The sequence below is a fragment of the Nicotiana tabacum genome, chromosome 23, assembly GCF_000715075.1.
Source record: "Nicotiana tabacum cultivar K326 chromosome 23, ASM71507v2, whole genome shotgun sequence".
Lineage (NCBI taxonomy): Eukaryota > Viridiplantae > Streptophyta > Magnoliopsida > Solanales > Solanaceae > Nicotiana > Nicotiana tabacum.
Genome location: NC_134102.1, coordinates 124,081,907 through 124,153,995, shown reverse-complemented (window position 1 = coordinate 124,153,995; position 72,089 = coordinate 124,081,907). Strand labels below are relative to the sequence as shown.

Sequence of the window (72,089 nt, the reverse complement as noted above, 5' to 3'; positions counted from 1 at the left end):
TTGATCTGCAATGTCACGAATTCGTATACAATTATCTCCTTGTTTATGCTAATTTTAGTTTAGTTTTTCATGTTTTCGTGTTAACATTGTAAAATTAAAGAAGAAAAGATAAGTGAATCCCGTAGTGTTTCAAAATTTGTTCATGTTATTCAAAACCATTGAAATCGTAATACAATATCTCTAATGCCTCTCGTTCATTAACTGACTGTAGAAGATTTTAATTTTGGAATAGTTTCACCTTAAAATCAGTAATTAGAACGACTCAATATCTATGGCTTAACACAGTTATCACTCCTAGATTATTAGAGGTTTCAGGTTTGAATTATGTAAATACGAAAAATTATGGCAAAGATATTCCTCTTTAATGAATCTTACGCAGCTGGTATCCAAATTAGTAGCAAAAAACTAAGGTGACAACGCCTTCCTCTAAACACTAGCAATCAAGGATTCCATTAACATAGGGCTGAAGAGAGAGCTAAAACAGGATGTTTGGTGTATAATCCTACATAATCTCGAATGTTATCAGTTCCGGTATATACACCAAATAATACAATGCAAGCTCGTCCTGCAAGATACTACAAGAAAATTAAAAGGGTAGTGAAATCGAAGTTGAAAGGAGCCAAAGATTTACAGTAATTAATTCAAGGAAAAAATACAAAAAACAAAGAAGAGTTTTTGAAATTGTGTATAACTTTCTTCGACAACTTTGCCTCCATTTCCGATTCAATACAAGTCTTTGAAAACGTATATTTTTCAAAATATGTTACTTTGTTCACTCTCTATTGAATGTGATGTTTCACTTGAAAACAAAATTGACCCACGTTGATAAATATCAGATTTTTTTCTTAAAATTCAAAAAAAGTGTCATTATACTTCTCTATAACTTTTAGTTAATTAGTTTCATTTCAGAAAACAAAACTTAATATGTCACCACAAAAAATAAATTAAGTTCAATATTAATTAATATGCAGAACAAATTACTCGCTCTTCCCAATTCATATAAAAGCAATTATAGTTTGAGATAACGTAAACTGTGTTATACAAAATAACGATTTACACAAGATTCAAAGAACTCAAGACCATTCAAATTATTAGACATAAAATATATTGGTGTCTAACGAAATGCATTGAACTCCATACATAATCAAATAATACAACAAAAAATGAGACGAATAGAGAGTAATAATATAATATTCTGACCACGTACATGCCAACATTACATAAAATGTTTGCAAAGAAAGGAGTAGAATCAAGTGGAAAACCTATAATCTCCATTACTCTCATGTCTTTTCCTTCCACATAATGACACAAAATGACTACGACACCATTCCACACGCAACGCCCGTCCCCTCTTTTGAAAGCACACAAAGACTTATTACCATACCAAACCCCTCAAAGTCGACTTAGGCACCGTTTGTCCTAAATTTATTTTCTTTTTTTAAATTTTTTATTTACAAAAATGTGTTTGTCCTTGAAATTTTACAAGTTTTTAGAAATTTTTCGAAAATAAGTTTTTCAAAAATTAAAATTTTCATTTTTTTTCCTCACTCACGAAGTTGCAACATTTTTTTCAAATGAAATAAATGTCCAAACATAATTTTAAATTTTCAATACCATTTTTCAACTTAACTCCAAATACTACTTTTTTCAAAAAATATAATTTTTATGTCCAAACGCTTACTCGGGTGCATGACGGAGCTAGATCTTCAATATGCACTCGGATGAATTAAGTAGCTTTATTTTTACTTAGACTTAGATTTGTATCAAAAAAATTATTAAATATATATAAACATTTAATTGTAAATTCAGTAACTAAAATATGCTATATTGAATGAAAGTTCAGAATCAATAAACTTGAAATTCTGATTCCGATTACGCTAGGTGGAGTCACTTCCAAGTTTCAAGTTCTTTACCCATCCTCTGAATGTGCGTTTCTTGCAGGTAGATATTGATTCACTTGTCCCTTGCTTTTTTGCAAGGATTGCATAATATTACTGTATGTACTTTTTCCCAACATTTTACTCGTCCTTCGTACTGAGAAATCATGGTAGAATTTGAAATACAATTGTCAAAATATTTCTATGCGGTTGGAAAGTATTTGAGTTGAAGTTACAAAAATAACATCTCAAGTTCAAGTTGAGAAAAAGTTTGTAAAATTGACGATTAAAACAACATCTGAAGTTCAAATTGAGAAAAAGTTTGTAAAATTGAAGATTTTAAAGAATTCGTTTGATAGGTACAATTAAATCATTATTTTGATTTCTCACTTGCAACCCAAACCTCATGATCAAACTACTATTGCTGAAATAATTATTTTAGTATTTGGCCAAATGAGCTCTAACTTTTAGTGTAAACACATAGATTAATTTTTAAGAAAAAGGATATCCACTTCGATGGTAAAATATAAGAAGCTTTTCAAGTAAGCTTGCCCTTAACCTTAAAGACTAATATTCAAAATTGCAATAAAGACAAAAAATATTACTCTATTTGTTTTAATTTAGATGATGTAGTTTAACTTGACACAAAGTTTAAGAAAAGAAGAATTTTGAAATATGTGGTCCTAAAAACTTAAGGGGCAAAACTTTGTGAGGCCATAATATTTGTGTGCCTATAAAAACTTCTCATTAAGGATAAAATAAAAAGTTTAAAGTTAAATTATTTCTAAATATAGAAATGTGTCATTCTTTTTTGAATGGACTAATAAGGAATGTGTGTCATCTAAATTGAAACGAAAGGAGTAGGTATTTTTTTCATCTACCTAAACTAAGAATAATTAAATTAGGCGCAAGTTGACTAGAACACTAAAGGGTCGTTTGGTAGGATATATAAGAATAGTGTGGAATAAGGTGTTGGTAGGGTGTATAAACGAATAGTGTTGAATAATGTTGAATAATGTAGGGATTAGTAATGTATGTGTTAGTAATGCAAGCAGTAGTTATGCATAGATTATTTCTTATCCACGGTTTGGTGTGGTGTATTAAAAATTACGAAAAATGATCAAAATTACCCTCACACTATTCGATTTGGTACAAATATGCCCTCCGTCCTTCTATTGAGTCAAATATGTCCCTACCGTTATCTTTCTGGCTCACTTATGCCCCTGTGACTAACGGTCAATGCCAAATAAAAAATAATTATTTAAATTACACGTGACAAATTTTTATTGGTCCAATTTTAAACTATGACCCCAACTAAATAAATCTACCCTTAACCCTTTTTTTTTTACCCAACCCCAAAATCCGACACCTAAAAAAAATAACAAAACTCTTGATTGTTAAAAAATTTAACTTCTCCATCTTTTCAACTCTACCGTCACCATAGTTGCTACCACCCCTTTTTCTCCATAACGCCACGCTGCCACTAATCCCATGGTTCTCATGTTTTCTCCATTCCTCCATTTTCGAACAATAACAACGAGAATATTATGCTAAACGAAAGGGTCCGATTAGTTTCGATTTGATATCTCATTGTTGTAAAATTAGGATTTTATTCAAGGAGGAGTACCTAGTTCATAAAATTTTTATTTTTAACAATAAATTACCATTGGGGTCTAACAACTTATTAAGAGTTTGCAAAATTTACAAAAATTATGAAGAAAAAACAGGATTCCGGAATTTAAAGCTCATGAATTCATAATGGGTTCTTTGATTATCTTATGTGATGAGAAAGAAAAAAAGATTTACCATTGTAAGTGACATTTGAATGTGAAAATTAGAGTCTTATGATGAACATTTTTGAAAAATGATAGGACAAGTGGTAAATATAAAATGAAGAAGAAGATGAAAATATGGAAAGGGACCAAAATTTTCCCTAGACTAAAAATGTGGTGGCAACGTGGTTGATATGGAGGAAAGGGGATGGTGACAACTCTGATGGTGGTAGAATTGAAAAGATGAAAAAATTAATTTTTTTGGCAATCAAGAGTTTGGCTATTTTTTAAGGCGAGTCGGATTTTTGGATTGGTAAAAAAATGGGTTAAGGGTGAATTTATTTAATTGGGGTCATGGTTTAAAATTAGACCAATAAAAAGTTGTCACGTGTAATTTAACTAAACCTTTTTTATTTGGCATTGACCATTAGTCGTAGGGGCATAAGTGAGCCAGAAAGATAACGATGGGGGTATTTTTGGCTCAATAGGTGGATGGAGGGCATATTTGTACCAAATCGTATAGTCTTAGGGCAGTTTTGACCCTTTTCCGTAAAAATTAAAACGCATTGCATGGTTTTTAAGAAAATTAGTTGTTTACAAAATTCCCCTCCTTATTCTTTAGCTTTAAGGGACTTTAAGAATAATTTTGTCTTTAACCATGCTAATGCATGTATTAATAGCATTGTATTGCTAATACCATATTTTGCTATTTATTAGTTATACATCGGATAATAGCAAATAGATTGAATAACTAATACTTGCATTAAGAATACATATGCTAAAAAAGTATACCGAAAAAATGGATTAGTAATACCAAATAGATTGAATAACTAATACTTGCATTAAGAATATATAGGTTAAAAAAGTATATCAAATAAGAAATTAGTAATACCAAAAGTTAAAGTATGTATTATTTTATGTGATGCAACCAAACGATCCCTAATTCTTTTTCTTCTTCTTCTTAAAATGATCACAAAATTAGTGTTTCAATTCAAACAGAAGGCTAGATGGAAACTAAATGGCTAAAGACTTCGGCTTTATATATGGCCCTTCTTTTGATGTGCAGACAATTAAAGTGATGGTAGTATATCCCGTAAACCTCTCCTAAATCCTCACCTCCTCACCAAACCTCCCTTCGGCTTTCCCCACTAGAACCTTCCTCCTCTTCTCCTCTACCACCCCCTTTATATATACCTCTCTTTTCTTCCTCTCATTTTATACAAACAAAAATCATCCACTTTAGTTCTCTCTTTCTCTCTCTGTGTACATAAAAGATAAGGTATCGAAATAGTGTTTCAGCTGTATATCAATTTATCAGATAGTCAGAATACTCTGTTTCTGAACCTCAGTCTTGCTCTGTTTCCCCAAATGGCTTCTTCCTCTGTTTTCTTCACTCTTTTCACTTTCTTCTCACTCTTCCTTCTCTCCTCCTACGCAGAAACGTTAGTTTTCCCTTTAACACATTCTTTCTCAAAAACCCAATACAACAGTACTCACCATCTCCTCAAATCCACCTCCGCTCGCTCCGCCACTCGCCTCCACCACCACCGTCAAGTTTCCCTCCCTCTCACTCCGGGAAGTGATTACACACTCTCCTTTTCTCTTGGCTCTCAAACTATTTCCCTCTACATGGATACTGGCAGCGACGTCGTTTGGCTCCCTTGTCACCCTTTTGATTGTATCCTCTGTGAAGGCAAGTATAACCCTTCCATTATTCCTAACCCTGGCCCACTCAACCTCACCTCTGCTGTCCCCGTCACGTGCAAGTCACGCTCCTGCTCCGCCGTTCACTCTTCTATGTCTTCCTCTAACCTCTGCGCTATGGCGAAATGCCCGCTCGAAGACATTGAAATTTCCGATTGTAAATCTTACACGTGTCCACCTTTTTACTATGCTTATGGCGACGGCAGTTTTATAGCGAAATTATATAGCGATAAATTATCAATACCCACGTCATCGCCGTCGTCGCTAATTTTGCATAATTTTACGTTCGGCTGTGCTCACAGTGCACTTGGTGAACCTATTGGAGTAGCCGGTTTTGGCCGTGGGAAACTTTCTTTGCCGGCTCAACTCGCTATCAACTCACCCGAAATCGGAAATTTTTTCTCTTATTGTTTAGTTTCTCATTCTTTTGATACTACAAAAGTTCATAAACCGAGTCCGCTTATCCTCGGTCGTTACTCAGTTGATGAAAAAATGAAGCAAATGAAAGATTACGAAATTGGTTATGCTTATACTCCTATGCTCGAAAATCCAAAACACCCGTATTTTTACTGCGTCGGACTTGAAGCAGTGACTATCGGAAAAATGAAGATTCCGGCGCCGGCGAGTTTGCGGCGAGTTGACGGTAGAGGAAACGGAGGAATGGTGGTGGATTCTGGAACGACTTTTACTATGTTGCCGCATGTGTTTTATGAAACAGTGGTAACTGAATTTGATAAACAAGTTGGACCGGTTTATAAGAGAGTGTACCCGGTTGAGGAACGGACCGGACTTAGCCCGTGTTACTATTTGGATAAGGGTTCTTCAAATGTGCCGCAGCTGCTTTTACATTTTGGGGGAAATTCCAGTGTGGTGATGCCTAAGAGGAATTACTTTTATGAATTTTTGGACGGTGGAGATGATGGGAAGTTGAAAAGGAAAGTGGGGTGTGTGATGCTGATGAACGGTGGTGTTGAAGAGGAAAGTGGGCCCGCTGGGTTATTAGGAAATTATCAGCAACAAGGGTTTGAAGTTGTTTATGATTTGGAAAAGAAGAGAGTTGGATTTGCCAGGAGGAAGTGCGCATCTTTGTGGGATAATTTGAATCAGCACTAACGTGCACCTTTGCGTAGCTGATCAGATTTGACGTTGACACTTGACATTGACATTATGGTGAAGTCAAATTGGGTCGGACTAATTGATAAAGTGAAATGGGTCGGGTAAGGATCCAAGGATATTTTGAGAATAAGAAGTGGAATGTGGTTGATATTTTTTTTTTTGGTCATTGTATAGCTGGAGTTTTTGGTACATATTAGACAAAAATAATTTGAAATATAATAGAAGGGAGAAATGAAGCAAAATGAATAAAATGTGGATGTAAATTTGTGGCATTGGATTTGTTAATTTTTTGTTTTGTGGATTATGTAAACGGGTGCTGAATGTAATTATTTTTGAAGATATTTATGACATTAAAATTAAAACCAATCAAATGCGCTTGCTGTAAATTTCTTTGAAAGAGTTATATTGGGAAGGAGCCCTTCGTATTCCAATAATTTTGTGGAAGTTTACAATTATTGATACGTCCTCAAACTAAACAGTGGCAGGCTCTCCCTTGTTACAACATTTTTCTGAGTACAAAGTCACATGATCACAGAAGTCTTAAATATAATTCAATTCGAAAGTTACGAACATTTCGAAATATAGACTTTATCTCATAAAGAGTTAAAGTTTCATTACAGTAAATTTATTGAATTTCGATTCAATACTTTCCAACAGTACGAAAGGTATAATTTTTCGGAATCAGAAACTGTTTACCTCGTCTTACAGTCATCATGCCAAAGTCAGCTTGAGTGAATCTTTAGCAAAGTAATGAATCGAAAGATATTGTGTATCATGCTATTTGAATTTTTAGCCAAAATTTTCCGTATGTTTGGGTAAGTTTAACTTTGTCCTTTATCTGTTGTCCCGAGCACTTATTGTCCTTTAAGTTTGCTAAACTTGACCAGGTTTAGTCCATTTAACAAAAGACCCAAAGGAGATCTAAAAACTAACAACTGGGTAAAAAAACTTTCGGTACTCAAATTTTACAGAACCGATATAATGAACCTAGACCTATTTAACGGGCCGGGTTGACCCGATTTCGGACCGGCCTAGACCGGTAGTAAACCGGACCGTCCCGGACCGGTGGAAGGGGGCCGGGTAGGGCTGGGTTTGGGGGGTTCGTCCGTATATATTTTCTTACCGGTTAATCGGACCAGTCAAATCCGGTCACTAAAAATTATTATTGAACCGGTTAACCGGCCCGACCCGGTTCAACGACTATTTTTAATTTTTTTTTTAATTATCACACTTGTTTCTACAATCTTAAAGGTGACAAAGGGGTGGGCCGGGCCGGACCGGCTCCTTAGGTCCAGAACCGTTCCGGTTCAATTTTTCACCGAATGTGCCCGAACCCGTTAAGTCCGATTTTAAAAACTCGGTAACCGGACGGGATTGGTGACCATCCGGTCACTATTTTTCTCAACCGGGCCGGTCCAGTCCAGTTAACCGGTTCAACAGTAATTTTCATTGACCGGGTTTGATCGGTCAAATAGCATGATACACAATATCTTTCGAATCATTATGTTGCTGAAGATTCACTCAACATAAGGGACAATTTCGAGCCGTGAAAGTAACCACTAGTGCTTGTATTAGGGTAAATTATTTACATAAGACCGGTAGATGTGCGACCCTTCTTTGAATCTGGATAAATGTAGAATGCTTCATACACCAAAACTTTTTATTGTAGCATGGGTACTTGTTGAAATCATAATTTCTCGTGGAAGCTTCAAGTCAAATCTTTTTGACACGCACCCCCTAATAGGAGTTTATTAGACGCGCTTGTATAAGCCAAAATCTGTCTTCAAAATATTTAGTGTGATATGGCATTAAAGAAAGTTATCGGTCGAGCTCGCCCAAGATGTAGCGAGGTCAATGGCCGAGGTGCCGACATGAGTCGTGGTCAAGATATCGACGGAAATCGCAGTCAAGATGTCAACAAGGGTCGAGATCGACTATTGATGAAGAGACTCGCAACGGCTAATTTGTCAAGATAGGGTACTACAAGGGAATATTCTAGTGGATATTTCCTGCATTTGTACTACTAGGGTTTTCAAGGAAAAATACCCCATATATATAAAAAGAAGAGACAATGATAGTGACATATAATATTCATTCTGATAAGAACACTTTTGAGAAGAATACTTTCTCTCTCAAAAAGACATCAAGATTACCTTTTCACAAATATTCTTGTTCATATTATTCCCGACCTTTCCATCATATCTGAGGATTGTTCATGCGAATCTTGGATTTATCTATCATTCATTATTGTCAGGCAAAATATTCGCTCCACCCATTCATTATTGGATGAATCATTCTATTTATTTACTTAAATGCTATTTATTGAATTATTGTTAGTTATATCATCCTTAATATTTTTGCTTTGAGAGTATTTTCATATTTATTGTCACCAATCATACACAGAATCTGTCACATCTGCTATACGTTTTTGTTAAAATATATAGAATTATTGTCCTTAGTTAGATTTAGCCCCGTATCAAGTAAATTTAATAGTTTAAACCGGGGATTATATTTTTTTGTCAAACAAATAGGCGCCGTCGGTGGGGATTTTCTAACTAAATCACTTAGTTTCTTCTAGATCTACTGCCGGCACTAGTTGATGACGTAAAAAAAGAAAGAAGAGAAAACGAAAAGAAGAACCTTCTTTCTCTCTGTATGCACAGATCTAACATGGAAGGTAACAAAGAAGAACGAATGAGAATAATGAGTGACCTCCCAACCAACCTCATGGACATCATCCACGAAAGCTTCGAAGCAGTGGACGAGGACACAACGCCCAATGCCTCCCCTAGACGAGGTGGATCACCCCTCCCCTCTGCAGCATCACAAATCCCCTCGGCAAGACAGCCTCTACATCCGTGGGAGAGGAGACGCCGCCAGCGATGAAGAAACTCCTTGAGGCCTGGCTGACTGATACATTGACCAACGCCCTCCATAAACCCATTCAGGACGCGGCCGCAGCAAATGCGAGAACCTGTGCTGCACCACCAATAAACGAGCAACATGATCATCCTCCCCCCCCCCCCCGCGACGGCATGTATCACTCACAATGTTATTAACAATGCAGGCGATGATGCTCTCACAACCATTCTAAAAAGGATGGAGGAAATAGAAAACGAGAACAAGGCACTTCAGGATCAAATAATAAAACACCAAGAAAGGGTTGATAAAATACCAGGCGCTCCTAAGTTATTGCCGAAGAGAGATGTCGGTCGGTTCGTCGAGCAGCCGTATAGTGATAGTGCTGCCACGCACACCATACTGAAGACTTTCAAAATGCCGCCTTACCTGAAGATATACAATGGCATGACCGACCCCGAGGATCATGTAATCTACTACGTCACCGCTGTGAAAGGCAATAACCTCGCCAAAGAACAACTATCCTCCATTCTACTGAAGAAATTCGGCGAAACCCTCACGGGAGGGGAATTAACCCGGTACTCGCAACTACTAGCTCGTTCCATCGAAACCTTCGAGAAAATGGCCGATAAGTTTGTGACGGCCCATGCCAGGGCCAAGAAGGCCGAGGCAGTAATGAATGATATTTTTGCTATCAAACAGTCCCCGAGAGAAGGACTGAGGGACTTTCTCGCCCGTTTCAAACGAGTAAGAATGACTTTGCCCAATGTGTCAGAAGGAAAGGCGGTAGCCGCTTTTCAAAACGGGCTGAATAGAAATGGTTCAAGAGCGACAAGAAAATTATTAAGTCGACTTATGAAGTACCCCCCAACAACTTGGGACGAAATACATAATGCATACTGTGCCGAAGTTTGAGCAGACGAAGACGACCTCAACGGACTGACTCATCGACTGACCTTAGTACAAGCAGAACTAAGGTAAAAAAATATCGAATGAGTGATATAAGAAGAGATCCAGTGGCCTCACGGCCAAACCGGGAACGACATCTCCCATATGTCAGAACTACCGTTGTATCCTCACCTCTCCATGAGGAAGGCATACCCCGATCAAGAACAGGGACTCACCGGAATGAAAGAGGTATGCCCCATTTACTATCCACTCACAATTTTTACGTGTCACCTACAGAGATCGGCTACGCCTTGGAGAAGCTCGGACCAAAGGTTAAGTGGCCGCAAAAGATGAGGTCGGACCTGAATACACAAAAATCAGACGCCCTCTGCGAGTTCCATCAAGCATCACCCTAAGACAGAAGGTCGTAAATATGCTATGACATGGACCTCAAAGAATTACTAAGCGATCGGGGAATGACCAACTTTTCCAGGGGACGCGAGCATCAAGGGCTGCCAAAGCCGCCTTCGATAGCCCGCACCATCCACATCGTCATCGGCGTTGGAGACGATGCTTCCATCAACAACGTGAGGTTCACCGCGACCCACAAGCTCAAACGGTCGATCACCCATGAATAGAATGATGAACTCGAAGAAAGTATCATCTTCGATAAGTCAGATACCAATGGTTTGTCATTCCCTAACCATGACGCTCTTGTTATTACTTTACGAATTTTAGATACCGATGTGAGACGAATTATGGTAGATGATGGGAGCGGCGCGTGTATTATCCATCCTCGAGTACTCACACAAATGAAACTCGAGGACAAGATAGTACCACACTGTATCACACAAACAGGCTTTAACAATGCAGTTGGACGAACATCTGGCGAGATCACACTCCCCGTCCTAGCGGGTTGCATCACTCTGGAGACCACATTCCACATCATGGACCAGAACACGCCATTCAACGCCATAATAGGGCGACCATGGATACACACAATAAAAGCTATACCCTCCAGTTTGTACCGGGTCATAAAATTCCCAACTCCATGGGACATATTCAGCATACGCGGGGAACAACGCACATCTAAAGAGTGCTACCACATCGCCCTAGACTGCACGGCCACCCAATAAATAAAGAAAGAGGCATATCAATCAACAGGGTCGAGGTCGATAGGCGATGACAACGAGGACGTCATCAGAGACCCCGATATGGTCGAGGCCACAAGATTGAACATAGAGGACCTCGACCCCGTCCAATTAGACGGCAACGACCACAGCAAGAAAGCTTACATCAGCTGCAAACTTTAAAAACCGATTAAGTTTCGTGAATTCTTAATTGCTAACTCAGACTTGTTTGCTTTTAGCCATGCAGATATGCCAGGTATCCCAAAGGAGATCACCACACATAAATTAAACGTCGCTCCACTATACCCCCTGGTGAGGCAGGTTCGACGTAAGTTCAATTCCGCAATCAATGACGTAGTGCACGAAGAAGTGGAATAATTATTGGAAAACGGTTCCATCAGGGAGTTAAAGTACCCCCAATAGATCGCCAACGTAGTCATGGTGAAAAAGAAGAATGGTAAGTGGCGGATGTGTGTAGACTTCACCGGCCTGAACACACCTTGCCCCAAGGATTCGTTTCCATCACCCCACATCGACCAGCTCATTGGCGCGATAGCCGGGCACAAAATTCTATGTTTCTTGGACTCCTACTCGGGCTACAACCAAATCCTTATGGCGGAGAAGGACCAGGAAAAAACCAACTTTATCACCCACCAGGGGACGTACTGCTACAAGGTCATGCCTTTCGGATTGAAAAATGCGGGGGCAACTTACCAAAGGTTGGTAACGAAGATGTTCAAAGAACAACTCGGAACAACGATGGAGGTATACATCGACGACATGCTGGTCAAGTACAAAAGAAAAGAAGATCAAATAGACCACTTAAGAGAAGCATTTGGCATACTCAGGCAATACGGCATGAAACTGAACCCCGAGAAATGTGCATTCGGCGTGGCCTCAGGAAAATTCTTGGGTTTCCTAGTGTCGCAGCGGGGTATCGAGGTCAATCCCGACCAAATCAAGGCCATCGAGGGTATACCAGATCACTTGACCACCAAAAAGCAAGTCCAGAAGCTAACCGGCCGTATCACCGTTATATCAAGGTTCATCTTGTGATCCTCCGATAGGTGCCACAAGTTCTTCGGTATACTAAAAAAGGAGAACGACCTCCAATGGATCTTTGAGTGCGTCTAAGCACTGAAGGAGTTAAAGGTGTACCTGTCCTCGCCACCGTTGCTCTTAAAATCGGAACCAGGACAACCTCTCCTCATCTATCTCGTAGTGTCCGAAGTAGCTGTGAGCGCAGTCTTAGTTCAAGAAAATAAAGGTACGCAATCTCCCATCTATTACATTAGCAAGACACTAGTCGACGCCGAGACAAGGTACCCCATCTTGAAATACTGATACTGGCCTTAGTCGTAGCTTCACAGAAGCTTAGACCGTATTTCCAATGCCACCCCATCTCGGTTGTCACGACTTTCCTCTTAAGAAGCATTTTACACAAACCCGAACTCTCGGGAAGGTTGGCCAAATGGGCCATCGAACTAAGCGAACACGATATTACATATCGACCGCGAACGACAATAAAGTCTCAGGTCCTCACCGACTTTGTCGCTGACTTCAGTGCGCACATACTGCCCGAAGTTGAAAAGGAAGATGTCCACGCTTCTTCCCAAATACACGACCTCTGGGTTTTATACACCGACTGTGCATCTAACGCAATGGGGTTCGGATATGGACTCGTACTCGAAGTCCAAACAGGCGAAGTGATTCACCAGTCCATAAGGTGCCCGGACAGGACTAACAACGAGGCCGAGTATGAGGCTGTAATTGCAGGACTAAGACTAGCACTCAAATACGAGGCAAAGCGGCTAAGGCTGCACTGCGATTCTCAGTTAGTGGTCAACCATGTCATAGGGACTTTCCAAATCAAAGAGCAAAGGTTACAAAAATACCAGACCGAGATCTGCAAACTACTACCCGAGTTCGACGAATGTCAACTCGACCAGATTTCTCGAGCATGGAATATCGAGGTGGACGGCCTGGCCAAATTAGCAACAGCCACCAAAAATATCACAATCGGAGACCAAAATGTGGTCCACCTCCTCAACTCGTCGATAAACCAAATCGAGGTAAGAACTATAGACCTAACTTGGGACTGGCGTAACCATATCTTTACATATTTGCAGGACGGCATACTCCCCAATGATAAAATAATAGGCCAAGAAGTTGCGAATGCAAGCGGCTAGGTACAACATCGTTCACAACGATCTGTACAAAAAGGACATACGACGTCCCCTTGGCGAAATACTTGGGCCCAAACCAGATGCGGTGCGTTCTTGAAGAAGTGCACGAAAGCCACTGTGGAGCTCACTCTGGCACTCGAGCTTTGGTCAGGTGCCTCATACGAGAAGGATACTATTGGCCACTATGAAAAATGAGGCAGCAGATTTCGTGAAAAAATGTGAGCAATGCCAGAAGTACGCCCCAACAATCCACCACGCAGGCGAACACCTACACTCAGTAACTTCTCCTTGGCCATTCAACAAATAGGGAATGGATATCGTGGCCCCCCTCCCGGCCGGACGAGGTAACGTACGATTTCTCTTGGTTTTAACTGATTATTTCTCTAAATAGGTGGAAGCAGGAGCATTCGCCCAAATACGCGAACAGGAAGTAATCGCCTTCATATAGAAGAACATCATATGCGATTTCGGTTTCCCCAAAGAAATCAGCTGCGACAACAGACCTCAATTTGTAGGAAAGAAGGTCGTCGACTTTTTTGAAAAATGGCACATCAAAAGAATACTGTCAATGCCTTACCACCCCGCTAGTAATGGGCAAGCGGAGTCCTCCAATAAGTCAATACTGAATATCATGAAGAAGAAGCTTGAAGACGCCAAGAGACTGTGGCTGGAGATATTACCATAAGTACTCTAGGCCTACCGAACAACGCCTAAAACGAGCACGGGAGAAACACCATACTCGTTAGTCTATGAGACTGATGCAGTAATACCAGTCGAGGTCGGAGAGCCTAGTCTTAGATACTTCTGCAAAAGTGGACACCGGAACGATGACAGTAGAAGGCAGGAACTCGACGAAGTTGGGGAACGAAGAGATATGGCCTACATAAGAATGGTCGCCCAAAAGCAACAAGCAGAACGCTACTATAACAAGAGGGCAAAGATTAGGCCACTTAAAGTCGGAGACTACGTGCTTAAAGCTAATACACCAGCAAGCAAAAATCCACGGGAAGGCAAACTAGGAACAAACTGGGACGACCCCTACAAAATCACGGCAGCAACATGCAAAGGGTCATTCACATTGAAAATAATGGAAGGAAAGCGACTACCAAACAACTGGAACATTACACACCTTAAGCACTTCAACTTTTAAAGAACGAGGTCCCCAAAGTCGCACTTTTTTTCCCTCATTCGAGTTTTGCCTCAATTGGGTTTTCTCGAGGAGGTTTTTAACGAGGCGACGAGGGGGATACTTCAGGATTGAAGTGCACACTAACGAAGACACCGGATGACCAGTTCATTGCTCGACTTCTCTCTACTTTTCCAGCTCGACCAATGAAGGGACTAGGTAGACGGGGACCGAGACTGATCTACCAGCCAACGCCCGAAAAATATGTAAGTCTCTCCAAGAATATGAATAAAGCACAAGTACATGAAGTTTATTTCCGCCCTCCTCAAGTAAAGGTTACACTCGATCTCGTTCGAATTAGCACATATTCGGCTCACGACCTCAATTAATTAAAGGTTACATTCGACCTTGTTCGAATTAGCACCTACTCGGCCCACCACCTCAATGAGTTAAAGGTTACATTCGACATCATTCGAATTAGCACCTATTCGACCCACGACCTCAATTAATTAAAGGTTACATTCGGCCTCTTTCGAATTAGCACCCATTCGGCCCACAACCTCAATTAATTAAAGGTTATATTCGACCTCGTTCGAATTAGCACCTATTTGGCCCGTGGCCTCAATTAATTAAAGGTTACATTCGACCTCGTTCGAATTAGAACCTAATCGACCCACGTCCTCAATTAATTAAAGGTTTCATTCGACCTCTTTCGAATTAACACCTATTCGGCCCCACGACCTTAACTAAATGAATGCTACTTTCAACGTCGTTTATCCCACTCAAACAAGTTTGTTACGACAAAGGCAATTAAGCAACAAAATAAGAAAATCGCACAAATCCGAAAAAAGAAAAGGAATCAGGTACGAATAACAAAACTAACACTTCATACTTGGAATATTTTTTACAAAGGTTGCACGCCTACAAAAAGTATACACGTCTGCGGCTTAAACAAAAAAAAGAACAACTAATTACCGCCTGGCCCAGCAGCGCCACCCGTTTGATCGCCCAGACCGTCTCTACCCATCTTCCCGCCATCGCCAGTGGGATCTTCATCCTCATACTAGGCATCCCATTCGATCCGATCCACGCTCGCACCCTCCTCGTCGTCGCCAGCTTCCGGTGTAGCGGGGTCAAAGCCACAAGCAAACCGAGCTTTACGTGCCTTAGCACGTGCATCCTCAAAGTCGGCTTCTCAAATACCCCCCGCCCCTATCAGATCCCTGAATATATCCAGCTGATCCTCGGCGTGAATCCATTCCTCATACAAATCCCGCAAAACATCAGGAAAGGCAGAAGTGCGAGACGAGGATGGCTGAGCCAACAACTGTGCCTTCTCGGCGTCAAGAACTGCAACTCGATCACCGAGGCTCGAGGCCTCTTTCTCTAGCTCCCCTTTCCGCTCATCAAGCCGCTCCTCCCTGGGCCTAGCCGTCTCCAAAGCGCTCTCCCGCTTAGAATAAAGAATGCGGATCACGATTGTTAAAGCCTCCACCTTTCTCGCATTCGACAACTGAGCCAACTCCACCTTCTCTAAGCCCACCGCCTTATCAATAACCTCACCACTCAGAGCGTCCACTTTGAGTTGACACACCTCGAGCTCGGCGCAACGAAATCACCTGGGCTTGAAGATCGGGGAATTAAGCCTCAACCCCTTTGCTCACCTCGAGTTCTTCTTCTCTGTCCCTCAATGCCCCCTCGAGTTTGCTGCATTTTCTGATGACCCTCACCTACTCGTCATCCTTCTCTTTTAGTTCATCTCGGAGAGCCCGAAAATTACTGCTCCCACAAAGCCGACTGCAAAGCTCGCGGTGTTTATCACGGTATTCACGATACTTTCGCTCCATCTTCTGAAAAATGGCCTTATGCCTCTCCTCCCACCGGGCGCTCTCGATCTCCAAAATCACGGTGTGAAAGAAAGACATAAAACGAGGAATAAGAATGAAACTGAGCTCAACAAAAAAAAGAACAAAGAAAAATTCAAAAGAGTGAGGCCGGCTATACTCCTAGACAAGTAACATCCTTTAGCTTCTCGAGGGTTTTACCCTCCACATCGGAACAAAGGGGACCAAGAGAAGGGACCATGTCCTTGGTATCCACCAGCAAATCCTAGTCCAAGGGGATCACAATTGTCCGCGTGGTCCCCTCCAATCTCACCTCAAGTCGGGTGAGTCCTTCCCCCATCATCCTCACCTCCTCAGCATCCATATCGGAGTCCGTCTCGTAACCTTCTTCGGCCACACTTTTCCCCTTTGTGTCAACACGGGAAGAAGGATCCTCGGCTGGTAGCGAGGCTGATGGCTCATCCTACTGTAAGGCCTCAGGGACTCTCGCCGACGGCCCCTCAAAATCCACCACAGCCTCAAGGAGAGACGTACCCTCCTCAGATATCTATGGGTGGTAACTCGGCGTCATCTCCAATATCTATGGTCATCGTTTCTCGGATGACGAAATCCACCATCACCGAGCTCCCCACACGGATAGTTCCTTCTCCGACATCTACAAATTGCCTCTTACGGGGGAGAAAATTATTACCATTTGGCGATGACTCATCTTCATCATCCTCGTCTATTAGATGATGCGGAGGAGAAGTTGAGAGTCACACGACAGGCGTAGTCGATGACCGAGCAAACCTCACAGCGGCAGAAGGAGATGAAGTTGCCTTCCTTTTGCGGAACGCTGGAGCAGGAGCCTTCCGCCTTCTCGAAGTCCTTGGGCCACAAAAGAAAAGTTAGAAAACTGTCACTTCCTGCACAAAATCGTAACGAGCAGGCGACCATGAGGTCAAAAAGGCATGGACAAAAGATAACCAATGTGTGGATGAATACAGAAAGACGAGCTCACCTGTCGCTGAAGGCACAAACCCGAATTTATTAATAAAAGTCGGCCATTCACGAATTCCCACTGTGAGAGGCAAGACCTGGCTGACCCAGTCATGAATTTCCACAACCAAAGGAGGGGGCGAAATCTCGGCTGCACGGGGAAAAAGACGGAACGTTCGACTATGACTTAAAACGGGCAAAACAAACTCTTGGCAAAAGTTACTTATGGGCATAATTCCAAGCCTCAAGGAATCCGCTCGCGTTGGCCAACACGTCCTTAGTCTTGACGAAGAAGTAGCTGAGCCAGAACTGACTATTTGCTTTGTCTTCCATCTTCACTACTAAACCTTTGCTTCCTCAGTGATGAAGATGCAACATCGTCCCTCTATAGAAGCTAGGGGCGAAGAGGTGCATCAGGTGACAAAGAGAGAACCAACGGCCAGCCAATTCCGCATATTTCGTCAACATGCGAATACGTTTGTAGGTGTAAGGGGAGAGTTAGGCCAGGCAGACGCCGTAGTAGCGGCAAAATTCCTCCGCCAATGGGAGAATAGGAAAGGAATAGCCTACAAAGAATGGATACGCGTAGAACGCGCAGTATCCAGGGCGGTGTATTTGTACCACATCGCATCTCGTCGGAACCAAATCTATGTGAGTCGGAATTTTGAACTTTGAGCTAAATTCAGCGAGATCGACCTCGTTCATCACCGATACCGAGGCCTCAGAGTCGTCTTCAGGTAACTTTGAAAAGTCAGATCTAGTCTTTTCAATGCGAGGAATTATTTCCTCCACCGTAGGAAATCTATCATCTTCAAGGGCAACAGAAACATCATCGCCGTGAGTAGGCATACGTACCACCAAGGGGGTAAGGTTAGCAGCCATACCGAAGCCAGAGGGTGCGTTAACCATGTTCTTGAAGGAGGATGTTTTAAGTACAAGAGTTGGAAGCAACGAAGATCGCTGGAATCAGGAGAGTGGACACGTAATGACGAATTAAAAAGGAGACTAGGGTTCGGTATGGAGTATGAAGGAAAGAAATACAAGGAATTCGATATTAGGAGGATGCAAAACAAGCACGAATGACCTCAGATCCCTATTTATAAGTGTTCAAGCACCGAGACCAAGAAATCAGGCCATCATTACCCAGCACAGGTATCGAAACGTCAGTGGCGCAAGAAACGACGCAAGGCTTCGGGAAAATGCGTCATAATGACGCATGATGTTATGACGTCATTCTGAAATAATGCATCCCTAAAGTTTGCATCCCACGAAAAGTCATGTTGTCATCTCGCCTAAAGAGCCGCTACCCAACTTGCTTTCCCCATTTCGTCAACTACGACATACATAGTCCGCTCATCAAGGCCATCCAAGCCCGACCTTAATAAGTGGAGGGACTAACTTTATAAGCCAAAATCCGTCTTTAGAATATTTAGTGTGATATGCCATTAAAGAAAGTTATCGGTTGAGCTCGCCGAAGATGTAGCAAGGTCAATGGCCGAGGTGCCGACATGAGCCGTGGTCAAGATATCGACGGAAATCGCAGTCAAGATGTCAACAAGGGTCGAGGTCGAGATCGACTATTGATGAAGAGACTCGCAACGGCTAATTTGTCAAGATAGGGTACTACAAGGGTATTCCCTGCATTTGTACTACTAGGTTTTCTAGAAAAAATACCCCATATATATAGAAAGAAGAGACAAGGATAAGGGCATGTAATATTCATTCTGATAAGAACACTTTTGAGAAGAAGACTTTTTCTCTGAAAAAGACATCAAGATTACCTTTTCACAAATATTCTTGTTCATATTATTCACGACCTTTCCATCAGATCCGACGATTGTTCATGCGAATCTTAGATCTATCTGTCATTCATCATTGTCAGGCAAAAGATTCGCTCCACTCATTCATTACTGGGTGAATCATTCTCTTTATTTACTTAAATGTCATTTATTGATACTTATTATTAGTTATATCATCCTTAATGTTTTTGCTTTGAGAGTATTTTTATATTTATTGTCACCAATCATACACAGAATCTGTCCCATATGGTATACGTTTTTGTGCTTATATCTAGAGTTATTATCCTTAGTTAGATTTAGCCTCGTACCAAATAAATTTAATAGTTTAACCGGAGATTATATTTTTAGTCAAACATCTCTCGCTAAAACATTTAGTATGTAAAAAAATTTCATAGTTGTCAAAACAATTTGGCCTCAAACTCAGTGGTAAAGTATGCACTAAGCCTGTGGATTTGAATCGATATTTCAATATTACAGTATTAAATACTGAACTTTTATATTAACAATATAATATTTGACATTAAATAAAAGAAAAATAAAATAATATCGAAAAGTGCATTTCAAGTTAAATATTAAGAAATTTTTTATATTTTCAAACTTTTTAAGTTAGTATTCATAGACAATTCAACTTTCATAACTTTTTAATTCAACTTCACAAATATTATTTTTCCACTTTAATTCCGATATATTGTCCAATAACCAATTTAATGGAGTTGGAAGGAGAGCCAATGAAGCTTTGGACGTCAAAAGTAAAGAAACACGTGGCAAGAAAATGACAAAGCACGCCGCCAATGGGATTTCAGGTATTGCAGAAACCTGACGTCATATAAATAAGAGTCGCTAGTTTCGATTTTCGAAGACCAAAAAGGTGGCCCTAAAAGTTTAAAACGTGTGTGTCCGCTCATCGCTTAGCTGTCTCCCACTGTGTATTTGGGGCACTTCCCTATTAATTACACATACGTGTGCACTCATTATTATTTCTCAATCCTTTTCTTTTGTTTTTTATATGACGTGTCCCTTTCTCTCCACTTCTTATTACAAATTGTTTGCATTAAACATTCTCCTTGCATAACGTACTACTCGTGAATAGGGTGTAAACACAATTGGTTTGTTCGTTTTTTATTAAAATCAAATTAAATTATTTATATCGCTTTAGATTAATTTGGTTTTGTCAATTTTTTTTGGGTATTTTGATTTTTTTATATAAATAATATGTCAATCTTACTTTGTTAAATTTTTTATAAGTAAATATATGTTAAATAAAAATTAAAAAAAATTGACAAACATATGATCTATTAAAGTATTATTATGGGAGAATTTTCTTAGTAACACATGATAGTTATTTTTTTAGTTGTCTGACAATAAATTTTCGTTGATGTACACTTTCAAAGTTAATCGAATTTAATAATTAAATATAAAAATCAATATGATAACTAAATAATGATATGTTCTATTTAATTTTTAATTATTGAAATATTACTTCAAATTCGAAAAAGATATAAGAATATAATAGATCTTGATATATGAATATGGAAAGATAAAGAGATTGGCGCATTTCAATAACACTTGATAAGAAAGTGATCATACAATACATTATTTAAAGTTAATAAAAATGGAGCACTTCATATTCTATTAGATATTACATCCCATAAGAGAATCCCAAATATTTCTAGATATTTTTTTAAAGAAAATTCTATATAAAATCTTAAAAGTATATATAAAAATTATATATTTATATGTCAGTTTGGTTCGGGTTTTTTTTCACTCAATGCCAAACCAAATCAAACCAAACCAAACCTCATCGGATTTTTTAATCGATTTGGTTTGACTTTTCGATTTAGTGCGATTTTCCGGTTCGATTTGTACACCCCTACTCCTAGGTATAGTTTTTTCCATTTTATATAAGATCCTTTTAGAATAATGATATTTTAACATTTAAACACTTCATTTTAAACATTATATTTACTTTTAAAATCATGAAAAATTATGACATGTTAGACGACAAAGTCTAAGGACATTTTTAGTATATGTGAACCATCTTTTATTTTATTTTTTAAAATTTCGCATTCAATTTAAAATTGATATGTACAATAAAACAAAAAAAATAACAAGCACGTAATTTCTTATTGATAAAACTTCCCATATGATTATCAATTCGATAAAACTTTCAATATGGTTAGCTAAACCAAACAGGCTCTTATTCCACTTTTAGAGAACTTAATTATTAGTTCGAGATTTGGTGAGAGGCATGGCTAATAATATATTTAGTACAAAACTAATTAGAATATGGATACTTCTCTGATACGATTATCTACTATATTTGAATGATATCGCTAACACTTTACGTAATTGATAAGGAATAGGGATAACATGTAGAGGAACTTAAATTGGACTTCCAGATTGACATTCGAAACTACAGTTTAGTGGTTAATGAAGTAATAAAAAATTCTAAAAGACCAAAATTAAAATCTAATCAAAGACAAAAAGAAGTAAAGTACTTTTTTCCCCCTAAGATTATGATAGACAGAACTATTCAATACATATGCAGATTAAAAAAAACAGAATTTGAATAGATTAGTAAGTGCGCTTAGCTTGACCAAAAACCACCATTAATTATAGAAAAAGATCGGATTGCCGGTTTGCTCCTTTAATTTATTTGTTCTCATCTCGACAAACGAAAATAGATTCACAAGAAAAAAGAAAGAAAAATAAATTAGTTAATAGTTCATGGCCAACCACTACAAGTATCGATGATTTTGAAAGAATGCCGCATATATGATATTTAGAGCCAAGTTCCAGTTGTCTTTTTAAAATTTATTTGTTGCTTGTGCTTTTTGGTAGGGAGCAATCTTTTTCTGTAATAGCAACAAAATAGTTGTCACAACAAACTTAAGTAAAACCCTAGTCCTATATGCCACTTGAAAACCATATAATATATGGCTAAAATATAACCAAGTGGTTCAATCATTTTCTTCCCATTCTTAAGGCCACTTTATTTTTTCAACTCTTAAAGCCACTTTTATTTTTGTTAAAATAAGTCAAAAAGGAGGAAGCTTGAGTGAATCCCCTGAATTAAAGAAAAATGTCTCACATCATGTAGCTTTTGTGGATACAGAAGTACGTAGTTGAATTTTGATGTATTTATTTATCTCGACTCGAATTACATAAGATCTAAGGACTATTATAGTTACGGCCGCTTTTTACCGGAGCTTCAGACACCGATTCCCGTGTCAAATCTTGCCCACAACGAATTCAATAGCAATGGATCTTGTTAAGTTTTAGAGACCCTTTTTGTCGTACCAATTCAAGTTATTTTATAAGGAACTTTCAACAATTATGAAACTTTCTTATATTTAGCTAACAAACACACTATTTATGTCCTTAGATGCAAAAGTTGAATCTTGAATTCTCAACAAGAAATAATTGAAGGTTTTTATGGTTCTAAATTTAATAATGGATCATACTCAATGCCAGTCTTATCGACCAACTTGTGGGCTTCGACTAGTTAAAGTTTGTCGAAGTTCTTCAGTGGATCGTAGGGACTTTAAAAAGTTATTACGAAATTTGTATTCGCAACAGTAGCAGAAAATTGGCGGCCAAGCGTGTTTATATTCTGTTAAAATTAAAAAGATCACAATAAAGCTTGTTACGCAGAATGTTAAAGCAAATAAAAACTTAGAACAAATATTAGAGACGTTCACCCGGGGGGTTGTTTTTGTAAGAATTAAATCATTTAAAGGGAAATTATTGTAAGAAGTAAATCAATGTACCAACTTAGTCATTGTATTATGACCAATAAAAAAAACTTAGTCATTGTATTGGTTAGCACCTCATACTTGGGACTTAATTAATCTTTCCTAAATTTTAAAGCATCGAAGTTTGGGTGAAAATCAAAAATTGATTCCTTAATATTCTAAAAATAATATGTATTTAGAAAATAATTGTAAGTTATCATCAATTATTGTGCAAAAGAGCTTTGTGAAAAAACAAAAAAGGAAACAAATGATAGAAAGAAATCTATGTTATGAAATAAAAAATATAAAGTAAAGACAAGTATAGAGAGAAACTGATATATTATTCAAATTTCAAACTTATATACATAATGAACTGAAATCTCCTCTATTTATAGAAGAAAGAAAACTGCTGTGTAAGCTGCTTGTGCAAGCTGCTTGTAACCTGCTACTATACCAGATATAGATAATCTTCTACCGGGGGTGATGTTTATCCATAACAGGGTACCGAAAGGATAAGCTCATTGTACCAGATATAGATAATCTTCTACCGAGGTGATGTTTATCCATAACGGGGTACCGAAAGGATAAGCTCATTGTACAAGATATAGATAATCTTCTACCGGGGGGGTGATGTTTATCCATAATAGGGTACCGCAAGGATAAGCTCATTGTACCAGATATAGATAATATTCTATAGGGGGAGTGATGTTTATCCATAAGGTACCGAAAGGATAAGTTTCTTCAGGAGGCTTATTTCCAATATAGCACTAAATAGATAAATATATTTACGGCGGAGTCCCATATAGATAAGCTTCTTTAGGAAGCTTATTTACAACGGAGTACTAAATGAACATCCATAATATAATATATTTATAACACTCCCCCTTGGACGACCATTAAAAGATAATGTACCTCATTAAAACCTTACTAGAAAAAATCCCGTGGGAAAAAAGCCTAGTGAAGGAAAAAAAGTACACATATTTAGTAATACGCATAACTAGTTGTCTCATTAAAAACCTTATAAGGAAAACCCTGTGGGAAAAACCTTAGTAAGGAAAAAAGAGTATAGCGCGTATTTTACTCCTGCTGATAAAAATCTTGTTTCAAATATTTGAGTCTCTGCATTCCAATCTTGTATATCATTTTCTTAAAAGTTGAAGTTGGCAAAGATTTAGTGAATAAATCTGCCGGATTGTCACTTGAACGGATTTGTTGCACATCAATGTCACCATTTTTCTGAAGATCATGTGTGTAGAATAATTTTGGTGAAATGTGCTTCGTTCTATCTTGTCACGACCTAGAATCCTAACATGTCGTGATGGCGCCTATCTCGATACTAGGCAAGCCGACAATCTCAATAAACCACAATTTCTTAAAGCTTGAAAACATAATAATTTGAGTTTAATAAAAGGCCTCACAATTCCCAATACAAATACTCCCAAAACCTGGTGTCACTGAGTACATGAGCATCTAATATGAATACAAGTCTGAAAATACTGTCTATAATAGTCTACGACCAAATACAATAAATAAGGAGTTAGGGAAAGAGAGGCAAGGTCTGCAAAACACGGCAGCTACCTCTGAATCTCCGGAAAATCAACCGTGCGAGAGAATCAACACCCGCTATGCCCGAAAATATCTAGATATGCACATGAAGTGCAGGGTGTAGTATGAGTACAACCAACCCAGCAAGTAACGATAATAAATAAGGAACTGGAGATAATGACGAGCTTCACAGTTACAGTTTATTTTCAGTAATTCCAACAGAAAGTAGGCATGCTTTCAATTCCAAAAGTTTAAGCAAAATCAATTTTGTATAGTTCAAGTTCAAGTAATCCGGATATAAAATTTTTCAAAAAATTTTACACCAATGACAGATAGCAACTAAGTGCAACAACAAATGAAAAGCAAGTACAGCCTCTCAGGACAACAATCACTCACTGGGCTCCCAGCCCTCAGCACTCACACTCAATGGGTACCCGCGCTCACTGGGGGTGTACAGACTCCGGAGGAGCTCCTACAGCCCAAGCGCTATAATCTGCACAGCCAACTCACGTGCTGCACCGACAACTCACGTGCCATAATATCAATATTTAGATCCGCACGGCCAACTCACGTGCTGCATGGACAACTCACGTGCTGCACCGATAACTCACATGCTGCACCGACAACTCACGTGCCATAATATCATTATCTGGATCCGCACGGCCAACTCACGTGCTGCATGGACAACTCACGTGCTATAGTATCAATATCTGGATCCGCACGGCCAACTCACGTGCTATAGTATCAATATCTCACAATCAGGCCCTCGGCCTCACTTAGTCATAAATCTCTCCAGTCTCTCGGGCTCTCAATAATCATGAAATCAGCCCAAACAACAATGATATGATGCATCAATAATGAACAATAGAGACTGAGATAAAATAAACAAGTAAATTGTGGCTGAGTACCAAACAACAATTTAGCAGATAATTCAATATGTATACGATCTCTGTGGGTCCCAACAGTACCAACATATAGCCTAAACATGGTTTCTAACATGCCTTATAACCAAATTTCCACAACACATAGAGAGCATATAGCTAACAACAAGTTATTCAACTTTACAGTCTCACGGGACAGACCAAGTCACAATCCCCTCGGTGCACGCCCACACGTCCGTCACCTAGCACGTGCGTCACCTCCAAAGTAATCACATGATACAAAAATCCGGGGTTTCATACCCTCAGGACCAGATTTAAAATTGTTACTTACCTCAACCTGTGTAATTCTTTATTCCGCTATGCCCTTGCCACGAGAATTGGTCTCTGAAAGCCTCGTATCTAACCACAATTAATTCGATTCAGTCAATACAAATTATTGTAATTAATTTCATAAGAAAATACTAATTTTCAATAAAATTCGAAATTAACTCAAAAATCGCCCATAGGGTCCACGTATCAGAACCTGATAAAAGTTTCAGAATATGAACGCCCATCCAACCACGAGTCCAACCATATAAATTTTACCAAAATCCGACACCAACTCGACCCTCAAATCTTCAATTAAAGTCTATGAAGATTTCTACCATTTTCAACCCAATCCTTACCCATTTGAACTTAACAATCTTTTCACAACCTTATTGGTATGTATACATAATACTCTTACACCCAAGAATCATGCTATTAATCATCCATTTTTACTCCAAACCCGAAATTGAAGAATTGAGGAAAGAAATTCTTACCTCTTTGAAGCCCTAGCAAGAATCCTTGTGAAATCTTCAAACCTTGAACAAGAATTGATGGATAAATGACTAAATCTTCACTTTCTCTCTCTAAAATGCTCTCACCTCTCTCTAAAATATCAGATGAAACCTTTCAAAATGACCCCCAATAGTGTTTTATAAGAATGGGGTCGGGTTTATAAAACCAGAAAAATGAAGCTCTGGAACAGGTTCTGCGGTCGTATATGCGACCGCATATCGGTCGCATAATCGGTGTCCAATACTGGCAAACATCTGTCTGTGTATGCGGTCACTATGCGGCCCGCATACCTGTTCTGCGGTCGCATAGTGACCGCATAACAGTTATACGGTGGCATAGTTGACCGCAGATTTCATCCAAACTGGCCCTCTTCTGCCTCACCTCTGCGACTATTATGCGGCCCGCAGAGTGATTATGCGGTCACATAATGAACTGCAGAACTTGTTTTTCCGGCAAAAAAATTTCTTTACTTTCCGGTGCATTGTTCAACCCAAAAAAGTCCGAGCCGCGGCTTGCAAGCTCGCCGCGAGAAATTTCTACAACTTTTGTACTAACACTACTAGAAATCCGGTAAAAATCGACCAAAGTTGGTCGGTAATGGCCAATAACCGACCAAAACGTGACCATTTACGTGTGGACGATATTTTAGGGGTCGGAAATTACCGACCAACTTTGGTCGGTCAATTAAATTCAAAAAAATAATGTTGCAAAAAAAAAACCGACCAAAGTTGGTTGGTTTTTTCCGACCAAAGTTGGTCGGTATTTTAATTATGTAATCAAAAGATTTACCATTTGGGAATCGAACCGGGGTCTGTACTATGGCGGGATACTATTCTACCGCTAGACCATTAGTGCATTTTGTTTTAAGACTGTCTTTTATTTGATTTATACTCTTTAATTGTATTTTCGCACGAAAATAACCGACTAAAGTTGGTCGGTTTTTTTAAATGACTGGCCGAATTAACTGACCAATTTTGGTCGGTTTCTTGAAAAATAAATTTCGCGGGACTCAAAAATAGTTTTCCGCATTTTTGCGCCAAAGAAAATCGACCAAAGTTGGTCGGTTTCGTAAAAACAAATTAAAAATAAAATATTTTGAAAAATCGACCAACTTTGGTCGGTCGACCTTAGTCGGTTTTTGCCGAATTTCTAGTAGTGTAATTGATCTACCTCGACACCGCACAACCTTAATTTCCTTAATAAAAATTTTCCGGATCACTACACATACGTCAATATCTGGTCAACCTTTTCAACTAAATTTTGAAACCTTGGAACTAGGTGTTCCAAATCAATCAAAAACCTCACCGGACCCGAACCAATTACCCCCGGAAAGTCACATAACAAATGTAAAGCATAAATTGAGCAGTAAATGGGGAAATAAGGTTATAATACTCAAAACGACCGGTCGGGTCGTTACATTCTCCCCCTCTTATAAATCCTCCCTTTAATTGGGCTATGCATGCAGCATTGCCTTCGTATAATATTGTGATTTTTTTTATCACATCCCAACCCACAATTTTTCAAATAAAATGAATCATTGATCTCAACCATACGCATTCCCTACTTGCTTCATGAATAACTATTATCTCAGCATGATTTGTAGAAGTAGCAGCAATAGATTGTTTTGTGAAGAGCCATGATATGACAGTACCTCCACATGTAAACACATACCCGATTTGAGATCAAAATTTATGGGAATCGGATAAATAACCTGCATCTGCATAACCAATATGATCTGCACCATCTTTGTTAGCATTAACAAGATACATAAGCACACCAATTGCACTGAGATAGAGTATTTCAGAACCAAGGAGTTCTTCATCCTCTTCTGGAGGCCAAAACGGATCCTTATTCACTTCAAGTGATCGAACACCCATTTGGTGTACTTAATGGGTGCACTTTGTACATGTAAAAGCGTTTAAGACCTTTTATGTATAGACAAATTGAAGGATAAAGATCTCGTCTGCTAAATATTCAATTTGCAGACTAAGACAAAATTTTTCCCTTTGGAGCTCTTCTGGAGTTCCTATGAGATTTATGTCATTAACCTAAACAACAAGTATAACAAACTTTGATGCTATTTTCTTTGTAAAAATGCATGGACAAATGCCATCATTTATATAACCATCAATTTAGTGAGGCGATTATACCACATGCACCCTGATTATTTTAAATCATACAAAATTTTTTGTAATCCGATTCATTACATTTCTCGAGACATTGAATTATATGCTTCAAGCATTTTAAATCCTTCAGGGATCTCTATATAAATTTGATCAAATGAGTCATATAGGTTATGACTTGCATCTAAATGGCATGACATCTTCAGGTGTCTAGACTACAGGTCTGATCCTCACAATCTTTTATAATATTGTGCACTATATTGTATCAAATATATCGTCGACGATCATTTTGTATCAGTTCGCAAGTGACATAACTTATTGAGATCTCATCACTTTCTTTATTTTCAAGTACCTGAACTTCTTCTGGAGTTTCATGAAATGTTATGTCGTGGGCTTTTCTAGAGCTCATTTCCTCCTCATTATGATCATTTTGATCATTTGCTCCTATCCCTTTTCAAGGATTGTTACCTTTGGAATCGATCGGTTTACTACGCTTCATGCGTGCAGTAAACTTTATCCTTCAGGGATTTTAATTTTAATAGGAGCATTTTGCAGCTGAAATATGATATTTAATTTTGGATCAACAAATGCTTCTGGCATTTTATTTGAATTATCTTCTAAGTGAGGATCATATTACTGATAATAATTCGATTAATATAGCATATTTTTTAACTGTTTATTCTATCCCCCAAATATTAGAAAAACTAACTCATATCCCCAATCTTCTTTGGGAAACCTATCTTTGTGCATTGTGATAGAGAAATTAATCATATACCACACATCAAAAGTTATTAGATAGTAAAAATATTTAGTTTCTGATCCTAAACCAATTATGAGGGGAGGACTTATCATATTTTGTTAGTCTGATGCATGCAAGTGTTGTTGTATGCAATTTAGAAAATCTTAGACCAACACATAAGACTTTGTTCTCATAAGAAATAGTTTAGCCATTAATAAGAGGTATTCAATGCTAAACTAGCTTGGATATAAATCATCATCATCAAGAAGAACTATTTTAATTTTATAATCTGAAAATTATGCTCTTAATTGAGAAAGGAAAATTTCAAATGCCAAACTGCAGGTTGAGAATAAATAAATATGTAACCATCTCATATATGCATCTATAAGTGGTTCACATGTTATGTGAATGGGCCCATATTCACCTTTTATATATTTCAGAATTAGGTGTCTTAGTCCCAACTTTGGCTAGTATAATCATATTATTATAAGAACCAGCAACACAACATAATTCTTGAAGAATCTTCTAGTTCTTCAATATATGCTTATCAGAATTCTCAATTAGCTCATCATATTTAAACCACATGGCAAATAAAAACTTTCAGTTTATTATGGCATGTGCTATCTTTTAGTAAACTTCTGGTTTACTATGGCACAAACTTTTATATCAGTAAACTTCTGATATACTGTGGCTACTTTTGTATCAGCGAATTTCTGATTTACTGTAGCTACTTTTGCCTCAGTATAACTTCTGATTTACTGTGACTGCTTTTGCATTAGTAAACTTCTGGTTTACTGTGACACATGATATAGTACAAATTGAAGAATAAGGCGGGTCACATACATATTATTTTACCCCCTATGATTGTGGAAACATGAAGATTTTCAATCTTCCAATCATTTGTAGTCTCAATATGATAGCAATTTGTATTAGTAAACTTCGGGTTTATCATAACATATGTTTTGACCATAATCATATAATATGAATGACATATTTGTATATAAGCTCTTCGAGAGTCTTCATTTATTATCCACAATCTAATATTATTCGGACACTACTTGTGTCACGTGTCTTCTAGACAAACAATTAGCGCTTCAAGAGTTTTTGATACATTTTGTACTATCAAATATTGCTCAGATACTTCTGGTATCATGAGAGAAAATTATAATCAAATGAACAATATAAAGACAATTCTAAATTTATAAATATCAGAAATTAAGAATTTCAGTATTTTTACCAACTTTATGACAAATGTCTCCTTCAGGGAGAAACGCCATTAACATCTGAATATTTTATATCAAAGCGACAACCACATAGTCATTACATCCTTCAGGGAAATATACACGAGTTGTTATTTTTTTTGGGGGTAGTTAATAACAACTAACCATAAGATATCAATGTGATTATAATAGAAAGTATTCTACAAGAATCCTTTTGCCTTAGAATGAAAATAAAAAAATTTCAAAGATGTTTAACGTACAACAGGTACGTGCGACAATGATTTTTATATCACAAAAATAATATTTATATCCTTTATTATTCTACCTCTTCAAGAGTTGAGTTGTGATATTTCTTCATTCACTCCAGGGAATAAAAATGTGCTTCAAAAATAATTTTGAATAGCTCATTATTTTGTTTAAGCACATAAAGACACTGTTTCAAAATATTTTCTTACTTCAGGAGAAAATTTCAATTGTTTTACTACTTCAGGAGCAAATTTAAAATACAAAATGTTGAGTATATATTCTCTCAATCATAGTACCTCTTCTGGAGGTGAATTGTAATATATTTACATTAAAAATGCGTTCATATTTACGGCTGTATTAATATTATCACATTCACTTCAGGGAATAGATTAATATTTATAAAAAATTCTCATCCTTCAGGAAATCGAACATAATTATCTGAACACGCATTAATCACATCAAATTGTGATGCTTCAACCTCTTTAAAAATATTTACTACTTCAGGAGCAAATCGAGGCGTGCATGTAATATAGAGAATATTTCTCTAGCTTATCTTTAGTTGTAACCATAGTAAGCCTAAATTATCACTTCTGGTGGTTATAGACATATACCACTTCTGGTGGTTAACAAAATTTAGTTACAATGAGATATACGAAACATAACCACTTCTGGTGGTTGTATATTTTTTTAGAAACTCTGCTGGAGTTTAAGTGGATCTAACAATGTTATCCACTTTGTAATCCTTTACTAAGATAATAAGGATGAAAACAAATACCAAAATAGGTACTGTATGCGTAGCATATAACCAAGCAAGCGATGATAAAGATATTAAATCAAATATAAACAAAAGGCTCAAATTACTTTACACAAATTTGGCCACTCCAGGCGTAAGTGATATCCACATTACTACTGGCAAGAAGAAAAGCTCACCACCTCAAGGATATAATCTGCCTTATGATACTCGGAATGATTAAGATCTAACCACGGACGTAAGAGCGTCGCCTTACATCGGAGACGAACACTAAAATAGAAATTAAATTCGAAATAAGTGCTCAAAATGATAGAGTCTCGTACTGATAACGTGTTATAAAATAAAGAATGTAAAGTAAAAATAAGTATAGAGAGAAACTGATATATTATTCAAATTTCAAACTTATGTACATAATGAACTGAAATCTCCTCTATTTATAAAAGAAAGGAAGCTGCTGTGTAAGTTGCATGTGCAAGCTGCTGTGTAGGCTGCTTGTAAGCTGCTACTATACCATATATATAAATATTCTTCTACCGGGGGTGATGTTTAATCATAACGGGGTACCGAAAGAATAAGCTCATTGTACCAGATATAGATAATCTTCTACTGGGGGTGATGTTTATCCATAATGGGGTACCGAAATGATAAGATCATTGTACCAAATATAGATAATCTTCTACCGGGGGTGATGTTTATCCATAATGGGGTACCGAAAGAATAAGCTCATTGTACCAGATATAAATAATCTTCTACCGGTGGTGATATTTATCCATAACGGGGTACCTAAAGGATAAGCTTCTTCAGGAGGCTTATTTTCAATATAGCACTAAATAGATAAACATATTTACGGCGGAGTCCCATATAGATAAGTTTCTTCAGAAAGTTTATTTACAACGGAGTACTAAATGAACATCTATAATATAATATATTTATAACAATCTACTTATTTATCCAGTAAAGAAAAAAATAAGGATTTTTTTATTCCCATACACTATTTGAAATCTTATTACGAAAAATATCCATGTTTTGGTATTTACCCGACCTAAACACATTTTAGTTATAAAATATATACAATCCACCTTAAAAAGCTCCCAATCCATTATTTGTGCCTTCAATCAAGGGATTTAATTACACCCATTTCCCTTTTTCTCTCCTCTCTCCCCTCTTCTCTCCAGATTGAACTTATATTTAGGGATTTAGGTATAGGAAAATCGAACAATTAAAGCTGCAAAAGTTTCACGAGTAAAACTGTACCTTGATACAAAGAAGCAGACAATACAGAAGCCATTGGTGATGACCTCCGCACAACGCACTATATAGAAATGAACTAGTCCAATATTAGTCATATACCTCTACCCTCAATTATGGACTTTATACTTAATACAGAACCCAAATTACCATAACAATATGCTCATCAAAACTGGAAGCAAGAAAATCATAAACCAGAAATATGGATGGAGGGAAAGGGGTTACATCAAGATATTCTTTAGCATCGAGAGGAGGAGCAAGCTCGCAATAGGAGACTAGCCCAGATATAATCTCAGCATCTAAATCAAGACACGTCTCTATCTTGTTACATAGCTCCAGTATTGCTTTTTCCAGCCATTGCCCTAATGATTCCATTCTTTCTCTTTCTCTTCTCTATTTCTGTCTTCCTGCCTCACTACCGGGTTATATAATATACAACTTATCTACACTTTCATACATTATTTCTACCAAATTATATACAACTACAATATCATACCACTTAAATATAATTTTTATACAAATTTTATACAATATGTCTTTTGTATATTTTGTATCTGATTTATACATAGTAAAAATAAATTTCATACAACTAATTATATATTATACAACTTATCTACAACTTTCATACATTATTTCTACCAAGTTATATACAACTACAATATTATACAACTTAAATACAATTTTTATACAATATTGTTCAACTTTCATGCAATATTTAAATAAAAATATATATATAAATAACAGAATACAATTTTTCTACAATTTTACTACAACTTTACTACAATTTCGTAAGTATAATGTATGTCATGTCATCTTCTTCTTCTTCTTCTTCTTCTCCTTCTTCTTCCTCTTCTTCTTCTTCTTCTTCTTCTTCTTCTTCTTCTTCTTCTTCTTCTTCTTCTTCTTCGAGTTTCAATATGAAATTCAGCCAAAATCAAGTCTAATCTTCACCAAAATACCCTCAAAATTGAGATATAAACTCCAAATAATATTCCCAATTGTTTGCAACAACATCCAATCCAAACAAATAATGGTTTTTGAAAATCCAAATTCGAATTCAAAGCTTCAAAACTTTTTAATGGTTGTCAATGGTGAAATTGCTGCTCTTTTATTGGAATTAGGGTTGATCTTCGAAAGTGTTTTCTTCTTCAATGAAAGTTAAGTAAGCAACAGACGTTAATAGAGGTGTGTGGTAGAGTATTTAGAGTTTGAATCTATAAAAATGGAGAGAGATTTTTGAAAAAGAGTGAAAAAATATAGAGGATATTTTTGACTAGTCCAATTTAAAAAAACACTCTAACGTCTTCTTCAAATGAGGTGTGTGGAGAGAAAAACGTGGGGGAGTGGGATATAGATGTTAAAGTGATTTTAGGATTTAATTATTATCATTAAATGCCTAAAAATATACATAATTGGTAATTTTGTATATATTATGTAATTAGATTAAAACTTGAGTAGGGACGGTAATAAAGTTTGAAATAGTGTATAGGAATGTAAAAATCTACAACGTTATAACTATTTCATAGAAATGGCGTGGGATAGCCGCTTTATAACGTGTTATTTAGTTTTTACCCAGTATTTTTAATGTTGAGCAAAAATAGCCACTACTCTATTAAAATTTATACGAAAAGATATTTTTACCCTTTTTTTCATGAGTGCTGTGTAAATATTAAGGATATGGTGTCCTTAACATTTACACTGCACACATGAAGTTAAGAACGCCATGTCCTTAATATTTACACTGCACATATGAAGTTAAGGACATGATGTACTAAAGTTTAACAACGAAAAGTGCAAATACAAGACACTTTATCCTTAATATTTACACAACATTCATGAAGTTAAGGACACCATGTCCTTAATATTTACAAAACACTCATAAAGTTAAGGACGCTATGTCCTTAATATTTACATTGCACATATGAAGTTAAGGACACCATGTTCTTAATATTTACACAGCACATATGAAGTTAAGGACATGAGGTCCTAAAGTTTAACAACAAAAGGTGCAAATACAAGTTAAAGACATTATGTCCTTAACATTTACACTTTACACATGAAGTTAAGGACGCCATGTCCTTAACTTTTACACTGCACATATGAAGTTAAGGACATGATGTCCTAAAGTTTAATAACGGAAGATGCAAATACATGACACTTTGTCCTTAATATTTACTAAGTATTCATGAAATTAAGGACACCATGTCCTTAATATTTACACAACACCCATGTCTAGCACAAGGGTATTTTCGTCTGGGCGGGTAAAAAATTATTAAACACTGGCTAAAGAGTAAATATAATTTAAACAGTGGATAAAGAGTAACGACATCATTAATTAGTGGCTAACTGTGTACTTCCCCAACTATTTCGGTGGGCTGACGTAGCTCTGCTTGAATTTTGGGGTTTTCAGGTGATCCAATGAGCACGGTCCACTTTAAAACTCAAAATTGGGCCAAGCATTGAAGTATACAAATAGTCCCTTTTGAGGCTATTGTTTATATTTTGTCATGTTTTACAAAGTTTTGCAAATGTATCTCTATATACGTGTTACACATTGCGAAGAAAGAAAAATTACACTACCTCTTCCGGACAACTTTAAACCAAATCTGGTCATAGAAATTTTATAGTTTCTCCAAATTTTGGAATTACCAAGTTCTAAAGTTCTCATTGAACTTTACGGACAACTTTAGATTAAAGTTTAGTCTTAATGTTTTTTTTATAGTTCTTCTACAACTTTATTGGATTTAAAGTTTCCAGTGAACTTGGGTGAAGTAAAAAGGAGGCTAATTTTACTTCCGCTTGTGAAACGGGACTAAAATTTGCAATTTGTTTTTCAAAAGAGACAAAATATAAATGACGATTTTAAAAAGGACACTCAATTAAATTTTTTGTTATAGTTTTTCACTGAAACGAGATTATAATTTGCAAAGATTTCTAAAAAGAGACAAAATTTAAATGGCGGTCTAAAATAGGGACGCGCTGTTAAACTTTTTTGCAAATTGCATGTATAGCTAAAGAAACACAAACAGTTTGCTACTTTTCTTTTAGTGTAACACGTCTCAGAATCAGAATATGCATTTCTCTCCGATTGAGAAAAGGTATTTTCTGCTTTTTGTTAACGTCAATGATTTTATTCATTGTTTATTATCATTACTAACCCAACTTCTACCTTTTTGTTGGACTAATACTAAATATTATACCTTGTTTGTTGTACTAATACTAAATATTACTAAAAACAGTTAAGCTATAGCTAGCTGTCATGAGGTTTCGCGGGGTTTCTTGACAATCAAACATTCGAAAATAGTTTCATTCCAATATTCACAAAAAGCATGGCATATTTGTTGTTCACAATTTCACCCCTTCAATTAGTTCAAATGCACCCAATTTATCTCTTTCTCTTCATTCCTCAATCCCTTCATTCTCTTCCCTTCTTTGAGATTCTTCATTCTTCTCCAAATTTTAGAGGCAAGTTCTCTCTTTTGATTTCTATTCTCACTTCAATATTCTTGAAATTTGATTGTACTTTCCTTGTTTTGACCCTATATATACTGTTTTGTTTAATTCAGTCCACACAGAGAAGAAAAATAATCTGTTTTATAATTGATATTTACTTTGCATGTGGTAGATTTTCTTGTTATGTTAGGATTTGATATCAGTGTTCTGAGGGTTCTTTTGATTTTGGCCTCCAATGTTGTATGTGAGTGAATGCTGGGCCTTTAAAGCCTGACATATTATAAGATGAGTGTTGTGCAGAGATGCGAATGTTAAGTTGGATGTGCAGGGTGATACAAGATTTGATCTCATATCCGTCAGATTGTGCAAGTGCAAGTAGCACAATGCAAAGGATAAAATGAGAGAATGTCGCTTGAGATAGTCTGGTCACGTGTTACATAGGCTTTCAGATGCATTGGTTCTTAAATGTGAAAACATAGTGAATAAAGGTGTGAAAAGAGAAAGAGGTAGACCAAAAGTTACGTTGAAACAAGCTATCTCAAAAGATATAGAACATCTAGCAAAATATAGGAAAAAAATGGAATTTGAAAGTTAATATAGGTGATATCAACTAGAAGACTAGTGCTTATTAGAACACTGGGTCGTTTGGTTGCCCGTTAGAGTTATGCAGGTATTAGTTATGTATGTATTAGTTATGCAGGAATAAGTAATGCAGTGATTAGTTATGCATGTATTAGTTATGCAGGGATAAGTTATACAAGGTTGAGTTATGTTGGGATTAGTTATACATGGATTAGTTATGCGGTAGTTATATAAGGATAAGTAATATAAATGTAATGTGAGTGTTATTTATTATTAGCTTCCTTTATTTTATTAAAATTGTTAGTATAGTTTAAATATATATATTTAAACAAAAAAATACAAGTTTGAATAAAGGGTATTCTTGTCATTTTGTGTTTTAATATAAGTATTACTAATACATGTATAAGTTATTCCACCTTCTACCCTGCATAAATAATACATAGATTCCCTCATAACTTATATATGTAATAGTTATGCGGAAAAGAAAAATATGAACCAAACATTGTATTAGCAATGCTACATTTTATGTGGAAAAGAGGAAAAAACAACCAAACATTGTATAACTTATGCTAGTTTCTATGTGGAGATTATTTTTTCCCCTTCTTTTAACCAAACAATGTATAAAGTTATCCTAATTTTAATACATGGATAACTCCTCTCTAACCGGCTACCAAACGACACCTTAGTGTATTAGAGATAAAACCACAAGTGTATTAGAGAATCCCCTAGTATTAGATAATCTTTACGTATAGAGAATTAAAATATTACGGACATAAACAGAACATTCATGATATTGAGAATTATATAGCCGACCCCAACTAGCTTGGAACTGAGGTATAGTTGTTGCGGAACATGTCCAGCAATGTTGCTTTTGTTGAATACACTTACAATGAAGTGTTTCTTTTGCTTGTCAATAAATTTAGTAGAGCCCTGTTTAGTTGATTTCAAGAATTGCAAAGTTATTCTATTGTTGTTTGTTTACAGCTTAAGTAGCCACACATGCAAACATCAAAAGAAACATTTAAGGAAATATTAATTTCCGCTGGTATTAGAGGGAGCAAACGATCTTCGAGTTCTAAGGAAAGCCAATCTACTAAACAGAAGGTCAAAATTCTCCATCCCCCTATTGAAACATTTTGGCAGTTACCTCCAACAAAAGAGCACAAGAAGTCTACCGGATCAAGAACCTTAAAAACCATAATGTCGTTGTCGTTAAAGAAGGGAGTTCAAAAGAGCAGAAGTCTACGAACAATTCTTGAAGGATCACATGAGCCTAAAGATGAACAAATTGTTGACTCGTTTCGTCAGTTGCTTTTTCTTGAGGGTCAGCTTCCAGGAAAACATAGTGACTATCATACACTTTTAAGGTATGTTTTGTGCTGTTAAATTTTATCATGTTGTCAATCCAGTAAAATTTGTAAGGCGAATATTTTCAGTTAGAAAAGAGTACAGAAATTGAGTTTGCTGTTCCTGTTTGTGATATACAGATTTCTTAGAATGAGGGACTACGATCTTACAAAAGCAAAGAATATGTATTTGAACTATCTGAAGTGGCGAGAGGAGTTTCATGTCGATGCACTTTCTGAGGTGAGCTCCATTCATGCTTGTATTTCAAAGCCAGTTTTGTTAGTAGACTTATATCGCGTTTTGCTGATAAAGTTAGTGAATACTCAGATTCTACTTGTTCAAACACTAATACTGAAGAATTTATGGTTTGGGGAATTTCCTACTTTTATATAAACTTTATCGACAAGTTCTTTTATGTTCGATAGTCCTTCGATTCTTTGTGAATTTTTGGGGTCGAATAATGCTGCAGGAACTCAAGTTTGAGGAATTTAATGAGGTTAAAAAGTGTTATCCTCATGGATTTCATGGAGTCGATAGATATGGTCGACCAATTTACATTGAAAGAATTGGAATGGTAAATCTCAATAGGCTCCTTGAAGTAACTAGTATTGAGAGATTTGTGAAATATCATGTGACTGAACAAGAGAAAACATTGAACTGGAGATACTCTGCTTGCTCACTTGCTGCAAAGAAGCATATCGCTTCCACCGTCAGCATCTTGGATGTGAAGGATGTGGTAAAAATCTGCTTATCTACCATTTTATCTTTCACTTATTTGATAAGAATATTTGCACCCTTTTAAAGTTGCTACCATGTGACCAGGAGGTGTTCGAGCCGTGGAAATAACCTTTTGTAGAAATTCAGGGTAAGGCTGTGTAAAGTAGACCCTTGTGGTCCGGCTCTTCCCCGCGCATAGCGGGAGCTTAGTACCCCGGACTGCCTTTTATTTGCACCCTTTTGTGTGAGATCAAGTGCTAGTCCATGTCTGTACTATATTCTTCAGTTTGAGGCTTGCAGCTCAGCTAACTTGAGTTATAGGTGTTGAATAACAATACTATTTGCTGAATCTCAAACAAAACCTTCACCCTTTGGGATCATGAGATATGATTATATGAATGTATCTTTCCTATCTCTGTACCAATGCATTTTACTTTGCCTTGAATTTTCTCTACCTTGCTGTCAAATGGTATCAACAGTTCAGTTAGCCTCATATTATATCTTGTCCTTCTTTTTAAGCTATATGAAGTAAGAAGCATAATATATTGACAACCCATTATCCATTTCATAATTTATTGAATGTTTTGTTTGGCTAAGCTATCTTGATAAAATAATTTGATCTTTGTCCACGCGTCAAAACAAATTTTCTCAGCATAACCATAAGATGCCTGAGTAGGACTATGGGAAGATTACTTTTTTCCTTTTCTATACTATTTTTTTGGTGGCAAATAAAGACACCAAATTTGGGCACACATATAGCAAGTTTAGATCTCTCACCGTGTCTGATAATTGGGACAAATCTCTAGCATGGCCTATCAAGTCTTCATTTATAGGTATCAATATATATATATCCATGCGATAGTTCCTTAAAGCTGGATTTTTCATGTGAATTGGCAACGATTTTTACTCAATTCTACATTCATCCTCCTGTTATGAATTTCACATATTAAATGGTTGACTTGTTGGAGATCAGCTTGTGAATATAATTGAATGTACTTTGTTGTTTCACTATGTGAGTCATAAGCGGAGCCAAAATTTGAAGTTTATGGGTTCTGTACTTGTTATCAAACTCATAGCTCGTTTTGTTACTGGGTTCGTAGTTAAATATTTATACATATTTAATGAATTTTCTAATACAAAAACAAGGTACAAGTAAAAGCTACTGGGTTCATTAGAACCCGTCAGCAATACTTTCCCTCTGCCCTGGTAAGAGTGTCATTCAATGAACTTCAAAAAAATTAGAACTTCTTTGATGACAACTTGCAACGAACAAGTTCCATAAATAGATGCTAAGCACTCCCTAGAATTCAAATGGATGCTTAGATTCTTTCCTCTAATATTAAGAAAGCTATCTTCTTTGGCAGGGAATTTCGAATTTTTCAAAGCCAGCAAGGTATCTCTTTCTGGAAATTCAGAAGATTGACAGTCACTATTATCCAGAGGTATGCTAACATGGTTCAAGTCAAATAGACATTCTTGACGATCAAGTCAAATAGACTGTATCATTTTCTGATCATTTCAGTGTAATATCCTTTTCCTTCCCTTGAGTCATCTTGGATTATTGGTTAGTCTTAATACTGACCTTAATCTCCACTAAACACAGTTTCATATTCTATTGTTGATCAACTTTTAATGAACTTTCAAAGCTTTCTTCCTTCATAGTTTCTGTTACTAAAGTGGATCGTTTGTTAAGTAATCTTTTCCCTAATCGTTTATCTTTAATTCCATTTGCACTTTTTGCAGACATTACATCGCCTTTTTATCATTAATGCTGGATCTGGATTTAAGGTCCTGTGGAAAGCAATCAAGACATTTCTTGATCAACGCACCCTAGCAAAGATTCAAGTACTTTCCTTTCCTTTCCTCCCCCCGCCCCCCGCAAAACCCCCATGTTTATAGATTAATCTAGGCCAACCAGGGAAGGAAATAAGACTTTAAGACGTATACCACGATTACAGGTTCTTGGTAGCAACTACACGAAAACCTTACTTGAAGTTATTGATCCAAGGTAAAATTCCAATTTATGTTTAGCACGAAAGGATACAATTACGCGTATCTGAGGTTGCTGTTGGAGTTATATTATTCTGATGCATGAAAGTTGCTTCTGCAGTAACCTTCCAACTTTCTTTGGTGGCGACTGCACATGTTCTGACTATGGAGGTTGCCTCTTTAGCGATAAAGGACCCTGGAATGACCCTGCCGTTACAACACTACTTCAGGTTTTAACCTGTTGCTATATAAGATTCGAATTAAACAAAGTACATAGTTGCCAGTTAAGAAGTCACATTTTTTGTAGGCAATGGTTGAAGCTGAAGAGGAGAATGGCGACGAAGAAAAGAATTCTGCTGCAAAAGATGCCTTTGGTGGTGTTACTCATGTAAGCAAATTTGTAGTTTCCTGATAACAAGTGTGACAAAAATCACATAAAATATAGGATTCGAGGGTCTGATCTCGAGCTTTGTAAATGCCGCAGCATAATGTACATATTAAGGATGTCTTTGATGTGACTCCATCAAGAAATGATACATTTGAGATAGCAAGACTTACTAATCAGCCATTTCTACAGAAGATCCTAACACTTCAAAGTGTTGTAAATGACACAAAAACAGTAAGTTATTTTTTCCTGGTTTTTTCTCTTTACTATAGTAAATCTTTACTAGGTTTATGGTACAGAAAATCCAGGCATTGGAAGCTGCTCTTAAGGACACGAAATCGGTTAGTATAAAAGAACTGCAAAACTTCTAATTGTTGCTGGAAACAGGAATTAGATGATCATTGGTTTTTCTTTCAGGTTATAGAAGGACTTGGGCAACCAATTGAAGAGCTGAAAAATCAAATTATAGTATCAAATATAAGAGGCTGAGTTGCCAAATGAAGAGTTTCAATATTTTCCTTATTTTTGAAGTTTCTTAATGTTGTCAACTGAGTTCAAATAAAAGGAGGAAATGTTAAATAAGGCAGCCTATTTTACAACAATATTCAAGTAAAGGTATCAGCTATCTTTAAATTTTGGTATTGTGTTACATCCTGCCTTTTCAATAAAAATCAAGTGATATTGTTGTCACATGTCAATTGAAGACATGGTAGATAAAAGGGTTATTTGGTATTTGTACTGGTAGAGGGCTTCATTGCAAAATAATATAGTCGAAATGCAGAAAAAATAACTTGAACATCACCGTTTAAAAAAAAAAAAAGGAAGATTTTTGTTAAGTGTGTTGAATGTATTTCTATGGGGTTGCCTAAATAAGGTATTTGGAACAGTTGGATTGAGCATTTTATTCTGCAGCCAACAAATCAAAATCACAAAATCAGGAAATATCATAACCTTGATCTATTTGCCTGGTATACGAGATATTCAATTTCAGCAATATTTCACCTAATTAAGAACAATATCATCTTTTCCAAATAGAGAATATTTGATATTGCCTAAAGAAATTTAATTCACCTTATCAAACTCAATCTCTTATCTAACTCTCTAATCTTTCTCATAGCATTTTCAAATTCCCTATATACAATTATACCATTATAGATCGCTTACCTAATCAAATTGACTCCTCTCTAAAACTATAAATTCCATTCATTATAGTATCACAATTCATTTCATCAAATTCTCCGAGTAACTAACACCATGACTAAGAAAACTTTCTTTTCGACTCTTATTTCCTTTTTGTTTTTCCTTTTTCTATTGTTCAATGATTATAATGCAATGATTACTTTTTATTAGATAATTCCTTTAATTTATGTATTATTAATATTTATATTCTTATTCTATATTTTACTCTACGTAAAATAAATATAAATTCTCGCATAACTTATGTGTGTATAATTTATGCAGACAACAAAAATAGGATGCTTTAAAAATGTACTAATACGTACTACTATATTTTATGTTGATAGCTGTTTGGGTTTTATTGTGTTCGTCCCAACACAGGGATTGTGTTGCCTCGATCCACCTGTGATGTTATAGGTACGCGCTGTTAGGATATATTTGGTAAACATATATTTCCATCTCAGTGTATAATTGTGCTCATATCTTCTGTGGTTGTATTTGATTGTATTTCCATATTTGTATTATTATGTCCACTCTTGTAAGCCGTACTATAAATACAATGACTACCCACCAGTTCCTCCTCTATCATTCATCTTAAAAACAAATTTCAGAATACCAAAAAAGGCTCTCTTTCAATGGATATCTTTTCGACAGTTACGTCTGTCTGCCACACACAAATCAACCTCAGATGAGGATCTTGTCGCTCAAACTTTACAAGGTCTACCCGGTTCCTACAGAACATTTGTTTCTGAATTAAAAAAAAAAAGGAAAAATTGATAAGTTATGCGTCTTTTGTTTTGATGATTTGACAAACTTCATGAGAGAACCAGATAATGAACCTGATACAATTAGTGCCCTTGCGTTCAGAGTAACTAGCCAGATGTCTGATTCAATTCTCAATAAAATCAGATAAAGGAACAATAACGTCTCAGTAGCATTACAATAGCACAACTGTAGTTTGCTAAGGCCAAACTAAAGGACACTTTATTGCATCATCTTTTATGACCTCTCATGTACATATTATCAATATGAGGCAAGAGATTTCATTTCTCTAATACTTGCAAATTCAAAAATTATATTCTCTTAAGTGTTAGCCACCACCTCTCTCAAAAACAAAGCTGCTGCACTACTTTCAAGAAGTGTCTTTGTAGGATAGATTTAAACAACTGTTTGGTTTAGTTTCTTGACTAGAGTTAATCAAGGTTTGTTGCTTTGTAATAGAGTTATTGCAAAAGGCTTACAATAGAGTTATTGTAAGGGGTGAGGGATTAAGAATTTAATTCCTAGATTGCATATATTAGGTTGTAATCTGAAGTTTGCTCTGTTTAGTGATGTTGAAATCCTACTAGGGTAAGTCGTGTTTTTTAATCGCTTGAGTAAAGAGTTTTCCACATAAATATCGCGTGTTCTTTATTTACTGCCGATTTACTATGAGAACATATAGGGAACCTGGTTCCCTATACTGTTTGGTTTTACAGCCTGTTGCTTACTGTGGGAACTGATAGAGAACCTAGTTCTCTATACAGTTCGGTGGAATCTTATAGCCTATTTGGCCAAACTTCTAAAATCGTCTTATTTTGAGAAGTGCTTTTCAAAAAAGTACTTTTGGTGAGAATCGGTTTGTGTTTGGCTAATTAATTTGAAAAGCACTTTTAAGTAGTAATTAGTGTTTGGTCAAACTTTTGAAAACTGCTTCTAAGTGTATTTTTCTCAAAAGTGCTTCTTAGAAAAGTGCTTTTGAAGAGAAGTTACATTTTCTGCTTCTCAAAATCTGCTTCGGCTTCTCCTCAAAAGTACTTTTTTCCTTCTAAAAGCTTGGCCAAATACCTTAATTTTTGGCCAAAAGCACTTTTGACCCCCCAAAAAGCTTGGCCAAACATGCTATTAGTTTCTATCAAATAAAGATTGAATCTTTAGAATGAAAATTGGAATAAACTCCTGGATTGAATATTTGCCTTTTTCTTTTGTTTTATGCAATTAATTAAAGTAGTGATTAGTCATTATGCATGTTGTGCAGTAACAATGCAAGCTCAGAAGGAGGCCCCTTCTGACATGCAATGCAAGGAAAAGTTTTTACTTCAGAGTACAGTTGCAACTCTATTACCCAAGAAATGGTAATAGTATAATTCGTTTTTATCTTCTTTTTTTTTTAATTTGTCAAGACTATGACAATGTGGAACCATTATCGTATCGAGTTTAAGTTATATACGTTGCCAATTAAAAAGTACTATATACAACTATCACATTATCAGAAGAATATTTGCAGTTAAGCCTCCTTAAGACAAATGACTTGCTACAACAAGTAAAAATGACCTGATGGTGTAGAAATTTCTTACACCTACAATATTTATAACGTAAACTCTATCGTATTTGTTGGAAAAAATAATATTCCGCTAAGGAATATTATTTACGATAATAATAATGACACAAGAGAGTAACAATGAAACCAAATCTTTTAACGGGTAAAATACAATACCTGAGAGGAGCAATATAATACCACTATAATATTACAACTTTGTAGTGTCAAAAGACTACTACGACTCAAAAAAATAACACTCTTTATTTTAAATATCTCACCGCAATATTACTCCCACTCTATTTTCCCACACACTATAGATTACTCTCACATCTATAATGCTTCTCTCTTATTTTTGGTGTGCTTACAATGAGGAGGAAGCGTCTCTATTTATAGAGTTTTGTTGCTCACCAAAACTAATTAAAATTGGTTCGGTGCCTACTTTGCAGATTTGCAAAATTAAAAATTTATTACAAGTTGGTCTTGCTCCACTACCCAAGCAGCAAATCAAACCATTTTGATTTTTTTAAAATTTTTTTTTTTATTCAAATGAGTCCTACAAATTTTCCCATTAATTTTGATTTTTATCCATTCCAAATGTTGATCTCAGTCTCGGAAAATCTTCAAACTTGAGAGGCTTTGTAAAGATATATGTTACTTGGTCATGAGATTTCACATATTTGAGCTCAACCTCTTTTTTGGCAATGCATTCTCTGTTGAAGTGATATTTTGTGTCAATATGCTTGCTTCGATCATGATATACCGGATTCTTTGCGAGTGCCTGTGCGAATTTGTTGTCAATACAAATATCTGTAGCTTCAATTTGTGGTAAATTAAGCTCATTCAACAATCTTCTCAGCCAAATAGCATGACATGTATTAGATGTTGCTGCTATATATTCAGCTTCATAAGTCGAGAGAGTAACAATGGATTGTTTCTTTGAACTTCAAGAAATAACAGAATCACCCAAAAAAAAAAAATACAAAGCCAATTTTGCTTTTTCTATCATCAATATCTCCTACATAATCACTATCACAAAATCCCATAAGGTTGAAATCACTAGAAGAAGAATAAAATAACCCAAAGTCAATTGTACCTTTTAGGTAACGAAGAATTCTTCTAGTGACTTTCAAATGAGTGGAGGTAGGAACTTCCATGAAGCGGCTTACTACTTCAACTGCAAAGAGTATATCTGGCCTGATACAAGTCAAGTACCTCAAACTTCCCACAAGACTATTGAAAAATGCGGGATCCACTTTTTCTCCTTCATCAAACTTGGACAATTTTATCCCATTTTCTATCGGCGTGTTCACGGGGTTGCAATCGAGAATGTTGAACTTCTTCAATATCTCTTTTGTATAGTTTTCTTGAGAGATAAAAATTTCATCCTCCATCTACTTCACTTCTAGGCCCAAGTAGTATGACATGAGCCCTACGTCTGCATCTCGAACTCATGGGATATATCTTTCTTAAAAGTTTCAAACATACTTAGGTTATTACCCGTGAAAATAAGATCATCAACATAAAGACAAGAAAGCAAGATATCTCCATTAGTATGAATTTTAAGGTAAAAAGCATATTCATGGAGACAACGAGTAAACCCATTTTCTTGAAAATACTTGTCGATGCAACTATTCCATGCTCGCGGGGATTGCTTCAATCCATATAAAGCTTTGTTCAACTTCAACACTTTATTTTTATGGTTTTTGACCACGGAGCCCAATGGTTGTTCAACATAGACTTCTTCTTCAAGGTAGCCATTCAAGAAGGCTGACTTGACGTCTAGTTGATGGATATTCCACTTCATTTGCGCTACCAAAGAGAACATCAAACGAATCATCTCCATGCGGGCAATAGGTGCTTAGAATTCTTCATAGTCAATGCCTTGCCTTTGCTTGTAGCCTTTAGCCACAAGTCGTGCCTTGTATCTTTTCACATCTCCATCATCATTCTTATATGTCTTGTATACCCATTTTACTCCAATTGCGCGATGACCATTGGAAAGAGTTGTTAACTCCCAAGTGTTGTTCTTCTCTATTGACCCGATCTCCTCCTCTATAGCTTGTCTCCACCTTTTGTCTGTAAAAATTTCATCAAAGTTCATTGGTTCACTATCAGAAAAGAGATAATATAAAAAATCAAAATTAATAACTTCTTCTGTGCCATCATAGAGCTCTTGAATGCTCCTTGTCCTTTGTGGTTGCTCATTTGAACTTTGTTGAGTAGAAGGAGATGCAACATTGGTTGGAGAAGGTGGTGGAGTTGTATCCTGCACAAGTTTCACGGTCTCTGGTTCTTCTTCATCACCAAAGTATGGGAGAATATCATATGAAGTTTCTTCTTGAGCTTCCCAATTCCATGCCAATTCTTCATCAAATTCAACATCATGACTTACCACCACCTTGCCGCTACTTGGGTTGTATAGCTTGTAGCTTTTTGATATCGTATCATAGCCAACAAACACATGCTTAATACTTCGATCATCATACTTCGCTCTCCCTTGATGTGACACATGAGCATAGGCTATGCTCCCAAAGATTCTCAAGTGCTTGACACTTGGCTTTCTTACACTCCATGCTTCTTGGGGGGTTTGATCTCTAACATTCCTTGTTGGAGATCTGTTGTTCAAATAAACTGCACAAGAAATAGCTTCGGCCCAAAATTCCTTGGGCATACTTTTAGCTTTTAACATACATCTAGCCATATTAAGAATCATTCGATTCTTTCTCTCAACAATTCTATTTTGTTGGGGTGAATAAGGTACCGTTAGAGGGCGACAAATTTTATGAGACTGACAGAAGTCATTAAATTCATTTGAAGTGAATTTGCCTCCTCTATCAGACCTTAAATCTTTTATTTCATAGTCACTTTCTTTCTCTATAAGTACTTTGAAAATTTTAAAAGCAACAAAAGCTTCAGATTTTTGGTTCAAGAAATAAATTCAAGTCTTTATACTAAAGTCATCAATGAAAAGCAGAAAGTATTTACACCAAAGGAAGGTGGATTGATTGGTCCATACACATCAGTGTGAACAAGCTGAAGCGGTTTGGTTGATCTTGACATGGCCTAATTTGGAAAAATCCTCCTTGCATGTTTTCCAAGAAGACAAGCTTAACACAATTAATTGGGATGGTTGATTGATGGTATCCCATGCTCCATGTTCTTTTCTCCTATTGATTTGAGTGCTTCAAAATTCAAGTGCCCAAATTGCATGTGCCAATACCATGATTCATTTTTCACATTAGCCTTCAAACACTTTGCATCAATTGTTTTAAGATTCAAAGAAAATAATCTATTCTTTGCCATATGCACTTTTAATAATTAGAATTCCACCTAAATCTCTAAGCCAAAGCTGTATATTTTTCATGTGGATGTCATATTCTTTTTTAAGAAGTTGGCCCAAACTCAAAATATTACTTTTTAATTTTGGGACATAATAAACATTTTGAATTAACTTGTGGTCACCATTTTTACAGGAGATTAGAATCGTACATATCCCTTCGATTTGAATCTTTGAGGTATCTCCAAAGGACACATTACCTCTCACCGTTTTATTGATCTCCACAAACTTGTCTTTGCATCCACACATATAATTACTTGCTCCATTGTCCAAATACCACGAGCTACAATCATCCCTGTCTTCTTCCTTGAGTGCCAGGAACGACGTTAACTCATCTTCTTCTTTCTTGTCGTCAACAAGGTTAGCTTTTTCTTCAACATTGCTACGACATTTCCAAGAGTAATGGCCAAATTTATGACAATTATAACACTCAATGTTTGATTTGTCATACCTTTGTTCATTATTTTCTTGGTAGTAGCCACGTCCTCTTCCTCCTCATTGTCCACGGTCACGACCTCTGAATGTTTGGTGGATTTTAATTTCATTGTTGAAGTTGTTACCGTTACTTCTTCCTTTTTCATGACCGCCACGACCTCGTCTCCATCCATTCCCTCGATAACTCTTTTCACCTTCATGGTCCTTAAAGGATGTCTGAGTTTTAAGAAGTTGCTCCAGTGGAACTTCTTGTCTCCTTTTGATCTTCTCTTCGTGGGCCTATAAATAACCCTTCAATTTCTTTACCATCATAGATACTAAATATTTAGACTCCTTAATAACACACACCACAAAATTAAATTTAGGTGTTAAAGTGCGAAGGATCTTTTCTACCATACGGACATCTTCTATGTCCTCCCCGTATCTTCTTAGTTGATTTACAACAACCTTCACTTTTGAACAATAATCCGAAATGCATTCGGATTCTTTCAGTTTTACAACTTCAAAATCAGCCCTTAGAGTTTGATGTTTTACCTTCCTCACCTTGTCAACTCCTTGGAGAGAATTTTGTAAAATCTCCCAAGCTTCCTTTGAGGTAGTAGTATTTGCCACCTTCTCAAACATGACATCATCCAAACATTGGTGGATGAGTGTGAGAGCTTATTGATCCTTCTTTCTCATCTTTGCCAAGACCACTTTTTCATTTTGAGGCAGAGCTTCCTCATTATCGGGTTTTGCATACCCTCTGTCCATAATTTCCCATACATTGTGAGAGCCAAGAATGGCTTTCATAAGTAGACACCATTTTTTATAATTATCTTTTGTGAGACGGGGGTACTGAAAAGATAACGGACCATTATTCGCCGTGGCTCTGATACCACGTTGTTGGAAAAAATAATATCCCGCTCAGGAATAATATCCACGATAAATAATAATAACACAAGAGAGTTACAATGACACCAAATCTCTTAACGAGGTAAAATAAAATACCCGAGAGGAGCAATGTAATACAACTATAATATTATAATTTTGTCATGTCAAAAGACCACTACGACTCAAAAGAAATAATACTCTTTATTTTAAATATCTCACCACAATATTACTCCCACTCTATTTTCTCACTGACTATAAAATAATCTCACAGCTATAGTGCTTCTCTCTTATTTTTGGTGTGCTTACAATGAGGAGGAAACGTCTCTATTTATAGAGTTTGTTTGCTCACCAAAATCAATTAAAATTGGTTCGGTGCCTACTTTGCAGATTTGCAAAATTAAAAATTTATTACAAGTTGGTCTTGCTCCACCGCTCAATCAGCAAATCAAACCAATTTAATTTTTTTTTCTTTTTTTAAATTTCTTTTTATTCAAATGGGTCCCACAGTATTCTACTGTCCGCTGGTGTTTGATTCTAAACATTGTGTTGACAATTAGATTATGATAAAAAATTGGATCAACTTCAAATGCCGCATTAAATTACTAGCATTTTAGTTTGTTGAATTGTAATTATTTCTTTGTAGTTCAATAAGGAGGTAGGACGTGTTGTTGATGAGTGCAAGTTAAGAGTGATTTATATTCCCCCACCTCGGCCACCATCCCCGGTTGCAGAAGGATCAGAAGAAGGTTCTTCACCAACGGAATCCATGAACGATAAGCCAGATAGTTAAAGAGAATCGTGGTGGACAGGGGTGGGAGCGAGTGGGAAATGGGATTTGCAATTGTTATTGCTTTCTTAAAGTTAAGATCTTCTCATTAAATTTTCCTACATGTATATTATGTTACAAGAGATTTTTAAGAAAATTTAAATAATGGTCTGTTATTTTGGTCTTGTCAGTCTCCTGCTAACTATTATTTGGTTTTTCTTTTGGTAGAACGCTCTTAGCAACTCATGATTGTAGATAAAGTTGCTTTTTTGGTACAATGCTCTTATCAACTTAAGCGTATGATTGTTGATCAGGGAATATGAAATTCTTTAACACAACTATGGTTCAAAAAGAACTAGTCTTATCCTTGACCTCTATATAGTAAGTTTCAAGCTTTTATCCTTCAACTCAAGAATAATAGTCTACCATGCTGAAATATCTGTTTCACTATTTAGCTCTCCCAAGATGTCAGAAGTGTTTATTGTATTAAGCTCAATATCTCTTTTGATAATGTTGGAACTATATCAGTGATTTGTGTCTGCTCAGCAATGTCCCAAAGCTATTTTAGAACAAGAAGTTCTCTTTTGAAAAACCAACCGCACTCTTAATTGTTATGTCATCTAGCTACAGACTAGCTGGTTTAATTTGCCATGGTTGCTTACTTTTTCTAATTTATCCATGGGATTATTTTGCTTGGAGCAGCTGATAACTTGAGATAGATGGTAGAGATATTTTGTATTTCTGTCATAGTTACCTGTTTATGTAGATAACTTGCTTATGCCCTTTAACATGGCATATCATTTGAGCCCTACATTCTACTTTGTGCAAGAACCTATAATTTATTATTCTACCCGTCCTAATTTATTTGAGACTCTTTTCTTTCTATTCATCCCCAAAAAGATTTGCAGCTTTCTATGATTTTTAACATTCCTATTTTACCATTGACATCACTTGTTGGCTTAAGGTTACTTTGATATGTTATGCATATATAGTTTATATTTCAAAAGTTCTCTTTTCTTTCTAAAACATCATGACTGGTCAATCAATGCCAAACAAATTGGGTTAAATGGAGTATTAAATGTTTAGGATTTTGCTTTAATGTTGATTCTCTTAAATGCCTAAAGATTTTCTCTTTACCCCTCTTGGGTAGGGGTAAGGTCTGTGTACACTCTACCTTCCCCAGATCCCATTAGTAGGATTCTACTGGGTTCTTGTTGTTGTTGTTGTTGTTGTTGTAGCATTCTGCTTTAATGTTGATTCTTCTCACATGCTTTATCTTGAAATCTAGTTCTTTTTTAAAAATTTTTTATGATGATGATGCAATTAAGTGAATATCACTCGTTTCATGTTTAATTCTATGCTCCTTCCCTTATTATCTTATGCTTTGTATGGTTCCACGATGGATAGGTAAAGGTAAGCGAGATAGAAGTTCATTGGTTAACTACACCTAGGTGGAGCATCGGTCATTCTTAGGCAATCACAATCGGAAGGTTGTTGAAATATATCCTAATATCCAACTTAGGATGCACTGAAAAGGTGATGTGGAGGGTAGCTAACCTCCTCATTTCCTTGTGGGATGAGTACAATAACTCGTGCCCATCCTTGTTTACTTCCCCTCTTTTATCCTAACCAAACATAAGCGCACTTGTCTTTGTGAACCTATTTCAAATAAGTTGGGTGCTAGATTTTTAACTTCCATCTCACCTTGTAATGTTTTTTGGTAACCACTACTCGTTATTTGAAGCCATCTCACATTGTAATGTTAATTAGTTCCATTATCCAAAAAAAAGTGAAAGTCTTAGCTTAACTACAAGATGTACTTCGATAGATGTCTTAGTGTATGAGGTTGTGGTACTATTGTCTAGTTGAAATAGTGCTGGCTAGGCTATTTTTCACCTTTTCTTATTTGTCAAAAGTAAATGAACTCAATGTATTTGTTACTTAAGCATCAGTGGAATGAAGCACTTCTTAAGTTCTGTCAGCTAAGCAGAAATGAGGGAAAAAAGCAGAAGGATTAGAATCTTGATTGCTTTCCTGTTAGGTTACCTGCTTCAGTTCTGTTTCCCCATCTTCAACGTAGGCTTTTTCTTGTTTTCTGATCTTTCCGCTTCTGAAAATGGACTACCTTCAGCATAGGACCTTTTCAAGTCCACTTGTTTTTGCTTTGACAGTTCCTTAATCATCATATTATCATATCATTCATATACAATATTATAAGTGGGAAGACCTTAAGTGTAAAGCTGAATTATGTTGAGATGGCTTAATTATGTAAAGTGGCTAGATACTTATAAAGTGGTTAGTTAGTTAATTTTTAAAGAGTCTATTTTAGCTATTCATTTAGTTAGGAAAGTTTGTATATATAGTTAATACATATATCAATAAAGGCTGGTCGGTTCATTCCAGATATTTTCTTTCTCTCTCTTCGTCATGCACTCTCTCTGTCTCTCTGACCTCCATTGTTGCTCGTCTCAAGCTTGAGCGAGGTGAGGGCATGTGTAATCAATATGGTATCAAAGCTTGGCCATTCCATTACGATCATCTCCCAATCAACTACTTCTCTTTTCTGTTCGTTATCTCTTTGATTTAATTTGCCCTAATATGATCGATTCCTACGGTCAGTCTTATTTTGCCCTAATTCGAATGCCTAAACAGGGGCTTCTCCTTCTAATAGCATAATACTAGCATAACTAGTTTCAATTACTCATGGCTATGGACGATCTGAGCGATGTAGCTAGTACAACAGTGAATGTCGGAGTTCAAAGAAATTTTGGAATTGATCCAAGCGATCCTTTGTATCTACACCCGCCGGATAATCCCGACGCTATACTTGTGTCAACTCCTTTCAGTGGAGTTGGTTATCGATCATGGAGGTGCAGTTTACTGCAAGGATTATCGGTTAAAAACAAACTAGGGTTTATAAATGGTGAATGCAAGCATCTAGACCTCCACTCGCCCACATTCCGTCAGTGGGATCGATGTGATGATATGGTAACCTCTTGGATCCTCAATTCTCTCTCGAAGAACATTGCGGATAGTGTTGAATATGTGAATGATGCTGTGGAGTTATGAATTGAGTTAGAAGATTGATATGAGCAAGCAAATGGAGCTTGATTGTATCAAATCCAAAAGGAAATAAATGATACATCTCAGGGAACCCTTGATATTACCAGTTACTACACTAAATTTAAAAAGCTTTGGGAAGATTGAGCACTTTGAGTAAAAGGTCCCAATGCAGTTGTAATTGTACTTGTGGTACCAAGAAAAACTTCTACAAAGCTGAACAAGATAGGCGGCTAATATAATTTCTCATGGGTTTGAATGAAACATACACTGTAATTCGAGGAAGCATTCTCATGATGAACCCATTACCAATGCTGGCTCAAGCTTTTTCCTTGCTGATACAAGATAAGAAATAGAGGGAAATCAAATCAAACACTCAACTGTTTATCGAGTCCATATCATTGAATGCCCCCCAGCTCTAGGTCCAACACCTATATGACCAATTACTTACCCAACAATGGAAACCACAATGACAGCTACAATGGATATGGATGGGGAAGGCCCATGTGTGACTACTGCAAGAAGCCAGGGCACACTAAGGACATGTGCTTTAAACTACATGGTAATCCTGATAATTCTGGATATTCACGCAATCAAAATCAAAATTCCAATCAAGGCTTTAATCAAAATAAAGGTTTCAACCGAAATCAGAGCTTTAACAAGGGAACAAGGGTGGTGGCTAGTGTTCATCCTTGACATATCCTACAACAAGGTAGAGGAAGCTAACAACCTGAATGAAGATCAAAATATCAGTTTGTCAAAGGAGCAATATGGACAGATCATGAATCTGCTGCAACACTTTCAAGCTGGGAATGGAGGAGAACATGCAAATGCTGCCAATTTTATCAATGGAGTTGTGAACTTTGCAGGTATATTAGTCTGCACTTCTTCTATAGATTTTGGTAAATTGTCCTATAAGTGTTTTTAAAAACAAGACCGATTCCTGGATACTAGACTCAGGGGCTTCAAATCACATGACCTTTAATAAATCACTACTTACTAGATATTACCTTATCCACTCCTAGTTGTCCTCCCAAATGGCTATAAGGTAAAAGTAACAGAAATTGGTAGTGCAACACTTGTGCCTGCCATCACCTTACATAAAGTAATATTTATACCCTCTTTCAAATACAACCTAATTTCCATTCACTGTCTAGCTAGTTCCAACCCCAAGAGCATAATATCTTTCACTGATAATCTTTGCATTCTGCAGGCCCCTTCAATGAAAAGGCCTCTGGAGATTGGTAAGGCTTGTGATGGTCTGTACTTTCTTTGCCCCAAGTATTTGAGGAACATGTACTCAGGTTCTGCAGTCAACAAAATTCAGTTTCTTGTCTTGATAATGAGACTCACCGCACACACAACTCACCCTGTCATAGTCATTCATATTTATATAGCTCAATCTCCACATATAAGTGTATATCTCTCCTCTTTGTAAATAGTTCAAGTTCAAGCAATAAAAATCAGAGTCCTATTCTGAATTCTTGTGCATCCACTGGTTATGATGTGAATATTTTATGGCATAATAGGCTAGGGCATGTACCCTTTGTAAAAATGAGAGGGATATCCTCTATTCCTGTCCCTTTTCCATCCAAACAATCTTTTCTTTATTCCATATGTCCAATGGCCAGACAAGGGAGACTACCATTTCCCCAGAAAATCAATTTCACCACTGAAATTTTCCAATTACTCCACATAGACATATGGGGAGCTTATCATGTGGTAACACATGATAATTACAAATATTTTCTTATAATGGTAGATGATTATGGTGCACTTGAACCAATCTTCTAACCTGTAAAAAGCAATGCCCTACGGGTTATAAAAACCTTTGTTTCCATGGTTGAAACCCAATTCAACACCAAAATCAAAGCTATTAGATCTGACAATGGTTCAGAATTCACCAGTACAGAAACAAACCTATTTTTTCAGTCCAAAGGCATTGTTCATCAAAGGACCTGCCCTTACATACCATAACAAAATGGCATAGTTAAAAGAAAACATAAATATCTCCTAGAAACTGCCATGGCACTTTTGTTTCAATCTAAATTGCCTGTGAAGTACTGGGGTGAATGCATTCTGTGTGAAACCTACATCATAAATAGACTACCTTCTTCCCATAGTCACCCTAAATCCCTATTTGAATTACTTTACAAAAGAAAACCAACATACTCTCACATGAAAAGCTTTGGATGCCTGTGTTACCCTTCTGTACCAAAGATACATAGAGACAAATTTGAACCCAGAACATCACCACACATATTCATTGGTTATCCCTATGAAGTCAGGGGTACAAAGTCTTAAGTCTTGTCACTAAAAAGATACATGTCTCCAGGGATGTTGTCTTCATTGAAAGTGTGATTCCCTTTACTCTATCATCTGAAAACACATCTTTTCCTTCTTTTTTTAATTCTGCCCCCTTAATTGATCATACTCCTAAGGGTACTAAACATCTTTGTGATAGTGATGATGGAACAAGTGTTATACATAATCAATATTTTGATCATGATACCGCTTTATCACCTGTGAGATCCTCCAGGTTAACTGAATCTTCCACCTCCTCACCACAATCTAATACACCACAGTCTTCAAGTCAAAGCACATCACCAGTTGGTTATCAACCAGGACCCACATCTATTGCCTTAAGAAAATCACAAAGACCTCACAGAACACCACTATATTTACAAGACTATCTACACTCACTTCCAAAATTAAAATCACCATCACCTGCTGCTCACAGTAATTCAACTATACCATTTTCTCTTAATGCTTTATTTTCTAAAAATCATCATGTCTCCCCTGATGCTCTAAATCATGAGAGCCAAAGTTTTGTGAGAGACATTTGTAGTGACAATGAGCCCTCATCATATGAGGAGGCAACTATGAATCATGCTTGGTAAACAACTATGAACCAAGAGTTTGAAGCATTACATGCCAACCATACCTGGGACCTAGTGCCTTTACATGTTGGGAAGAAAACTATAGGGTGCAAATAGGTATATAAGATAAAACATAAAGCAGATGGAAGTGTAGAAAGACTTAAAATTAGGTTGGTTGTGAAGGGATATACCCAACAAGAATGCATTGACTATACAGAGACATTCTACCCTATAGTCAAGATGACCATTGTGAGATTTCTAATAGCTGTTGCTGTAAAAAAGGGGTGGCATATATCCCAATTGGATGTAAACAATGAATTCCTCCATGGAGACCTAAATGAGGAAGTCTACAAGGAGATTCCACAGGGCCTGGCTGTAGATAGCTCAGAGTTGGTCTGCAAGCTCAACAAATCCCTTTATGGGCTGAAACAAGCCAGTTGGCAGTGGTATGCTAAGCTCACTAAAGCCTTATGTTCAAGGGATTATGCACACTCTATATATGACTACTCTTTGTTTTACAAGAAAATTAAAAACTCAACTGTCTATATAGTAGTGTATGTAGATGACATTGTGGTTATAGGAACTGACACAATGAAAATTGAAGAGTTGAAGGTGTTTCTGAATAATAGCTTCAAGATAAAAGATCTGGGAATGCTACACTATATGGGATTAGAGGTCCTTTATAAGGATGATGATGTGATAATATCTCAGAGGAAGTTCACCCTTGACTTGCTCAAAGAGTATGAGTGCATGAATTACAACAGTTTTACTTCACCACTAGACCCAACAGTCAAGCTCAAGGCCAAAGAGGGAGAGGCCTTGACAAACCCTACTTAATATAGAAAACTAGTGGGGAAGCTCAACTTTATCGCCAATACCAGACTGGACATAACCTACAGTGTACAAAATTTGAGCCAATTCATGGATGACCCCAGAGAACCTCACTTGAAAGTAGGCTTTCATCTACTTAGATATTTGAAAGAAAATCCATCCCTGGGGATATTCATGTCCAGAGATACAGATTATACTATCAAGGCCTAATGTGATTCTAACTAGACAGCATGCCCAGATTCCCGAAAATCTGTAAGTGGCTACCTTGTATTATTGGGCAACAGTCCTGTTACCTGAAAATCCAAGAAGCAGGACACCATTTCATTGTCTTCTGCAGAAGCAGAGTATAGAGATCTAAGGAAGGTAGTGGAGGAATTGGTGTGGCTTAACAAACTGTTTGAAGAACTTACAGTTTCTTTTCCTTTCCCCAAGCCCATTGCAGTGTTCTGTGATAGCCAGTCTGCCATGCACATAGCAAGGAACCTAGTGTTCCATGAAAGAACCAAGTATATAGAGGTCGATTGTCACTTTGTGATAAGCAAGCTACAAGAGGGGTTGATTTCACTGCATCATGTAGGAACTACAGACTAGCTTGCAAATGTTCTAACTAAAGCACTAATAGGAGTCAAACATTCAGCAGTCTTGCACAAGTTGACAGTGTTTTCCACACCACCAACTTGAGGGGGGTGTTGAGATGGTTAATTTTGTAAAGTGGCTAGATACTTGTAAAGTGGTTAGTTAGTTAATTTGTAAAGAGGCTATCTTAGCTATTCATTTTAGTTAGGCAAGTTTGTATATATAGTTAATACATATATTAATAAAGGTTGGTTGGTTCATTCCAAATATTTTCTTTCTCTCTCTTTGTCATGCACTCTCTCTGTCTTTCTGACCTCCATTGTTGCTCGTCTCAAGCTTGTGCGAGGTCAGAGCGTGTGTAATCAACAAATTACATAATGCCCATTAAAAATTGAATGACATTTTTACCCTTCATCTAAACACTATTTCTATTATTTGTACCAAATATTGAATTTATCTTCCAATTAATTATTATCAATGAATCAATTATATGGGAAATCAACCACTGGATTAACCAATTCATTATGTTGTAAGTAAGAAGATTTTGAGGAGTTACAAAAAAAAGTTCATGTAGACCAGATTCATGTTCCATCTGAATGGTCATTCTTCATTATATATTGAATGATGCATTTAAGAAAGAAATATTAGAAGTCTGAAACGTATAGGATTAATCCAGATAAATAGGGTGTGAAGTTGGTAACAATTCTTACAACATCTCCCTGCTTTTATACATAATCAAAAAGATAAGACGTTTTCTACCCATTTGAGTGTCACGCTCCAAATCCATAATAAGTCGTGACTGCACCTAACGCCGCCGTTAGGAAAGCTCACAAGTGTAACTACAATTTATTTACTCCTTTTAAAAATTTTAATACGGAGATTTTTCTTTTTAGAGAACACTTTTTAGAATAAATGCTCAAACTATTTTTAATACTTATCAAGTTACATTAAATCATGCTAGACCAAATGTTCCAACTCATTCTTCTTCTGATTCTCAATCATCTAAAAGAACTGCGGGAGTAAGAGCACTTAGTACTTGGGCGGGGTTTAGGGGTTCTCAAGGTTCTAGTAGTAGTGATTTTTCATAACTAAATGAGCTTGAAGTTTATTTATCGCAGGGAATTGAGGAAGTGAATCCCGACGGTTCCTTTAATCTTTTGGAATGATGGAAGAACAAAAAAAAATACTTTCCGGTTCTTTCAAGGATGGCCCGAGACATTTTAACTATTCAAGTTTCAACAGTGGTATCAGAGAGCGCTTTCAGTCAAGCAAGACTTCAACTCGGTGATTATAGAGCGTCTATGAGGGAGAGTTTGGTAACTATATAGTATATAATATATATACTATACTATATATACATCTTATATATAGTATATAAGATTTATATATAGCTTATCGAATATAACTTATTACTTATATATATATATATATATATATATATATATATATATATATATTACATTTAATATATATACTATACTATACTATACTATATATACATCTTATATACTATATATAAGATGTATATATAGCTTATCGAATATAGCTTTTAACGTTTTATACATTTAATATATATACTATACTATACTATATATACATCTTATATATAGTATATAAGATGTATATATAGCTTATCGAATATAGCTTTTATATATATATATATATATATACATCTTATATCGATATACTATATATACATCTTATATACTATATATATTCAATATTAAATATTGAATATTAAAATTTAGGTCACAATTCTATAATAAAATTTACAAAGCATCGTCTTAGATATTTTTTTTTAACATCATTTTGTGTCTAATATCTATTTAATTTTTATTTATTTTTTAAATATATTGGGTCCACTTAGCCCGCGGGCCGGGATCGTTTAGCCCGGGACCAAACGGTCTCGGGCCGGTCCCTACAAAAAGCCCGTTTAGGCACGGGATCGTTTGGCCCGTTTAATTTGGGACCGGCCCGGGACCGTTTGGACCGGCCCACTTGCCAGCCCTATAGTTACCATATCGGTCTAAGAACACTTCACATTATAAAATAAATGAACCAAAATACAATTTAGCATTTTCTTCGCCCTTCTTTGACTTTCTTTTTAGGATTTTTTGTTTGTGTCAAGCTTTTACGCGAAATTCGCTTATTACCGGTTGTTCTACAAATAAACAAACAAACGTAAGATCACTTGATATAATACCAAAATATTGATAAAATATTAAAACTTACCTTGTGGCTTCTCCAATATAAGTTCATCATCACCAATCATGTGCGAACACTGAACATCTTGTATAGGATAAATTACTTTTGCTTTTTCTGCAAAAATTCTCGAATTAGAAATCATGTTATTGTAGTTTCTCTCCACAAGAATTTAAAATTATTTAAACCTCAACTGAGAAAATTGGTCATTGTTTGCCACCTTCTACAATAGAAACTTGACTCAGCAAAGCAACAAAAATCTCCTCAATCTCCCACCTAAAAGAGAGTAAAATAAAAACTTGATACATAAAAAGAGAAAATATCTTCTGATTGGAAACTTTCCTTGTGCAATAGGTATTAACCTATTGACTTAGCATTCTAACCCGTTAGTTACCAAAAGTAAAAAATGACAAATATCGAACCTAGATATATCAGTCAGTTACCATAACATAACAATGGTATTCCATAGTTTGTATTTTTAATGCAAATAGTATAATTATTAAAAAAATAACAAAGCTAATATATATCTTAGAAAAGTAACAATAATTGTATAAATGCTAATGGCAGTAACATTTTATCTACGTTTTTATTCATGAACTTTAAAGATAAAAAGGTTGAGAAAGTGATCACTACCGTTAACATAGAGTTAATATGCATGTTTAACTCAGGGGCGGCCCAAAGGTCAAGCTACTAAAACAAAGGCTTTAGGCCCCAAATTTTGAGGGCCCCAATATTTTTTTTATTTTTCTATTCGTATTTGTATTGAGACCCTGACTAATCTAGATTCGTACCGCGTAAGGCCTAGTAAAACAGAGAACACGCTTTAACAAGATTTTTTTTAACCACAAGACTCGAACCCAATATATTTAATTAAGGTAAGTTGTATCAAATACATCTCACAATAATCTTTAGAAGTAGGGTCTAAATATATTGGGTATGTTAAAATAAAAAATAAAATATTTTATAAAAAATCAAGATAACTTTTAATTTAGTAGTGATGTAACCGTTTGAGCAAAAAAAGCAGAAAGAGAATCACTCCCCCTAAACCCTTGTCGCGAATATAAAATTTTTTATTATTTAAATTTTACGAGTGACATCATTAGTGAGGTATGTATATGAATTTAATTCTATTATCTAAGATCAACAATATCTTAGGTTAGACTAAATTATTTATAAAAGAAACTATTAACAACTGATGTTAGGCCAAAATTCTATACTTTTAGCACATTACTCGCCCTATATTTTGTTGGTTTAAGTTAGTTATTGTGTGACAATTGCCTAAATTGTATTGTTCTATGTGTAGGAACATCGAAAGGCTTTAGGCCACCAATATTCTTGGGCCGCCCCTGGTTTAACTTTGGAGATATAAGAACGGATTGCAGGGCATTTGTATATCAAGGATTATACATATTATTATGCATTTATACTTGTGGCATTTGTGTTAGAAGGAGAAGTTAGTTACGATTTTGAATGAACACAACTTTTAGGAAAAGACACATCACATAGTTTTCTTCTCGTCCCGATCTATTTAATAAACATTAATTATTAGATAATATTTATATAATTAAAAGTAGGGTATTTAAGTTATTTAAAAGAATATTTTGGTAATTTAACGTTTTGGTTTTTGGGGTTCCTACAAATAACATTAACTTTTCCACACAAAAAAACTTCTACACCATATATCGGTTGACTAAACTTTCACACAAAAAAAAACATTTAATTAAATACTTATTAAAAAGACATAACATTTTTAAAATGACACTTCAAATCAAATTAGTTTTATTCTTCTTAACAAATACTATTGTTAACAAATATAGAATTATATATATTTATATTTAAGGATTTTTATAAGTAAGGTATTTATGGTCAAAATCATACCTGTTTAGTTCTCAAAACGAAAAGGAAGAACATTGTAGAAAAGTATGGATAAAGGAGGAAAAAGTGTAAAATGGAATGCATTAAGAGGTAACTAAAGATAATCATGTACATAAAGTGTAACAGTGGTAAATTATGTTGATCGAACTCTCCGAAAATATTATGGGTGTGTGTCGGATCCTCCAAAAATAGTGTATTTTTTGGAGGATCCGACACAGGTGCGATATCATTTTGGAGAATCCACGCAACATAGGTGATAAGTTATAATTAAAAATGTACTATTTTTTTTTATGTACTGTCAATAGTACAAAAATCTTAGTTAAAATAGGATCGGAAGGAAAGATAAGATTCCAAATGTAATTTTTCTATTCAAATTTTTGAAAAGAAAAATGAACCAAAATTTCAATTAAAGTAATTACCGAGTTTGATGACAATTGACGGAGACCCAATATTAAATAAGATGCAGGACTAAGCGGTGTCACATGGGAAGAGAAGCAGAATCGAGGGAGGTGGGTAGGACCAAGGCCGAGTCTTGTGCTACATAACATGCATGTCTAAGCCAACAGTAGCAATGGTTGAATACTATAGAAAATAGGAATGGTTACTCACATTAGTAATATATAAAATCTGAAGGGTTACACCCTTTCAAATATATTTAATATTTTTATTTATTTATTTATTTAAATAAGTAAAGAATTTAGATTAATAAGAGAGGTAATTTAGTAATTCAACTTTTTAGTTATGGGCTTCTCACTTTTAATATAATACTAGTCTCAGGGTACGCGCGTACCCCATATTAATGAGTATTAAACTTTAAAAATTAACATAAATATTATATTTAATAATTTGTTTGAAAGTATAAATTTCTAATAACAATAATAATAATTGGTGATCTTATTTATCTAACTCAATAGGAAAAACTCAATGCACACCTTTAAACTAAAATTCCTAATTTGATGAACTTGGTAATTTCTTAAGAACTAAAATTAATAGAAGGAAAAGATAAGGTGAAATAGAAAAATCAAGTACCATCCTTTAAAACTAAACTTCCTTAAAAATTTTATGATGAAGAATGTGAAATAGTACCAAAGAAATTCTACAATGATTATTTTTTTATAAGACAAGGAGAATTATTTACCCGAATTAATGAAACTAATAAAATTCTGACCTGATGCAAGGACGACAATATATAATATTTAATTCTTAAATAACACAATTTAAAAATTATGTAATATATATAACACATTTAATTAAAAGTCGGATTTATTATTTTCCTACAAAATATGAGCAAATTGAGCTGACATAATAATTAGTAATCTAAATATAAAACATAGTATAAACATTATCTTGAATTAATAAGATTTTTTGTTGGTATGATCAATTATAATGCCTAATCAATTTTCTATTACGAAATACATAACCCAAATGACCAATGCAAAAATTATAAATATTTAAATTTTAATTTGATAATCGTACGAGAGACATTGTTAACAAAAAATCACAACTGATAGCCTTTTAATTTGCAATTATGTGTGAAGAATACATCACCGTCTATTATTGCATAACTTTAAGAATATCTTGAAGGTTAGAAAATTTACCTTGAACCACAAGCAAGTTTACCTCCTAGTAAATGACACTATTTAGTGACACTGTCAAAAAAGTTTATGATGAAGAATATGAAATATTCTCTTCTTCTTAAAGGAACGGAGAAGAAATTACTCATTAAATATTGCTAAGAAATGGCCTATTTCTAATTTGGACCCAGATTCATTCCGAGATAATTTTGTCAAAAAGGATTTTCCAACGAACACAAACAAACTAAATACTGAAACTTTTCCAAAAGGGGAAAATGAAACAATTACCGTAAAAATTGCATGGAGCGCCCTATTTGGCCGTGCCCCATTTAACCTATACCCATATTTTTAAAATTATTTAACCTATACCCTAATTTTAAGAACTTCGTATCCTGCGACCTATGCGCTCATTTCATCCTCCTCTTATTTTCCTCCTCTTCTTCTTCTTTTCTCTCTCAAATATGTTATTCTGTAAGTTACACATGTTATCGTTTCTAGAAATTGGACAAAGCGACAAATCAAGAAGAAAGAAAGACTCGCCACTGTCTCTCAATTATTAATACATCCCAATACAAAGTACGTAAATAATAAAACAAAAGTTTATTGTCAAAACTTGAAGAAGCATCAACTGAAGTTTGGGACTGCATGGACAAACTTCAGACATACTAAGTTAAATTTTGTCTGAAGTTTGCAACTATCATGCCAGAAAAAATTATCTAAAGTTCAAATATAATAAGGTGATTTTGTCTGAATTTGCACTACAAACTGAAGAACTTCAGACTAATATGTCTGAAGTTTGTACTACAAACTAAAGAACTTCAGACTAATTTGTCTGAAGTTTTCACCCCAACACTTAGTACGTAAATAATAAAACAAGAGTTTATTGTCAAAACTCGACGAAGCATCAATTAAAGTTTGGGATTGCAGGGCCAAACTTCAGACATTACCAAGTTAATTTTGTCTAAAGTTTGCAACTATCATGCCAGGAAAAATTATCTAAAGTTCAAATATAACAAACTGGTTTTGTTTGAAGTGTGCACTACAAACTAACGAACTTCAGACTAATTTGTCTGAAATTTACACTACGAACTGAAGTTTTTTTGATTGCTTTTGCAAGTTAGGCCAAACTTCGGACGAAAATATATGAAGTTTTACTTTAATAAGGTCACACTTCAGACAAATAATATTTAAGTTCAAACTTCAGACATAAATTTTTGCTAGATTAGTAACTACTAACTTCATTGAGAGAAATTCTTTTTTCATTCTACACACGAATTACTATTAACTGCTCAAGGTTAAACAGGATTTCATTCTTTTTAACTGTTTGTTCAATGATTTGAGGGCCTACACCCAAAAATCAAGCAAAATCAACATCCCATCATAAAAACTTTCTTGTTTCTTTTAAAAAGATCAATCTTTATACAAGTTTGGAATTTTTGTCTCAACGCCCCTTTGTGTGGAAAAAAAATCTCTTTCCCCCCTTTCCAACGTTCGAAAAAACTCACTTTTAAATTCGAAGGGCCCATTTCCATGAACATTAAAAACAAAACAAAAAAACATAAATTACTCATAGTGGGTCTCCACATAGCTAGGGACCAAGGGGAGAAGAGGGAAAGCAACTATAGTGTATTTTAGTAGTCAAAAATGTAGAGACCATGCTAGGACCATTTTTTCCCTACATGCACAGTTGCACACCACTATCTCTATAACTCCTATGTATTCCCACATGCAAATTAATAAACATGACCGTTTCAACCTTTTATCTATAAACTCACAGACATTTACAGCTAAACATTCGAGACACTTTGTAGTCTTCATTTTTTTATTTGTTTCCGGCCTGGTATTCACGTTGGGTCCGACTAATTAAGTTCGAATAAGTATAGAAAAATATCACTTTGGAAGGTAAAAAACACTTCCTAACAAATATAATGACTTCATACTTAGAGATCGAACCTACTCGAACATGAAACCCCTCTGGTTACGGTGTAGACTTCATTTAATATCATGTTTCTTTTCTATAGGTGTTGTTTCTCCCTTCTTTTTAGTGTTACTACTTCTTATTATTTGTTCCGTCTCAAAAAGAATGACACTTCATTATATGTAGTTAATTTAAAAAAAAGGATTAAAAGTCTATAGCTTTTGTTTCTTTAACTACAGTTTTATTCAAGTAGTTTTCATTTATCTTTAACTGGAAAAGAGTTTGATTTATAATACTTACTTTTTAATGAAGACTACGGGTCCTAGCACTCGCTTAATTGAAACAACGGGAATAATATTATTTTTCTATACAACAACAAATATGCTTCAATTCCAAATAAGTAAAATTTGCCTAGATGAATCTTCACTAACCATGTTGCTTATTTAAACTTATCTCAGTTCCTATTTTTTCCTGAATGCAGCTTATTCGATAATTTAATCAGTTATGGTTTTTTACCTTAACTATCTTCAGTTTATGCTTACCTTTCTTACAGTGATCGAGCTACTTATTACTTAATTTTATGATTTCACTTGAAAGAAACATTTATATACTCAGAGTTGCAGGACTTATGTTGAAGACATGATATTTGGTTAGAAGATTCTGAGTCTCTGACTGGTAGGTAACAGCCATTTCTAGTTAAGACTTTATAACAGAAAAGACTAGAATATAATCAGTATTGCCATACCGGAAAAATGTCATTTATTCATCATTCAGGATGTAATAATACCAGTGCACCTACGTTGGCAAGTTTCACAAGTTTAAATTATTATCACAAAAATCCTTTACCATCATTTTTGACGTTAAATTTATAGCATAGTAATTCAATATGCTAAATCTTCAAGTGTGAAAAAATTAAAAATTCAAAACTTACTACTCTCAGTTTAAATAGTCTAAATTTGTTCAAACTCACTATTCTAATAAATGATACAGAATAATCGAATTCACAAATACAATTACAACCTGAATTGAGTAAAATGACCATATTAATATCTTCTTGTGTTTATTTACCTACTATTATTTATGTTATAACAATCTTTTATAAAAAAGAGTCATATAACTAATTAACATTTGTAATGGTCATAAAACTAATCTCCCCAAAACTTAATAGCAATATAGTGTTCCCTTTACTCCTTTTCTTTTTAAATAGTGTATGATTATGCTTTTTGCTGCCAATCAGCACAGAAATCTAAGTTACAAATGATGGAAACAAATATAAGAGTCCAAGTTCTTGACTTTTGAACAAAATGGTCACGCATATATAACAAATTAATTACTTGCACATTATATTATTAACACACATATCCTAAAGGCGAGGGAACACAGAAAATATGACCGTTGCACGTTCCAAATTCCCACACATATATATACTTCCTTCACTTAATAACATTCTTCCCCAATTTCCCAAGATTACATTCTCTCTCAAATTCTTTCAGGATATTAAATTCTATTATAATGGCTGTTTTCAGTTCTTATTTTACCATATTCACAATTTTCTTCGTACATTACTTTTTATTCTTCTTCTTCTTCTTCTTTTTTGCAGATTGTAGCAGTGTATCAGCAGCTTCCAGTTTTATCAAGCACCGCCACCATAAATGGATCGGACCTTCAGGCACTCGCCATATCTCAGTTAACGTTAATGGTTTTGGAGATTACCAGTCAGTTCAGGCTGCTGTGGACTCTATTCCACACAACAACCGAATGAATGTCATTATTGACATTTGCCCTGGTTATTACATGTAATTATTTTTTCCTCCTACCCATCCTCTGATCTTGTTTTACTACTTTCATATGTTAACAGAGTTTTCTTGAGTGTTTAAGTTCTACGCAATCAAGTCCTTTACTAATTACTATAAGATAATTACGGGGTAAATTACTTTTTGGATTCACTTTATATAAGTTGGCCGTAGGTAAAATATACTCCTTTTTTAACTTATCTTAACAGGTAACCTGATTTATTTTCAAGGTTACTAATTCCACTATTTATGGATAATTATATGTAATTTTTATTTAGGTAATTCGATAATATAAAATTGTTTTATATTGTCACGTGTAGAAGTTAATTCTTCTTCTTTAAAGAGAGTTGAAAGATAGAATATAAGACGTGTATTTAATGATTCACACCTTTCTTGAACAATGCAAGTGTCATCACCTGTGCGAGACACTCAAAACAAAAATCCTTCGTGAAATTCAAATGGTATAATTCAATATCTTACAGGTATCTTTACACAAATAGCTGGACTAATTTATTGTTTAATTTTTTTTAATAGCAAGTATAAATATATTATAAACCGATTATATATAATTATAATTATACATATATTTTACATTCGTCAGCTACTAGTTTTAGCATTTGGGTTGGCGACTATTTAGGATAATTCTCTTATCTTTCTTATATACCATGCAAGTAGCATCTACATATAGTGACATTTATTTTTATTAGTCCAAGTACGTGAACATGTTTCGTACATTTTCAATTATTGACCAATTCACGAGTGTCTGTCTCTCTTATTTTAATGGAAATATGTGTTGTTGTAGAGAGAAAGTGGTGGTGCCAGAAACAAAGCCATACATAACATTTCAAGGAGCAGGAAGGGAAGTGACGATAATAGAATGGCATGATAGAGCAAAGGACAAAGGCGCAGATGGACAACAGCTTCGTACCTATCAAACTGCTTCTGTCACTGTTTATGCTCCTTTTTTCTCTGCTCGAAATATTAGCTTCAAAGTATGGTCATTTTCTCCTTTTTGTTTCTTTCTTTCTGGTAAACTTTTAAACGAGAGAGAGAGAGAGAGTCAGAAAACTGGAAAAATACAACACTAGATAAGGATGTCAGAAAACTTTTTTCAGTTTGCACCAATCGGAGAATAGATTTAAGTTTTTATACAATTTGTACATTTTGCAAAGTTTAACCGATTATAGTATGTTTTTTAATTTACTCTCTTTCTAGGTTACACTTTACGTTAAATATTGATAATTATCTGTAGTGGTTTTCTATAGAAAATTTGGAGAATATATGGAAAATCCCAACCTATAAAACCTTATCCAACATCTATATATGAATTTAACTAACAATTTAAAAGAATTTTTACACAATTAATTAATATATTCTAGTCCGTAACAGCTAATCTACTTTATTCTACAGGTTACTTATCCATTTTTTTGTTTACCCCTCTCTCTCTCTCTCTCTCTCTCTCTCTCTCTCTCTCTCTCTCTCTCTCTCATATATATATATATATATATATATATATATATATATATATATATATATATATATATATATAAGTTATTTGGCTGTTGTTACTAGTGTATTGTCATATCTTTACCACAATATTAAAATTGTCACAAGAAATCTCTCATTTTTGTTGAATGTAATGGTAATTGGCTGTTGTTACTAGTGTATTGTCATATCTTTACCACAATATTAAAATTGTCACAAGAAAATCTCTGATTTTTGTTGAATGTAATGGTAATTGGCTGTTGTAGAACACAGCACCAGCACCATTGCCAGGAATGCAGGGATGGCAAGCAGTGGCATTTCGGATATCAGGCGACAAGGCTTTCTTCTCCGGCTGTGGATTCTACGGCGCACAGGACACTCTCTGCGACGACGCCGGTCGCCATTACTTCAAAGAATGTTACATTGAGGGCTCTATCGACTTCATTTTTGGCAATGGTCGCTCCATGTATAAGGTATATACCTAAAACTTTAATTTACTCTTATATATATGATCAAGCAGAGGCGGATCCAGGATTCGAAGGTTGCGGGTGACACCATGTTATGCATACAGTATACATGTCAGTAGCTACAAAGAAATATTAGGAATAATGGGTCGGTTCGGTTAGTTTTTGGTTAATTTGAATAGGCCTTTTATTCACAAAGCAAATAAGTTCGATTTTAATTTAAATTTTTAACGCTTAATTTAAAAATATTCTAAATAAAACTGCAAAAGAAAAATAACATTTCATGAAAAAAGAGCGCCTCCAATATAAATATTTGCTTAAAGAGTACCTTAACTACACTATATATTCTTTGTTTGACTAGATTAATTTACTTGTATTGTTCTTTGTTTATTTTTCCATCTTAATTGTTGAGTTATATGACAATTATTTTCAAAGAAAAACTTTCAACATTCAACCTATGATATTAGACTCAAAACGACTATCAATCAAGCCATTTAATTTTTTTTCAAAACTCAATAGAAGATATTGCTCAAATTATATTCCAATATATAAATTAATATCGTTTCATTAAAAATAAAAAAATTATATGCTAATTAACATCAATTCAAATTACCTATAGAAAATAATTATTCATAAAGTAAGGTAAAATGATAGAAACAAAATGAGTACTGAAAGTTAAAAAAAATGAAGAGAGGCTTAACAAGTAATAAAAAGAGAGAAATAACCGAAAAAGAAGGAAAAGAGGTGAGGCCCTAGGGCTCAAGCCGAAAATAAAGAAAATCTTAGTACGTAGAAAAAAAGAAAAATCAAAGGAGTTGCTCCAATAAGGAATTGAACTTGCAGTCATGAGCCCACGGAAAGCCTTTAAAGGAAAGGCTGAACCAATGACACCCGCTTTCACTTTGTAATTTTTGGGTGCCATTCTATCCATTTATACGTTTTTTCACAGAGATATTATGTACATGGTAGAAATTTTAGCGAAGCGAGCGGGTGCCGTGATACCCCTAACTTGCAACGTAGATCCGCCACTGTGATCAAGGACAATCTTTATTTAATGAGCTAACTTTTAAAGTTGCTATATATCAAAATGAATCTTACAAGTATGAGCACAAAGTAATACAATTTGTTTTAAAATATTTGGTTGCATTGGAAAGATGAGGAAAAAGAAGATAATAGTAGTACCTAATAGTATACTACAAGAAATTATTGAAAAAGTGAGATATAATTGCGCCGATTTGCTAAAGCTGGAATCCTTGTCTGCTCTTGATGTCTGTAGCATAAAAGGAGGATTGCTTTTTCATTATTTAAACGTTCACGACTAATTAAAAAGTAATACTACAACGATATGGGTGCTGTAGTAGTAAACTATGCTACAACTATTTACGTCCAAAATAATTACTAGTAGGGTTCCTAGAGTAAATATGTATGAAAATATAGTTAAAAGAAAAAAAATTATTTGGATCCTCAAATAATGATAGTGAAACTTTTAAGATAGAGAGAGTATATCATACTAATACTTCTAATATTTTATTCGTTCCCAAGTTCTTTATGATCGAGACGTAGTTGTTGATGTTGTAATTATTAATAACTGTCCAAATAAAATTAAGAAAAGTGTTAATATATAGCTTCTTTGTCTTCTTAAGGCGAGGGTCTTTTGAAAATAACTTCTCTATTCCCTTAGGTAGGGGTAAGGTTTGCGTACATGCTATCCTCTCATATGCCACTAATGCGTCGTTGTCGTTGTAATACAAATATATTGCTTTTGTTGCCGCAGGACTGCGAGCTACATTCAATAGCCACAAGATTTGGGTCCATAGCAGCCCAAGATAGAAGATCCTCCGACGAGAAGTCTGGATTTGCATTCATAGGGTGCAGGGTTACAGGGTCCGGCCCACTTTACGTGGGCCGTGCTATGGGCCAATACTCCAGAATTGTCTATTCTTACACCTACTTCGATGACGTTGTAGCCCATGGTGGCTGGGATGACTGGGACCACGTCAGCAACAAGAACAAGTAAGACAGGAGACATAAATTATACATTGATAGAACACGATTATACATAAATATTATATATCCGCTGGTATTTTTAGTTAAATCAGTTGTTATTGTATTTTTGCTCTTTTTTAGGCTTCGAATATTCAGTTAAATCCTAAACTGGTATGACAAATTCCAGGACTGCATTTTTTGGAGTGTACAAATGCTGGGGGCCAGGAGCAGCAGCAGTGATGGGAGTATCATGGGCCCGTGATCTGGATTACGACACTGCCCACCCATTTCTAGCCAAGAGCTTTGTCAACGGACGCCACTGGATTGCTCCCTCTGACGCTTAAACATTTTTTGCATCTGTTGCCATTTAATCAATTCTTTAATTCCATTCCATTCATTTTGTTTATATTAGAAATAAGTTATAAAGGAAACGATAGTGATCTCTTTGTACCTTTGTTTACTTATGTTTTGTCTCCCTAGTAGAAATTCCATTCTTGTATCAACACAAAATATGATTATTGGACTCTATATATTAACAAGTGAAAATCATCGATACAACTATCGAGTGAATCAATTTAGATAGTCTTTTGTGACTCCGGTAGCAACTAGATCAAGTAGTCACTTTTGTTTAAAATTTAAAGCACTGGCTGGCCGTATCTGTGTTGTTCTTATTCCACCGTTTTAAGAATAAGAATTGCAACCATTTTGTGGCCTAACAGGACTCCTATGTGAACACCAAAAAAGAAAAGGAAATATTAAGAGCAATAAGATTACAAATAGAATCCGGGGCAAAATAAATGATGTTTTATGCAAACTATGACAAAGAAAACAAGCAGGACATTCGGACTGGTACATTTCAGTTTTCACATAACACAGCAGTTCTGTTGGCCCTCCAACATCTCTGGGGATCTGCAAAACAACAGGAAAGATAGCTAAATATACCAAAAGGATACAGAATAATAGCATTGTCTAATGAGGTATTACGAAACATCAAACACTTCTCGCAATCTATCTTCAAACACTGATGGTAGAGATCATGCGTATGATGGGTTTTGTATTTCCTTTTTTTTTTCCGTACTGAAAAGATCTTAATACATGTAAGCCGCGCTTCAAATTTTACAACTATAATGCTAACCTTGATCTGTGTCCACTTGTAAAAAATAATCGAAGGTATGAAACTTCAACTTAGTGAGATCACTATCAAAAGCTAAAACTTTAATTATGTAAACAATAAGCAAACCCCAAAATAGTCTAGGAAAGATACTTTCGCACTTCTAAATCGCACCCGAATAAAGGAAGAGAGGGTTGTGATACGTCGATGACCAGCGTAAACTTAGTCAAACTATGAACTCCTCTGAGCTGTAATAGAACAGAATGTCTACTAAGGGTTCATAAGCCGACTCTAACTAGTTTGATGTTGAGCGTAGTTGAGTTGAATTTAAACCACAACCCAAACTTTTTAGTGCAAACCATGTATAGGTCAAAAACCTTGGCAAACTAGC

The 72,089-nt window shown here is 35.6% G+C and overlaps 5 protein-coding genes across 7 annotated transcripts in view; 4 read left to right on the top strand and 1 right to left on the bottom strand.

The window, feature by feature from the left end:
- The first annotated feature begins 4,678 nt into the window (after positions 1-4,678).
- On the top strand, positions 4,679-6,835 carry LOC107778536 (putative aspartyl protease At4g16563). Its single transcript, XM_075246174.1, has one exon. It carries the CDS (start codon positions 5,018-5,020, stop codon positions 6,464-6,466), a length of 1,449 nt encoding a protein of 482 aa, XP_075102275.1. The 5' UTR covers positions 4,679-5,017; the 3' UTR covers positions 6,467-6,835.
- Positions 6,836-35,939: 29,104 nt separating this feature from the next.
- On the top strand, positions 35,940-41,803 carry LOC107778534 (phosphatidylinositol/phosphatidylcholine transfer protein SFH11). 3 transcript variants are annotated; one of them, XM_016598815.2, is made up of 12 exons: positions 35,940-36,050; positions 37,605-37,987; positions 38,108-38,207; positions 38,437-38,703; positions 40,049-40,126; positions 40,428-40,529; positions 40,643-40,692; positions 40,795-40,903; positions 40,981-41,061; positions 41,158-41,292; positions 41,345-41,399; positions 41,476-41,803. In XM_016598815.2, exons 2-11 carry the CDS (start codon positions 37,620-37,622, stop codon positions 41,384-41,386), a joined length of 1,332 nt encoding a protein of 443 aa, XP_016454301.2. In that variant the 5' UTR covers positions 35,940-36,050; positions 37,605-37,619; the 3' UTR covers positions 41,387-41,399; positions 41,476-41,803. The 3 variants fall into 3 exon arrangements, with proteins under 3 accessions (XP_016454301.2, XP_016454300.2, XP_016454299.2); XM_016598814.2 differs by having other exon boundaries at positions 41,367-41,399; positions 41,476-41,802; XM_016598813.2 differs by having other exon boundaries at positions 41,358-41,399; positions 41,476-41,797.
- On the top strand, positions 41,765-49,968 carry LOC107778539 (vesicle-associated protein 1-1-like). The gene is made up of 4 exons (XM_075245843.1): positions 41,765-41,779; positions 42,582-42,651; positions 44,252-44,322; positions 49,822-49,968. The coding sequence occupies exons 1-4, from the start codon at positions 41,765-41,767 to the stop codon at positions 49,966-49,968; spliced, it is 303 nt and encodes a 100-aa protein (XP_075101944.1).
- A 16,332-nt stretch (positions 49,969-66,300) lies between these two features.
- LOC107822406 (putative pectinesterase 68) lies at positions 66,301-71,018 on the top strand. The gene is made up of 5 exons (XM_016648944.2): positions 66,301-66,655; positions 67,455-67,644; positions 68,404-68,610; positions 70,376-70,614; positions 70,775-71,018. The coding sequence occupies exons 1-5, from the start codon at positions 66,372-66,374 to the stop codon at positions 70,929-70,931; spliced, it is 1,077 nt and encodes a 358-aa protein (XP_016504430.2). The 5' UTR covers positions 66,301-66,371; the 3' UTR covers positions 70,932-71,018.
- A 298-nt stretch (positions 71,019-71,316) lies between these two features.
- LOC107822407 (peroxisome biogenesis protein 19-1) overlaps positions 71,317-72,089 on the bottom strand; it is a 7,470-nt gene continuing 6,697 nt past the window's right edge. The window contains exon 5 of the mRNA XM_016648945.2: positions 71,317-71,496. Within this exon, the coding sequence (XP_016504431.1) occupies positions 71,451-71,496 (46 nt within the window). The 3' untranslated portion in view covers positions 71,317-71,450. The remainder of the gene's footprint in view (positions 71,497-72,089) is intronic.

Bases quoted from the DNA above. Each gene is read 5' to 3' on its own strand.
- LOC107778536 (XM_075246174.1), top strand. From the start codon at position 5,018: ATGGCTTCTTCCTCTGTTTTCTTCACTCTTTTCACTTTCTTCTCACTC.
- LOC107822406 (XM_016648944.2), top strand. From the start codon at position 66,372: ATGGCTGTTTTCAGTTCTTATTTTACCATATTCACAATTTTCTTCGTA. The intron at 67,645-68,403 runs GTATGGTCATTT...TGGCTGTTGTAG, and splicing joins CTCGAAATATTAGCTTCAAA to AACACAGCACCAGCACCATT. The intron at 70,615-70,774 runs GTAAGACAGGAG...GACAAATTCCAG, and splicing joins CACGTCAGCAACAAGAACAA to GACTGCATTTTTTGGAGTGT.
- LOC107778539 (XM_075245843.1), top strand. The intron at 42,652-44,251 runs GTACGCGCTGTT...CATGTTGTGCAG, and splicing joins ATCCACCTGTGATGTTATAG to TAACAATGCAAGCTCAGAAG. The intron at 44,323-49,821 runs GTTGCAACTCTA...ATTTCTTTGTAG, and splicing joins AGTTTTTACTTCAGAGTACA to TTCAATAAGGAGGTAGGACG.
- LOC107778534 (XM_016598813.2), top strand. From the start codon at position 37,620: ATGCAAACATCAAAAGAAACATTTAAGGAAATATTAATTTCCGCTGGT. The intron at 38,208-38,436 runs GTGAGCTCCATT...ATAATGCTGCAG, and splicing joins ATGTCGATGCACTTTCTGAG to GAACTCAAGTTTGAGGAATT. The intron at 40,904-40,980 runs GTTTTAACCTGT...CATTTTTTGTAG, and splicing joins CCGTTACAACACTACTTCAG to GCAATGGTTGAAGCTGAAGA.